At 39.2% G+C, this 72,089-nt stretch overlaps 1 protein-coding gene across 4 annotated transcripts; it reads right to left on the bottom strand.

Annotated features, from left to right (window-relative positions):
- Nucleotides 1–9,225: 9,225 nt before the first annotated feature.
- LOC133615952 (RNA-binding protein, mRNA-processing factor 2a) lies at nucleotides 9,226–24,712 on the bottom strand. 4 transcript variants are annotated; one of them, XM_061974865.2, is made up of 8 exons: nucleotides 24,190–24,712; nucleotides 20,306–20,383; nucleotides 16,497–16,535; nucleotides 16,276–16,338; nucleotides 15,245–15,395; nucleotides 14,733–14,884; nucleotides 12,222–12,294; nucleotides 9,226–9,871 (listed from the first exon to the last, which is right to left on the bottom strand). In XM_061974865.2, the coding sequence occupies exons 1-7, from the start codon at nucleotides 24,250–24,252 to the stop codon at nucleotides 12,229–12,231; spliced, it is 612 nt and encodes a 203-aa protein (XP_061830849.1). In that variant the 5' UTR covers nucleotides 24,253–24,712; the 3' UTR covers nucleotides 9,226–9,871; nucleotides 12,222–12,228. The 4 variants fall into 4 exon arrangements, with proteins under 4 accessions (XP_061830849.1, XP_061830851.1, XP_061830848.1 ...); XM_061974867.2 differs by having other exon boundaries at nucleotides 14,748–14,884; nucleotides 24,190–24,709; XM_061974864.2 differs by having other exon boundaries at nucleotides 14,733–14,896; nucleotides 24,190–24,689.
- Nucleotides 24,713–72,089: the final 47,377 nt, after the last annotated feature.

A 72,089-nucleotide genomic window follows, 5' to 3' on the forward strand; every position in this document is an offset into this window, starting at 1 on the left:
TATTACAAAAACCAAAACCAGAAAAGTTGGCACGTTGTGTAAATCGTAAATAAAAACAGAATACGATTTGCAAATCCTTTTCAACTTATTTTCAATTGAATAGACTGTAAAGACAAGATACTTAAAGTTCAAACTGGTAAACTTGATTATTTTTGCAAATATTAGCTCATTTGGAATTTGATGCCTGCAACGTTTCAAAAAAGCTGGCACAAGAGGCAAAAAAGACTGAGAAAGTTGAGGAATGCTCATCAAACACTTATTTGAAACATCCCACAGGTGAACAGACTAATTGGGAACAGGTGGGTGCCATGATTGGGTATAAAAGCAGCTTCTATGAAATGCTCAGTCATTCACAAAGAAGGATGGGGCGAGGGTCACCACTTTGTGAACAAATGCGTGAGCAAATTGTTGAACAGTTTAAGAACAACATTTCTCAACAAGCTATTTCAAGGGATTTAGGGATTTCACCATCTACGGTCCGTAATATCATCAAAAGGTTCAGAGAATCTGGAGAAATCACTGCACGTAAGCGGCAATGCCCGTGAGCTTCGATCCCTCAGGCGGTACTGCATCTAAAGTCGACATCAGTGTGTAAAGGATATCACCACATGGGCTCAGGAACACTTCAGAAAACCACTGTCAGTAACTACAGGGAACTGGTTGAATTCGCACAAGGGACTGGTCATTTATATAGGCATATATATAGGCAATTTTTAAACATAACTTATTAGCATATCTACAACGATTAATTTTAGCATGTTTAAGAAACTTTTTTTAATACAATTTTAATTTGAATTTTTCCTGCTTGCATTTCTTTTATTTGTTTTTATCGTTGTTTTTATTCTGTGATATGGATCCCCCTGGGTCTGAAATAAATAAATACAAAAAATAAAAATAAATAACTAAATACAAAAAAAATTATATATATATATATATATATATATATATATATATATATATATATATATATATATATATATATATATATATATGTATGTGTGGGGAAAAAAAATCACAAGACTATTTCATCTCTACAGGCCTGTTTCATGAGGGGGGGTACCCTCAATCATCAGGAGATTTTAATGGGAGCATTCGCATACCATGGTTTATATAGGGCACAGAGTGGGTGGGTACAGGCTGGCCTAGGGGCGTGGTGATTGGCTCATGTGTTACCTAGGAGGTGTTTCCGTCTATGGCGGCATGTTGTTACAATTTCGCTGCGCTTGTTGAGGGATGACAGGTCTGGACGGTAAATAATAAACACTTTCTCTTTCAAGCATAGGTTGCATCTTTTATTACCACTATTGTAAGGTGTGCTGGATGCAAGAATTTGCCATGTTATTGAATATTCAACATTATTGTCTTTGAGGTCCCAAATGTGTTTGCTGAGTTCTGTGGTATTTCGCAGGTTTTTGTTCCTGAAAGAAGCCTTGTGATTGTTCCATCTGGTTTTGAATTCTCCCTCGGTTAATCCTACATATGTGTCGGATGTGTTAATGTCCTTGCGTATTACCTTAGATTGGTAGACAACTGATGTTTGTAAGCACCCCCCGTTGAGAGGGCAATCAGGTTTCTTTCGACAGTTACATCCTTATATATATATATATATATATATATATATATATATATATATATATATATATATATATATAAGGATTCTGGGACCATCCCAGTATACTAAGACTTTTTTATTTTTTTATTCTTTTTTTAGTATATTATATGTTGCCCTCAGTGGAAACATTTCGGACACGCCATCTACTTTAGAATGTACTTTTTGATATGATTAGCACAAGAGAATCCCTGAACAATGTAACTTTTTAATAATATATTTGCACGGTTAGCTCATGCTAATCTCCATGCTCATCCAATTAAGTCCAGCAGGAGTCCTTCCAGTCCCTCCAAAAATATGACCCCTGATGGTGATGCAAGGATTGAACCAAGAGAGGGCAACAGTGTTCCACACAGCAAATTACTGGCAAACAATTGCATTATCTCCACAGTAACATTTACAGTATTTTTTTATTTTTTTTTACAGTGAAATAACAGTTTGATTGATGTGACATATAAGGGTATTGCGATTGTTACAGTTATTTTTTAATAGTACAGCACATTTTGAGTACAGTATTGTACTGTGAAAAATATACTGTTAAATGTTGGGAAATCCAGGTACATTTACATTAACTTACATTGACTTTTATTTAATGTATTCCAATTTGTTTTTAAACCGTTTCCCACACAGCAGTTGCAAATCACCATTATGTTCCTTGAGACACAGTGTACGTTTTGTTGTAATTTCATTTACTTTGATGTACTCTTACTTTGCTGTTTATTAAAAATAACCTTGCAAACTATAACTTTTTTTTAAATAACAAGGAGTGCAATATAGTGGTTTGAGTGTCCGCCCTGAGATCGGTAGGTCGTGAGTTCAAACCCCGGCCGAGTCATACCAAAGACTATAAAAATGGGACCCATTAACCTCCCTGCTTGGCACTCAGCATCAAGGGTTGGAATTGGGGGTTAAATCACCAAAATGATTCCCGAGCGCGGCCACCGCTGGTGCTCACTGCTCCCCTCACCTCCCAGGGGGTGAGGGTGATGGGTCAAATGCAGAGGATAATCTCACCACACCAAGTGTGTGTGTGACAATCATTGGTACTTTAACTTTAACTTAATATGAATTTGTTGGATGTGCATGAATGAAATGTATTGCATATTTTCAGAATGAATGAAAACAGAGGCCATTTTTATTGTATTCAACATAACAATGCAAGGGAATACACTATATTGCTAACTATCTTTTCAAATTCAAATGCGATTCATAGAGCTGGACTATTTTCTCTTATTTGCCTGAATTTAGGTTTAAATATGATACTAAAGGTTGTATCTGCAAAATGAAAATGGTCTTCATCGTCGTTCCCGTCTTTCCACTCTGTATTGATTTTAAGTCAATCCACATATGTGTCAAAGTTAAATGAACCACTTCTCCGTCCACCGGCAGCACACACACCGTGTTTCTCTGTGGGGGAAAAATGCTTTCTTGGCACTGCCTGATATTCATTTTGTTTTCAAATATTTTCATTTCAAATCCAGCCCAGTTATAGCGGTGGATCTCACGGCACAGGTCTAGAGTTCCAAAGCTTGTGCTTGTTTCTTTGAAGATTGCATGTTCTCCAAGTGCTTGTGTGCATGGCACCTCCAGCTTGCTCCCACTGGCCAAAAACATGAATGTTAGTTGTGTTCATATTGGCAGATCCATCCAGATTTTGACAAGGGTATGATGAGCAGTGGCAGTTTAAGATATGGGGCACATAAGCCACCCCAGCAGGCACAAGACATTGAAACAACGTAGAGGAATTGATGTCCTGTTTAGTCAATGTCAGGTTCTGACGTTGATTAGACCATTGCATTTTTGTACAAAACCCAAAACCAGTGAAGTTGGCCCGTTGTGTAAATGGTAAATAAAAACAGAATACAATGATTTGCAAATCCTTTTCAACCAATATTCAATTGAATAGACTGCGAAGACAAGATACTTAACGTTCAAACTGGAAAACGTTGTTATTTTTTGCCAATATTAGCTCATTTGGAATTTGATGCCTGCAATATGTTTCAAAAAAGCTGGAACAAGTGGCAAAAAAGACTGAGAAAGTTGAGGAATGCTCATCATACACTTATTTGGAACATCCCACAGGTGAACAGGTTAATTGGGAACAGGTGGGTGCCATGATTGGGTATAAAAGCAGCATCCATGAAATGCTCAGTCATTCACAAAAAAGGATGGGGCGAGGGTCTCCACTTTGTGAACAAATGCGTGAGCAAATTGTCCAACAGCTTAAGAACAACATTTCTCAACAAGCTATTCCAAGGAATTTAGGGATTTCACCATCTACGGTCTGTAATATCATCAAAAAGTTCAGAGAATCTGGAGAAATCACTGCACGTAAGCGATGATATTACGGACCTTCGATCGCTCAGGCGGTACTGCATCTAAAACCGACATCAGTGTGTAAAGGATATCACCACGTCGGCTCAGGAACACTTCAGCAAACCACTGTCAGTAACTACAGTTTGTCGCTACATCTGTAAGTGCAAGTTAAAACTCTACTATGCAAAGCGAAAGCCATTTATCAACAACACCCAGCAACGCCGCCGGCTTCGCTGGGCCCGAGTTCATCTAAGATGGACTGATGCAAAGTGGAAAAGTATTCTGTGGTCTGACGAGTCCACGTTTCAAATTGTTTTTGGAAACTGTGGACGTCGTGTCATCCGGAACACAGAGGAAAAGAACCATTCGGATTGTTATCGACGCAAAGTTCAAAAGCCAGCATCTGTGATGGTATGGGGGTGTATTAGTGCCCAAGGCATGGGTAACTTACACATCTGTGAAGGCACCATTAATGCTGAAAGGTACATACAGGTTTTGGAGCAACATATTTTGCCATCCAAACAACGTTATCATGGACGCCCCTGCTTATTTCAGCGAGACAACGCCAAACCACTCCCATTGAAAATGTGTGGCACAATATGAAGCCTAAAATACCACAACGGAGTCCCCAGACTGTTGAACAACTTAAGCTGGACATCAAGCAAGAATGGGAAATAATTCCACCTGAAAAACTTAAAAAATTGGTCTCCTCAGTTCCCAAACGTTTACTGAGTGTTTTTAAAAGGAAAGGCCATGTAACACAGTGGTAAAAATGCCCCTGTGCCAACTTTTTTGCAATGTGTTGCTGCCATTAAATTCTAAGTTAATGATTATTTGCAAAAAAAAAAAAAAGTTTCTCAGTTCGAACATTAGATATCTTGTCTTTGCAGTCTATTCAATTGAATATAAGTTGGAAAGGATTTGCAAATCATTGTGTTCTGTTTTTATTTACAAATTACACAACGTGCCAACTTCACTGGTTTTGGGTTTTGTATAATCACCCTTGCTGGAATTACCCATTTTGTAGGGACGAGAATCTTGCAACAACTCAGGATTATATTCAGAATTTTTTCTGAGGTAGAGTGAGAGAAAGTTAAGCATACGTTTCACTTTGCCTCACAGCACATGGTGCGTTCAAGGATAGGCAGGCAAACTAGGGTCTCACATAGGGCGTCATTGAAATGAACGTTTTTGTGTTAGCTTGATGGTATTGGTTACAGAGAAAAATTATTTGAATGCAAGTCAATTGTAGTTTTTGATTTTGCTGACCTATCCGACACTGTTTTATTGTAAATAGTAACCCAAAGAAACAAAACCCACACATCTTAGAAAACATCCAATCATTGTATTTATATTTTTAAGGGTATACATGTTGACTTTGTGTGCATAAAATATTGAAGCAATAGCCTTCCCCAACATGTCTTAGTGGAAAATAAATTTTGCATTGAGGCCTATTGATCCAACTAATTTTTGGAGAACGTTTCATTAAAAAAACTAATCTTGGACAGTGTTCGGAAGTTCGGAGGGTGTGAGACTGTGCAAAGTCCCTATTCTAAAATCCCAAAGAGGAATGTGTGTGAGTAATTGACAATTGGACACAACGCAGGCAAGTTTGAGGAGCAAGTACTCAGAGGTCATTTGGAGCATAATTTGGAAAGAATATGCCCAGCAGGCACAAGACATTGATATAATGATAAATGATAAATGGGTTATACTTGTATAGCGCTTTTCTACCTTCAAGGTACTCAAAGCGCTTTGACAGTATTTCCACATTTACCCATTCACACACACATTCACACACTGATGGCGGGAGCAGCCATGCAAGGCGCTAACCAGCAGCCATCAGGAGCAAGGGGTGAAGTGTCTTGCCCAAGGACACAACGGACGTGACTCGGATGGTAGAAGGTGGGGATTGAACCCCAGTAACCAGCAACCCTCCGATTGCTGGCACGGCCACTCTACCAACTTCGCCACGCCGTCCGATATGTTGATTATTTATAAATGTCCTTTAAAACGGACTTTGAAACAACGTTGCAAAATAGTTGTATTTGTAAATTGAGACAACCTTGAAGTCCAACGTTGGATCCACATTGTTGGTTGGAAAATGACCAAATTTCAATGACGTCACAACCTATCATTGAATTAACGTCAAAAAGCATGTTTCATCGTATTTGTGTTGTAGAATACAGGTGGGAAAATGACCAACATTCAATGGTCAAATCAACATCGGAACCCAACATTGATTAAACGTTGTCAAAAAGAATGTTGTCTCAAGGTTATGTTTGAGTTGCTAAACGTCAGATTCAAAACGTTCTCGTTTTAATGTCTTGTGCCTGCTGGGTGACTTCTATGCAAAGGGCCCAAGATAACTGAAACTTTGCGGAATGATCATTTTTATGGGTCGTTTTTTGGGGGGGGTCACCCTCTATTCATGCGATTGTATTTAAACTGGCTCTGCCAAAAATAAACTCACAAAAAATATTGCATTAATCAGTTTAGTTTGACTGTAGATCTGTTTCCTTAATTGTCGTGCAAAGATCACTTTGTAAATAAAAAACTCTTCATCAACGGCACAGCGGTGGAGATGGTAAGCAGCATCAAGTTCCTGGGGGTGCAGATAACTGACAATATGACCTGGTCCCTACACACCGGAGCTCTTCTAAAAAGAGCTCAACAGCGCATGCACTTTTTGCGTCGGACGAAAAGAGCACAGCTCCCTCCCCCCATTCTCAGCACATTCTATAGAGGCACTATAGAGCAGTGTTTTTCAACCACTGTGCCGCGGCACACTAGTGTGCCGTGAGATACAGTCTGGTGTGCCGTGGGAGATCATCTAATTTCACCTATTTGGGTTAAAAATATTTTTTGCAAACATGTAATTATAGTCTGCAAATAATGTGTTGTTGTTGAGTGTCGGTGCTGTCCAGAGCTCGGCAGAGGAACCGTGTAATACTCTTTCTAATCAGTAGGTGGCAGCAGGTAGCTAATTGCTTTGTAGATGTGAGAAACAGCGGGAGGCAGTGTGCAGGTAAAAAGGTGTCTAATGCTTAAACCAAAAATAAACAAAAGGTGAGTGCTCCTGAGAAAAGGCATTGAAGCTAGGGAAGGCTATGCAGAACAAAACTAAAACTGAACTGGCTACAAAGTAAACAAAAACAGAATGCTGGACGACAGCAAAGACTTACTGTGGAGCAAAGACAAAGTACATCCGAACTTGACATGACAATCAACAATGTCCCCACAAAGAAGGATAAAAACAACTGAAATATTCTTGATTGCTAAAACAAAGCGGGAAATCTCCTTCAAAGGAAGACATGAAACTGCTACAGGAAAATACCAAAAAAAGAGAAAAAGCCACCAAAATAGGAGCACAAGACAAGAAGTAAAACACTACACAGGAAAACAGCAAAAAAGTCCAAATAAGTCAGGGTGTGATGTGACAGGTGGTGACAGTACACCTACTTTGAGACAAGAGCTATAGTGATGCATGCTTGGATATATGCTTTAAAGTCATATCCAACAATTGTGACAACGACTTTTTACTGTCAACTGAGTTTTGTTTTTGAATGATTTCTGCTGGTGGTGTGCCTCCGCATTTTTTCAATGCAAAAAATGTGCCTTGGCTCAAAAAAGGTTGAAAAACACTGCTATAGAGAGCCTGCTGACCAACTGCATCTCTGTCTGGACTGGAGCCTGCAATGCCTCAGACCGGAAGTCTCTGCAGGGAGTGGTGAGGACGGCGGAAAAGATCATCAGGACTCCTCTCCCTCCTATCCAGGAGATCGCAAAAAGCCGCTGCCTGACCAGGGCTCAGAAAATCTGCAGAGACTCCTCCCACCCCCACCAAGGACTGATTTCACTGCTGGACTCTAGAAAGAGGTTCCGCAGCCTCCGTAGCAGAATGTCCAGGTTCTGTAACAGCTTCTTCCCTCAGGCCATAAGACTCTTGAACGCATCATAATAATCCCCTCAATTCCCCCCCAAAACAGATTAACTCGCTGGAATATAAAGACAATATAACATACATCCATAAACGTGGATGCATATGCAAAAGTGCAATATATTTATCTGTCCAGTAATATATTTATTTATATATGCACCTTATTGCTCTTTTATCCTGCACTACGAGCTAATGCAACAAAATTTCGTTATCTGTACTGTAAAGTTCAAATTTGAATGACAACAAAAAGGAAGTCTAAGTCTAAAAACATTGGGTAAATGTAGTGCACTTATTAAACACAAAATTGCATTGTGTCCAAAATGACATCAATTTAATAACTTGTGATTAAACATAACCAAAATTCAAGTGTGATTTATCTGATTTAAAACAATGCATCATGACAGCATTAAATGTGTCAATTGTACACGAATGCATTTGATAAAATTGGCCTAAAATCTTAAAAAGGCATAAAAAAAAAATCACATCTGATTGTAAATTTTTTTTTCAGCAATACGGATATACTTGGTATCAGATGAATACCTAATACTGCTCACCCCTAATGTAACCCTCCGCCTTCATAGATTGTGCAAGTGTAGCTAATTTTGTGGCCAGTACTATATGTTGAATGTGGCTTGAGCGTCCCGCCTGTATAGGTTACATGGGCACAGTAAGGACATGTTTATAGTTGGGCACGACAATTACAGGCAGCTGCCACATTGAGAACGGTCCACAGAGTCCCTCGAGGATCCTTCATGGTTGGTTGAACAGCGCCTTCCTCACCAGCCTAGGAGACCAGAAGTGTGGAGGTCAACTCTACACATGATGCAGCGAGACACTAATGCATCCGTGCATTACAAATGAATAGTTGGGATGCATTATTGACGTGAACATCTGCCGACCATACACTCCATTTCTTTGTGTTAGTGTGCTTTTTTTTTTTTTTTTTAAAGCTTTTGCTAACTTTCAATCGGAGAAGAAAACCACAAGAAAAATGCATTCACTTTTTTTTTTTAATTCATAAGATGGGATTTTTGTTTTTACATCTTATGCACAGCAGATACAAAGACAAACTGGTTTCTAAACCACAAATTAAATTCCTTCATCACTCAAATCCTGCTTCCATTTCAAAATGGCACCCAAAAAGCAACCCTTTGTTTGTAGTCCAGTTTCACATTCTGAAAGATCGTTTTACAGCAATCATTTTTAGCAGAATGGCAAACGCCACGTTCTGATTTTTTTATTTTTTTGACAGACACCTACTTCCCATTTAAACAAATTGCACTTTTCTTCCTCTAAAACTATTTAAACAGGATTATAGGATCAAAACTCAACACCAAAATATGAGACACGACTAAACATCCAACTTATACATGTTCATTTAGTTGCACAAAAAGACAAATACACAATACGCAAAAAATAATAAGTACAAAAATACTAAATAAAGTACTTTATTTTGCTCAAACTGATATGAGCGTAGGGATTGTCATGAACATGGGGACACCTTCACAAGGTCCATGCGAGATAAGCCATCGACTGAACAACCAAGCTTTGACAGAAGGTAAGACCAAGGCGCTACAAGAAAAAAAACAAAAACATTTCGCTGTCTTGACCAAAAAGTTAAAGAGGCAACACAGGTACTAGGGAAAAACAGGATACACAGACTTCTGTTCTAAATTCATGCCAGAAAGACTTGAACATGCAACATCACACATCTAAACCTTACGCGGCCACAGACTATAGCTGTACAAGGACTTCAAGGTGTTGGTTTTCCTCAGCAACGACGGTCCAAGGAGCTTTGAAGGGCCTAACACGAGTTTATCGAGTGCTGAGATGGTACCACGATGGGTGATTGTCGACAGCAAGATGGTTTAACTCCCCCCAGACACAATTGGGAAGACATAAATACTGTTCCTAATGCACATTTGTCCATTAAATAAACCTGATTAAATTAACAAAGAGCTTGGCAAACCTCACTTTAACTGGACAAAAGTGTGGTTTCCAGAGACCTGCGGAGAACAAGGAACATTGTTATTCCAATGACAAGACATTCAAACTTATACAAACACACTGATAAGAAATTGATTATTTTACACTATTTGTATAGCTGGACGATTATGGCAAAAATAATCACGATCATTTTGATTGACAATGAAATCATGATACGATTATTCAATAATTTGAAAACCGTAGCACCGAAACGCAACTTTAAATATAATTTAAAAAAGAATAAATCACATGTAAAATAACAGTAGCAATATAAAAAAAACCCTAAGTTTTTCCTGTTTTAATTTGGAATTACGTTTATCTTTTACACTTTCTTCACCACCATAGTGTGTTTGTGTCATTAATAACATTTATTAGAATGTTAAATGCGAAAATGCCTTTTATTGGTACAATACATCTCTGGACAATTGTGACCAGTATTTTAAGTCAAAGCACAACAATTGTGTAAAGGTATCAAGTGTTTTAAGTACATCATGCTTGTGTAAGGTGCTTTTATGAAACCTTTTTAACACAGATGTTTTGCACAGCGCTTTTATTGTGAAGGGGTGGGGGTGCGGTTCTGAGCTTAATGAGTAAATGGGTTATACTTGTATAGCGCTTTTCTACCTTCAAGGTACTCAAAGCGCTTTGACACTATTTCCACATTCACACACTGATGGCGGGAGCTGCCTTGCAAGGTGCTAACCACGACCCACCAGGAGCAAGGTCTTGCTCAAAGACGTATGGCGAGGTTGGTAGAAGGTAGGGATCGAACCAGGAACCCTCAGGTCGCTGGCACGGCCACTCTCCCAACAGCACCACGCCGTCTCCAGTAAGGAGACTACTTGAAGCTGTTTAAAAAAAGAGAAACCCTCAAGTTGTGACTACTGTCCAATTTGTACATTGATTTGTTACGTCGATGTCGTTCACCACAACAGAAGCAGATGAGATGTATTGAGAGTGTATGAATTGTTCTTGCTAGCTTTAGCCTCCTAGTTTAGTGGTTTCAAGTGGCCGTCTCGAGCAGACATTGTTTAGGGCGGGGCGGTTGAGTGTTTCAGGGATGAATGACTGATGCCGGACACATTTTCCCCAAACAAGTGTTAAATCTCAATGACATTTCACTCACATTTATACTGACTTCCCTGTTTTGCTTTTCACAGCGGAGTCCGTTTTATTGGCCATTTCTGTGATTCCGTCTGCGGTTACGTGAACGCGGAAATCCTAAGGCCTCACTTTTGTCAAGTTCAGTGATTACTGATTAGGTGCTGTAAAAAAGTGGCAACTACGGTGATCTCAAACTTTTGGAAAACTTGATCTTTCTCCATTTCATTGTCAAGCTCAGAAATGTGCATGCATGGCACAAGAATTGTTTTTTCGATTAGGTTCATGACCGTGGGAAGCCATGATTGAAATCAAAATTTGATTAAATTTTCCAGCTTTATCTGTAAGATATAATCCATCCTATCCCTACTAAAGACGCCAACATCACCGGCCATATCTCGTGACAGAGTGACACCTCTTTTTCGCTGTGGCTACAGAGTTTCATTGCCCTCAGTCAAGCACAAGAGGGCAAAACAACTCGCAGGCATACAGTAACAGTAAAGTTGGAGATTAAAGAATTAGATTAACATGATTAAAAACTAGCTAAATATGATTCATCGTAATGTGATAATTTGACACCTAATTTAAACAGTCCTGTCCATCATGCTAGTGACATGAGACCAAGATGACACCCAACAATTGATACAGTGCCTTGCCATTGTTAAGGTTTTAAATAGGATGTTCTCAGGTGGCCTATGAGCTTATGGTATCAGCAGGTTTCAACAGAGGACAAAAAAAAACGGTCTTTTCTGTAAAAATCCAGTCGCCTGCTATGACAGCAAATTAGTGGAACATTGAACATCTGCATTTAAAAGTTTAGAAAAGTTCAAATCAAGATCACCTATGAAAGTTTAATCTTCATCCTGAAATTTCAGTTGAACGTCCAATAGTCTTAAATATTTCTAGCTAGTGTCTTAAACTGTCCTTTGACAGCCTACCTTTTGTTCTTACTTGATGGCATCTACTGTACCATGGGGTCAAATTGGCCAGAAAGGCATCATTTTTAAGTCTTAAATACAAGACTGGACTTGTGGAAAAACATTTTGAGAGAGACCAAGCTTATGTACAAAATAAATAAATAAGAAACGGTAGAGACCCAATTTATCCAAAGTTCTGCAAATACAGTCGCCCTCATTTTGATTTGTGTTGACATTTTTGCAGGTAAACATTGCAATGTTCTATAAAGTTAACATTTTCACAAGATCAAGGTAGCATTGAGCGGGAGGTGGATGATCTAAATAAACACTCATTGGATTAAAGATTACTCACTAAATATCTAACAAAACTGCCGGGACTTCCATCCAGGCTGGGAAGTCTCAGAAGGAGTAGGGTACCAGCGCATCTAAAGAAACACAAACAGTCATGACCAAAATGAGGTTTCAGAGCTTAAACACTTAGTTCTGGGGATTTTCTCCATTATTTAAATCTACTTTTGAACTTCTGCAACAATGTACAAGTTTCCAAACCTATGACAGAATGAGGCCACCTTCCACAAAAAAAAGGCAGAAGCCATGACATAGCCAGACAACTTAATGTAGCCAAAATGTTATCAGCATTTTGGTGGAGAATGTCAGATTCTAATTAAAAAGCCCATCCCCGCCCAGCACAGTTTTTGGCTACATCAGGCCAGGAGTATTTCTCCGAGCAAATACTTTGCATTCCTGTGCCACAGGTCCAAGGCAAAAAGGCCTATGTCAAAGTGCTTTGTGATGTAGCATTCTTGTGCTCTTACAAGATAACAATGAACTCGAAATGACCTAATGAGATATTTCCTATGGCCATTGTTCCCTAAAGTCTGCCCATGACTAACGTTTTTAAAAAAAATTCACACAGCTCTCCCCTTACAATTCAGAAAGTTTGTGGGTTTTTTGTACCAAGTCATTTTGAAACTGGACTACAGAGTGCACCAGGTATAGGTGGCTATTCACTAGGATTCTATGCACACAATATTCCTATATTTAAACTTTAGACTGATTGTTAATTCCGTATATAGGTAATCTTTTGACCCCTGGCATAGGACTTTAAATCTGAATATAGGCTCATGTAAATATGTCATTTGAAAATGCTCGCCACCAGAATATTAAATAGGCATTGTGCAAACTCACTGCCCAGATTACAGTAGTTTTTTGGGTATAAAATAAATGGAAACTATTTTAAATAACTGGAAGATAATAGCTTACAAAATGTAAGCACTTCATTTATTTTTTTACTGTGCCCTTGTGGATACCCAATTGATTAGCCACAAAAAACTAAATCAGCACAATCTGCAAGTTCGTATAGAACTATGGGCAAATACAAAATGAACCAATGACAAGCATTTCATTCTCAAGGTCTAATTTTTGGTGGAATTTATGAGTTTTGATTTCATGAAGTCACCAACACGAAATATTCTAATTGCTTGTGGATGCAAGTTTTCGGGAAAGAGTGGATTCTTGCAAATTTGGATTTTGTCATTTTTTTAATATGAAAATGGATAGATATTTTCCTGCAGAAAACTTAATCACCATAAGTCAGCAATTTATAAATATGTAATGTGATCATTTGCGAGGCGAACCCAAATTAATGATTGTACATCATAATGTTGACATGGATTAGATCACATGACCGAGCGGTAAGTGTACCCCCACTCGCAGCTTTAGAGGGAGATAGGTGGGCCCACTACAGATGGATTGTATTGCTTGTTTGCAGGGGGTTGCTTTGTGGTGGCCGTGATCTGGTGACCTACTGGTGTAGACGCTCTGTGATTGTGTTCCCTCACCTGGCTCCTCTGTACTCAGTCATGCATTAATTTGTGTGTGTTTGAGCATGTCTGGTGATGGGGTGAAGTGGGTCATCGGGGCGTTGTTTGTAAAGCACCATTCATTTATTTTATGTACGAAAAGTGCTTTAAGAATAAAGCTTGATTTCATTTAGTGCTAACCTGTTGACCAGGAAAAAGGCTAGACATATTTCTTTCATCATTTATTGATTAGTGAATATTTATACATTTTTAAAATGTAATTGCATTTAAGATGTTTAATGAATATTAAGGGCTTAAACCAGGATTCTATAAGGCATTTTGCTCCCTTCATCACAAGTGAACAATAGCAATTAAAGAGTGTTCAGGAGCTTAATCTAATTATTTTTTTGCAAGTAATACTAAACTGGAGGAACACATCAATGTCTAGTTGGTATAGTTAAAGTTAAAGTACCACTGATAGTCACACACACACTAGATGTGGTGAAATTACCCTCTGCATTTGACTCATCCCTTGTTCCACCCTCTGGGAGGTGAGGGGAGCAGCAGCGGTGGCCGCACTCGGGAATCATTTTGGTGATGAACCCCCCAATTCCAACCCTTGATGCTGAGTGCCAAGCAGGGAGGTAATGGGTCCCGTTTTTATAGTCTTTGGTATGACTCGGCCGGGGTTTGAACTCACGACCTACCAATCTCAGGGCGTAATAGGGTTTGGAGGAGCGAGCCGTGAGTCAAAACATTTTTATTTGCTTCTCAATTACTCATGTTTTTCTGCTATTGGTGGTCTCTGAATTGACCCATGTCAATTGTGGCTATCTACCTAATTTGTAGTATTCCGGTTATTACAGTAATATTGTGTGCACATAAACTTAGTCACCGTCCAAAAGAGAAAAAGCTTAGATTTTTTTATTATTTTAAATCTAAGACCTCATTATTAAAAAAACAGCCGTGGTTCTATACTGTATGTTCGCTAATTAGGAAAACAAGCAAACATACAGTAAATGTAGGAAAAAGGAAACATGTAAGATAGGAAAGAGACACACCGGTTGGTCCCTCACCTGGGCGTGGAGGGCTGCGGCAGCGGCTGCAGCCGCCGGGTACGTGAAGGCCGCATGAGGAAGGCCGGGGGTCAACTCGGTTGTGTAGAGCGGGTAAGGGGTCCAGGCATCTGGGGAGGCCGGGATCAGTGCCGCCCCTGTCAGGTCATCTAGGAATCATAGGGCATGTGGAAAGAAAGCTGACCAAGTTCTATTCTTGAATATTGATGTTTGCACTTTCAATAAGTAATCTTGTTGAATACTTCATGTACACCCATTTGACCAAATGCATAACCCCCATCATGTAAATGTGTCAACACAAAGTTAATTCCTCTCTGGAAAGAAGCAAAGCGGCTGAAGAATCGAGATGATGCATGCATGTGCGGGGTGGGTTAGATTTTTGTTAGATACACTTTGACCTCAGTCAGTAAATCCAGAACATACAAGACTGATTTGTTCGGCACTGCCCAAGTGAGAGTGAATGAGAGAGCCTAGAGTGGTGCAGCCGTACAACTTACATGGGTCCCGTGCAATGAAGTGTGCTCCTAGAGCGGGGTGGATATTTGTGGGGTTCGGTGTGGCCATCAGCTTACTCTTTGCCATCTTCGTGTTGGCTTTAGCAAACTCTAAGCGCAGGGTCTGTGGGCTTTCGGGGTCAAAACGGATGCCCTGAGGGAGAGACGGAGGGGAGGACATTGGATGGTAAAGGAGGTGGGCTAAGTTTAAGGGGCTGTACTTCTTAGTCTTGCACCGTGTCCTTTCCTACAGCCATGTTTCAATACTCAGGATGTACCCTTTGAACCTCTCTGTCCTGCAGATTGGAAGAATACACCCACTTCCTCTCGACTGCCTCCATTCCAGCAAAACAGTTTGGGGGGGAAAGGATGTATATCTCAAGTATTTCAACATGGCTTCATCTCTTCTTCCTCAATGAAATCGTGAGCTCATACGATCGAAGGACTTTATCCTACCGCAACAAGCCAGGAGGAGAGAGAGACGAGGAAAAGGGCCGATGACAAGACTTTAGTAGCATTTTTTTTTGGAGTGGTTTTACACTGCTTGTGTTCTTGTGCCCTAAGCGCTGTGCCCACATGCAAGTGAGAAGTATTTTGGAGTCTGTGTATTTGTGTGTGCTGCTGGTGTGTCTACAGAAGTGATGCTCATAAGGAAGTCTAGGCTATAAGAGTGTTAGGCCTACTGGTGGAAAAAAATAGGGTTACACTACTGGAGATGTGTCCAAAAAACACTAAAACGTGGCTTTAGCACAAGTCTCATAGTAAAGCAGTGATATGCAAAATGAGGAAAGCTACACCAGACTAAAAAAATGGATGTGTATCAAGGTCAAAGTAAACTACCGTAATGCTACAGGATTGTCGTCGTTTTCCAAAAAAGTCCCTGCCATTGAATTATGAGAAGACAGAAAGAGTTGACTTGGTAATTGACGGTAGAGGATTTTTTCCCCGCCCAGTAAACAAACACTCCCAATGTTTGTTAGAGCACAAATAAAGGGATAGCAAAACGTGCGTGCATTAATCAGAAATGTGCTTACATTTAGAGCATTTTTTGCAGCCTCAGCTCCAGACCGGCTGTCAAAGGTTACAAACCCAACAGGCTGGAAGACAACGGAAAAACCGACAGTCAACCAAACATCTCGGAGAAAAAAAAAAGGTGTGAAATAAGCATTGAAAATCATATGAAACTACAATGGCATTACGATGAAGAAGCAGTGTTTTAGCATCAACAGTTCCTTGCGTGGACGGAAGATCTCACCTGTTTTGATGTTAACTTAATCAGTGACCCTTCATAACCCTGCGGAGAAGAAAGACAGCCAATTATATACCGTGGAGTCACATGCAGGAAGTCAGGCATGAACGCTTCTCGCCAAAGGAAGAGAGACCTGCTTCGTTGAGCCATCAGCTGGAGATCAGTCGGCAGCCAGCATGGCTCCTGCTGCATTTGTAACACTAAAATTAAGTCAAACATTTTCCCCACCCACAAATTACTGTGTGCCGTAAATTATGCAGGGTCTTAAAGGGGACTTATTATACAAAACCAACCTTTCTTGCGCATTGGTACCGGTTTGTGCATTTGGGATCTGCATAAGTCCCAAAAATGTTAAATGAAACCATAGAGGCATGGCAGAGATATTTATAAAACAATCTTGTCTTCCTTCATACTTTCTTCAAACGAGCTCTTTGGAATTTGCTTAACTTGTGACGTTTTATCAACGGATATCTCCATATAAAAAGGTACAATTTTAACCAAGAGCTTTTTGCGAGTCTGTCACTGTAGTCAATAAGTTTCTTCTTTTTCCTCCATCCTCTTGCGGGGCAGACTGGCTCGTACGTGCACATGCATCCTACGCTGTTGCCATTTCTAAAACAAAATAGTGTACGGTTTTAACTTCTGTCAGTAGACTTGATATGGAAAACCAAACTACAACATGGATGATGGGGAGAAAACCGTTGAAGTGGAGCAAAACATAAGACGGCCCCCAAAACAACGAATATTGAAGGGACGGTCAGGAAGCAGTTTGAAGATGGTTTGTAAAACAATCTATGCAAAATTGTTGACCAGAGAACCACCATTGGTTTTAAATGTAGCTGGAATCAAACAATTCGCCTGTTAAAGAGTCTGAATATTTGCATATGGAAATGAGGCCACATTGTTCATCCAAAGAAGTGTTTTAAATGTATAAAAAACAAAATCATGTGATACTTTTAGATTTAGGGATCTACCAGATAACGGACCAAATGTATTAAGTTCAGACTAAAACAAATTTTGCTCCATATAAATAAAAAGTAATGCGTTTAATATACTTAAATATCTACCATTTTACAGTGAGTTGTTTCGCTATCATTTATTTCGAACATACATTGATTTACAATATAATTTATAACATTTCCAGTTTATCATGACATGTCCGAAAAGAAAAGAGCAGAGTTTATTTAATCATACCCCTTTTCCGGCAATTTTTCTTTTATACATTTGTTTACTTCCTGTGCTCAATTTGTAATAAATTAAATACAGGTTCATAAAAAAACTAAATTCTGATTCACATGAGATTAAAAAGGATTGAATACATGGTAAACTATGAAAAACTTAGAAGTACAAGGAAAACAATCCTGATAAATTGAGTTTGAACAGTTTCCTTAACTGAATCATTTTAGTATTTTGACTTCACAGCTTAATCCATTCCACATACGGATGATACACAAAGGTTTTTAGTGTTGCTTGTGCATACACGTACATTTTTTCTCCAGGGTGAAGTGAATTATATCTATAGCTCTGTCCTATAGAGAAAAATCACTTTACATAGTGATACCCATTATCTACATCTTTACACTACTTTTAAACAAGTGTGGGTGGCACTGGAAGCAGGTGGGTAAAGTGTCTTGCCCAAAAACAACAGGGACTAGGATGGCAGAAGCTGAAACTGAACCTGGAACCCTCATGTTGCTGGCATAGCGGTTTTACCAAATGAGCCACACCGCCCTAAGGTTATATTTCTCTTTTGTTAATAGTCGTACACACTGTTGGATAGCAGGTTATAGTTTGCTTCGTACATAATTTTAGGTGTTTGCAAATGCACCAAATCATTGAAATGTGATTGAATTAAAGGATTTGGATGTTCTGGTATACATTACGCTGGCTCAGTGATCCTTGAACTGTGGTACGTTAAAGAATCACTTGATTAAAGTGCAGTGTTTATTTTCCTATATTCAAACACGTTACTTTACAAACTAATGTTAATGGCCAAAAATATAAAATATTTGTTAACTAAATAAAACCTCTGCCTTGTTTTAATGAATACTTAGGCCTACTACGCTACTGTATTTTAATGTTGGTCATGATGATGATACTTGGAGAGCCAAGTTTTTCCTGAGGTGGTAATTGGTGAAAAAAGTTTGCTTCTCACTGCTCTAGCTGACCTTCTGGACCACGGTTAGTGAATGAAGCATACTTTTGTAGTTATATCCCCATATTTCTACACTCAGATATAGTAATGCTAGCGAGCAGTAGAGTATATGGACTGATCGTATTTAGCTTTGTTCAGGATTTAAATTTCTTGCCACCTTAGTATATTCTTGAGATTTTACACTTTGAAATTAGATTTTTACCTTCTTGATATCTACTCTGCCTGTTTGTGTTTCACCTTCTCTCCTACTATTTGCATTAGCTTGTGTGTGTTTTTTCCTAACAAAATGCTGTTGTATCATCTGCAAATTCTAACTTTAAGTCCTTTGTGACTTCAGATGTCATTTACATGGAGATTGAACAAATTTGGTCCCAGCATTGATCCCTGGGCTACGCCACAAAATTCATTTGGATGTGACATACAAATGAAATGGATATTTGAAAATGGGCTGTTTGCAATCTTTACATGAAAATTCCTCGGCGCCAAATTAATGTATTTTAAGCATTATATCCCGCCCTCTCTCGGCTTTCAGCACCTGACATTGACTATGCCTGCACTTGACACCTGTATTAGCTTTGTGTGATAGCCAATAGCAGATTGAATAGCAAAAATGAGCTATTAACATGACTGAAAATTGTCGCTTTTTTCAGACTGCTTTTGTCAAAGTGCACACTCCCTACATGTATACCAGACAACGATGACAAGTTGAAAGTAATTTATTTAGATATAAAAGGGGTAGAAAATGGATGGATGTATAAGTAATTGAGAAAAATAGACATTAAAAATATGTTCCATTTAACCCCTACAGGTAACATAAGCCAGCAAGTAGTCTTGTTTGTTTAAAAAAAGTAACTGATCAAGTTACAAACAGCCCATTTCACATTACTTTTACTGTTATGGAAGACTCTTTTTGGGCTAATGAGTAGAAAGTGAAGTTGATACCGCCTACATATGTTGCTAAAAGTTTTTTTTATTGAGTTCTAAAAGTGTTTCTCACCTTTATCAAGGTGCTGGCACTTACAACTATTTCATCTTGCTCCACATGACAAGTTTCCATAAGTTCCGATTCTGTGCTTTTATTAGATCAGTTATGTTTTGTGTTGATAGTGTTCATTTTACTCCCGAGGCTGTGGTGTGCAAACGTGAAGAAAAAAGGCAAGAAACCTGAATAGGTGCTTAAAGCCCCCCGCACACAACGTTCCTACCAAGCAGCGAGCGCACAGCAACAGTGTCAGCACGGGCAACAAAAAACATTTAAGTCATTTTACAATGTTTGAACGCTCACTTCAGGAAGGAAAACGATGGGGAAGTTGGGTCACACACACGGGGTTGGGTGGTCAGTGGCGAGGGCTACTCATTTACACATTCCACACGATCATCCATGTGCGAGCGATACCACTTCCAATTTGGTTAGTTAGGACACGAGTGGGAGGGGTGTTTATGAACCGTAGAGTCCGCAGCCCTGGACGAACAATGATGTGGCCTCATTTCCATATATGCAAATATTCAGACTCATTAACAGGGAGATTGTTTGATTTCAGCTACAATGTTCAAAAGAGGCTTTATTCATTATTTGTGGTAGACCTGATGCTGAAATTAAACAGTCAGAAAATGTTTTAGTGCACAAACATTTCCCCTTGAGTGCCGTAACATACTATACCTTAAATGGCCTGAAGAGAAGGTACAGCTCCCGTGGTTTGATATCGACTGGTAGGCCACTGACGAACAACGTCCGTACCTGAAATGAACAGTTTACACCGTCAAGCTTTGTTTTCTACATAAGGTGTCAATTTAATATTCACTAGAGTGACATCTTTTACTAGCCAAATAAAACCAACTTTATTTTGGATTACTCTGTAATTAGAATAAGCACAACATTGGATTTTTCTCACAGCCATTGTAATTTGGTGACCTCTTGGTACTAAGTGGGACAAATGGTGATAACCAGGGCCACCCCTGGCTAAAATGGGGCCCTAAGCAGAATTGTGTTTGCATGCACTCCCCCCACCCTCCATTATTTGTTTTCACACTTTAATAAAGACATGTATTTAATGCATGAGAATCTCCAGGGAAATGTGTCATTATATCCTATCAGTGACGGAACAGGAAGGGTCTAGGAATAAGTTTGCGGTACAATTTTATATGAAGCGCATATTTTACATGCACTTCACACAAAACAGGGCCCACACGATCATCCATGTGCGAGCGATACCACTTAGGGAGGGGCATGGCAACACCCTTGTTACAGTAGCAACACAAAAATCATACTGTCTGACTAATATGATTCAAATCTTATTACCGTCTGTACAATCAACGCTGAATTAAAAAAAGAAAGCATTTTATGTAGCCATAATATTTTTAAACATTTTGTGCTTCACTGCTCATTGCGCCATTTTACAATACAAGACTTTAGTTACATGACGTATGATGGACATTTTAAATCAATTATTGCATTGCCCTAGAGTGATTCCATTGTTGGCAAAATATCACTCTAATTAGGTACGTCCTGACCTCTCGGTTGGAAAATGTTGAAAAGCAGGTCATCCATTAACAGTAAAGAAAGCCTCCCTAAAATGAGCAAAGAAAAACAAGATCCTGCTGAGGACCCCTGGTTGTGCATGACTCGCTCAATGAGGGCCGACGCCGTGTGCAGCCCTGCGCGGCCGTGGAAACAAACGGAGCAGACCGGGGCCCATTAGTTCTCAGCTGGCGAGGAGGCCGCGTCTACAATGGGGCTGCCAGAGGAACAGCGCTGGACAAGAGTGCACAGCGTGACACTATTTCCTTCCTCTGACAAACGGCCCCGACACTGCCGCCACTAGGCCATTTTTCCTGAACATGGAGAAAAAAGGCAGAAAAGCTGGAAATACCATACTGCTTTTTTCTTACTATAGCGAGTGATGTAATATTCAACCACAAAAACCATAAAGTAGTTAAATTTTTTTGGACAGATTTGCAAAAGCAGCTTATAGTCCCCCCTTCCTGATCTTTGGCAGAGAGGAAATTAGTCGAGGAGGCGAGCGAGTACACAAACTTTGACAGAGATAATGAACAAAGGAGCAACAAAAGGGCACAGGACACCCCCCTCACTGGGTCTCCTTAAGGAGTCATTCGTCAGGAAAACTTAGCTGGCCACAAAGACAAATTATAGCAGCTGGAAAAAGACAACACTCGAAAAAAATATTTAGACTTGTCAACATAAAAAAAAAAGTTTTAAAAGTCTTTCAAAACAAATGACTGCATCTTGGGATGGAAATTGTTGAAAAAAAGTCAAACAGTTTTGTTTTATTGTTGTGTTGCTCTTTATATTTTATACCAGGGATGTTTTTCCAGGGCGGGCCCATATCCAGAAAAACTAAAAACGTCCAAAAATGGCCCCTGGGCTGCACTTTGCACACCCCTGTTCTATATATAGCCCTCTAAGAACCAGCGTCCTCTGCAGTGGACATTTGTGTTTTAAATACCAGTGCTATTTTGCCAACTGACAAATGACGTGAACCCAAAACGAGATGTCTAAACTAGTCAATAATCCAACAAATATTTCCTAAAATCAATGTTCCAATGAAAACTATAGTTATCATGAAATTAGTTTTATTACAGTATGTGTAGCTTAGAACACTTTTCTATACTAGTTTATTTTTCTCCCACAGACTGATGCATAAAGGGAATGCTCGGGCCACTTTTGGTACAATAAAGATGCTAAAAACCAATCTAATGTATGCGAAATATTAGCCATCTGAACATGTTGGCATTTTATTATGGGTAGCATAGGAAATGTGCATTATCTAACTTAGCTCATCGATAATTAACTTTTTTTAAATAAAGTGTTGATGTCCAAAAATGGCCCCTGGACTGCACTTTGCACACTTATGTTCTATATATAGCCCTCTAAGAACCAGTGGCCTCTGCAGTGGACATTTGTGTTTTGAATAACAGTGCTATTTTTCCAACTCTGACGAATGATGCGAACCCAAAACAAAAATGTCCACTGCAGAGGACACCGTTTGTATGAATCTAAACTAGTCAAGCAAACAATTATTTCCTAAAACCAATGTTCTAATGAAAACTATAGGTATCATGAAATTAGTTTTATTGTAGTATGTGTAGCGAAGAACATTTTTCTATACTAGTTTATTTTTCTCCCACAGACTGATGCATAACTTCTAACTAATAAAGATGCTAAAAACCAATCCAATGTATGCGAAATATTAGCCATCAGAACATATTGGCATTTTATTATGGGTCGCAAAGGAAATGTGTATAATCTAACTTAGCTCATCGATAATGAACTTTTTTTATATATACAGGGTTGACGTCCAAAAATGGCCCCTGGGCTGCACTTTGCACACTCCTATTCTATATATAGCCTTTTAAGAACATGTGTCCTCTGCAGTGGACATTTGTGTTTTGAATAACAGTGCTTTTTTGCCAACTCTGACAAATGACATGACAAAACAAAAATGTCCACTGCAGAGGACACCGTTTGTATGAATCTAAACTAGTCAATAATCCAACAATTATTTCCTAAAATCAATGTTCTAATGAAAACTATAGGCATCATGAAATTAGTTTTATTGCAGTATGTGTAGCGAAGAACATTTTTCTCCCACAGAATGATGCACAAAGGGAATGCTTGGGCCACTTTCGGTACAATAAAGATGCAAAAAACGAATCCAATTTAAGCGAAATATTAGCCATCTGAACATATCGGCATTTTATAATGGGTGCCATAGGAAATGTCTATTGTCGAACTTAGCTCATCGATAATGAACTCTACTTTTGAAAATAAAAAAAGGCTTGCCATTGAAAAATTGCCTTAATAGGCCAGACTTTGTACACCCTCAGTTCTAAAAAAACAAAAACAAAAGAAACAGCATCCTCTGCAGTGGATAATTGTGTTTTGCATTCTGCACTTTTTGTAACTGACAAATGAAAAAGAAAAAATGTCCACTGTAGAGGACGCTGGAATTCAGCAGAATATAGACTAGTCACAAAAAAAGCGGCTATAGGAACATTTTTCTATTAGTTTATTTCCCACAAACACCCTGCATTAAAAAAAAAAAAAAAACTGAGGGTGTACTTTGTACACCCTCAGTTCTAAAAAAACAAAAACAAAAGAAACAGCATCCTTTACAGTGGACAATTATGTTTTGCATACTGCTCTTTTTTTGTAACTTACAAATGAAAAAGAAAAAACGCCCACTGTAGAGGACACTGGTACTCAGAATATAGACTATAGTCAAAAAAAAGTGTGTGGCTATAGGAACATTTTTTTATTAGAGTTTATTTCCCACAAACATACAAATAAAATAATGCTGTGGCCACTTTTGATATATTTTGTACATTAACAAGGCTAATATAGGACAAATGAAATTGTGTAATATACTGTAAAATATATTACATTTAAATGTCAGTATATTTCCAAGGGTCAACAAAAAACAAAATGGAACCCTTGGACAAATGGACACTAAAGCAACAATTGTTAGTTTAAATTAGTGTTGAAACCTTATTGAAATAATATTTAATGAAAAGGGTGAAGCTGACCTCCTCCTCCATGGAGACGTTGTTGTTGTTGCTGCTGGGCTCCGTGTCCGCTTTGAGGCTCATGTTGAAGATGCCGTTTCTGCCGCGGCGCCGAGTGCTTGCGAGCCGGGTGAGAGTGCCCCAAAGTGGGCTGCGGCTGCGGTGACAGTCCGGTGGAGACCGTTCAACTTGAGGTGGCGAGGTGAGGCGGTGACGGGTTCTCTTTTAATATTTCTGAAGACAATTGGTGCCTCGAGAGAGGAAATGTTCCCCCAAAAAAGAAGGGGAAAAAAGGGGGGCGTGAGAGAGAAAAAGGAAACGCGGCTAAGGTGAAAAAGTGGATTTGTGCTCCGTGTGTGAGGGTGAAAGATGGGGGGAAGAAGTGCGAGTAAAACGCTGGACGCCTCTGCGATCACATCAATGCCCTCAGCTGTGGAAGTGTGCGCAGGAGGAACAAGTTAACTTTTCTCCTCCTCCCACTCTTCAATTAGGTCATCAATTATGTGGACGTAATCAGGCTGGAGATCCGCCTCAGCTGTGCCAGGAAGACCCAGGCCCTCCCCCGGCCTTACCGCACACTCGCAGTCCCGAGTCGCACACTTCCGTACTTACACTTCTTTTTAGTGCGTAAGTCAACGTGATTGTACTGTACGCACTAACCATTAGTATAAGTGCGCAAAATGTTTTTTTGTACGTATTTTCTGTGTGTTTTCACGGTCGCCTTTGCTTATATTAGTAACAACAACAAGAATAAATCACCTTTAAGTAAGTTAAGTAAAAACAATGCATTTAAATTCAGTTCAGTTCCAGTTTATTTCGAACATGCATACAATACAATTCATCACATATTTCCAGTTGTTTCATTACAGCACGTCTGAAAAGGAGTAGGAAGAAGCTGAGCTTATTTTTAAATTTTTTAAAATTTTATTTATATTAAATCAACATAAAAAAACACAAGATACACTTACAGTTAGTACACCAACCCAAAAGCCCTCCCTGCCCCATTTGCACTCATTCTCACTCAATCACACAAAAGGGTTGTTTCCTTCAGTTATTAATATTCTGCGCTTATTCATGGAAAAACAATACATACTAGGGATGTCCGATAATGGCTTTTTTGCCGATATTGTCCAACTGTTAATTACCGATATGATATCAACCGAGACCGATATATACAGTCGTGGAATTAACACATTATTATGTTTAATTTGGACAACCTGGTATGGTGAAGATAAGGTCCTTTTAAAAAAAAATAAAAAAAATAAGATAAGATAAATAAATTAAGAACATTTTCTTGAATAAAAAAGAAAGTAAATAATATAAAAACAGTTACATAGAAACTAGTACTTGATGAAAATGAGTAAAATTAACTGTTAAAGGTTAGTACTATTAGTGGACCAGCAGCACGCACAATCATGTGTGCTTACGGACTGCATCCCTTGCAGACTGTATTGATGTATATTGATATATAATGTAGGAACCAGAGTATTAATAACAAACAACCCTTTTGTGTGAATGAGTGTGAATGAGTGTAAACTGGGGAGGGAGTTTTTTGGGTTAGTGCACTAATTGTAAGTGTATCTTGTGTTTTTTTATGTTGATTTAATTAAAAAAACAAAAACAAAAACAAAAAAAAACAACAACCGATACCGATAATAAAAAAAACAATACCGATAATTTCCGATATTACATTTTAAAGCATTTATCGGCCGATGAGCTTTTTCATATCCAAAAAGGTGAGGGGAAAAACTGAAACTTATTTACTCCCACAATACATCCATCCATCCATTTTCTACCGCTTGTCCCTTTTTAGGGGTTGCGGGGGGTGCTGGAGCCTATCTCAGCTGCATTCGGGCGGAAGGCGGGGTACACCCTGGACAATACAAATATAGTGAAATACAGTAAAATACAGATCCGGATCCAGGCCACGGGCCGTAGTTTGGGGTACCCCTGATCTTTATAATCATTTATTTGACTTACAATTATTATTTTAATACATTATTAATAATCTTTGTCACAATTTTTTGGCACAAACATATGTATACACATGAATAGGCATGGGCTTATAGCACCAAATTCTGGGCCCCTATACACAAGACTCGTAAAATTCCCCTCCATTCTACCCTAAACCCATCGTCACCGCCCCTATTCACACAGAACAAAAGTGCAAGCACATTCAATATAAGGTGGCCAGAATATGAATTTAAATAATCATAAAAACGTGTCTTTTTTCACTTAAATATGATTATAAATCTGTCAAGTTTCCCTTTACTTCAGAGTGTAAAACAGAGATTAGCTGCATGATTATCATCTGCGTATTATATGAATCATTAGATTAGGTAAGTCTCTCTGTCTTTAAAAACTAATGACGCCTCTGTTTCTATCTTTAATCAAGGGTCCTTGAACGCTCTACAGTTATGTGCAATGAGTAGCATAAGTGAAATTTATATATGCATTATTATTTTTACTTTCTCCTATGCTGCCACAGATACTGTAGATTTATTGTAATTTTACCTTTTCTTCTATTACCTCATTCTTATTCCAAAACGTTGGTGCTGCATGTCAAAGGTGAGCTTTGATGGCGCTATGATGTCACTTGCTATGACGTCACTTGCCACCATCCAAGTGGGAAGAACCATTTTGCATTTTTGATAGGGCATGTTGATAGTCTTAGACTTTTTTAATATTTGAAGCAACCATAATATTGAAAAATTATATATTTTTTAAAATATAAATGTAATATTTAAATGGCAAAAAAATCTTTAAATTTAACAAAAGCCTCAGGGCCCTCCTGTGCTTGGAGGCCCCGGTAAAACATCCCCACTTCCACGCCCCTACTTCCACGCCCTTGTATATACAGGAGGCACATATGATATATGTATTTTTTAGAACATTTTTGCCACTCATAGTGGGTACTTACTCACAGTAAATGAATAAATAACTTGTTATCTATGTGCAAACTAAACTATGATTAGTAATATGGCAATGATAACATCAGACCCAGCAGAATAATACAAATATAGTCTCTCTCTCTACATACATGTGAGTATGTAGCCCATTTAATAATGAGAAAATATAAAAGTATTATTCTATTATCAGAATCAGAATCAGAATCAGAATCAGCTTTATTGTCATTACGCAAGGTAACGAGATTGAGGCCATTCCATACAGTGCGATGTGTGCATGCTAGAAAAACAATGTGCAAATATATAAAAATATAAAAAATGTAGAAGTGCAATGAATATGGTGTGAAATGAATATATACATGAAAAAACAAACAAAAAACAAACAAAAAAAAAAAACAGGGTGGTTGGTGGAATAGGTTATTGCACCGAAGAGAAGGCAGTTATGAGGGACAATGGGGCAGTCCGTTCAGGATGGTTATGGCCCTGGGGAAGAAGCTGTTCTTTAGCCTGTTTGTTTTGGTTTTAATGCACCTGTAGCGCTTCCCAGAGGGCAGCAGGTGGAACAGGTCAGAGCCAGGGTGGGTGCTGTCCTTGATGATGGCACTGGCTCTGTTGAGGCAGTGGGAGGTGTAGATGTCCGTCAGAGAGGGGAGAGGGCGGCCGATGATCTTCTGAGCCGTCTTGACCACTCTTTGCAGCCTCTCCCTGTCTGCTGCAGTGCAGCTGCCGTACCATACCATAATACAGTAGGTCAGCAGGCTCTCGATGGACGAGCGGTAGAAGGTCAGCAGCAGGTCAGGCTTCAGGTTGTACTTCCCGAGGACTCTAAGGAAGTGTAGCCGCTGCTGAGCCTTCTTGATGATTGATGTGGTGTTGACTGTCCAGGAGAAGTCATTAGAGATGTGGACTCAAAGGTACCTGAAGGTGTGGACCCTCTCTACACGCTCGCCGTTGATGTAGAGGGGGGCAGGGTCGGTGCTGCTCCTCCTGAAGTCGACGATGATCTCTCTGGTCTTGCTGGTGTTGAGAGCGAGGTTGTTCTCCGAAGACCAGGCCGTCAGCTTCAGGACCTCCTCTCTGTAGGCAGCCTCGTCACCCCTGGAGATGAGCCCGACCACTGTGGTATCGTCGGCGAACTTGACGGTAAGGTTGTCACTGTGGGCCGGACTGCAGTCATGGGTGTAAAGGCAGTAGAGGAGGGGGCTCAGCACACAGCCCTGTGGGGAGCCGATGCTCAGCGTGCGGGAGGATGAGAGGTGCGGGCCAAGTCTCACATTCTGGGGTCGGTCCGTTAGGAGTCCCTTATCCAGGCGTTTGTGAGAGGGGGGAGGCCAAGAGTGTCCAGTTTATTGCAGAGTCTGTCCGGGATTATTGTATTGAAGGCAGAGCTATAGTCCACAGAGAGCATCCGGACGTAGCTCTGCTGCTGCTCCAGGTGGTTCAGAGCAGAGTGGAGAGCAACAGCGATGGCGTCCTCTGTGGACCTGTTCGCCCGGTATGCGAACTGGTGGGGGTCGAAGTCTGGAGGGATATGGTCCTTGATGTGCTGGAGAACAAGTCGTTCGAAGCACTTCATGATTACCGGAGTGAGGGCCACTGGTCGGTAATCATTCAGGCTGGTGATGGGAGACTTCTTCGGCACCGGGATTATTGTAGATGACTTCAGGCAGGATGGGATGACTGCCTGAGCCAGGGAGAGGTTGAAGATCCTGGTGAAGGGGGGAGCGAGCTGGTGGGCGCACGTCCTGAGCACCTTTCCAGGTACTCCGTCTGGTCCGGTAGCCTTCCTGGGGTTCACAGCCAGGAGCACTCGTCTGACACTGTGCTCCTGTACAGTGAGTGGAGTGGCGCCGGAGCCCGGTGGGGGCGGGGGCAGGGCTGGAGCAGTTGAGTGTCGCTGGGGGGTTTCGAAACGGGCAAAGAAACAGTTAAGCTCCTCTGCCAGTGTCGCACTCTGATGTGTGATTATGAAAGTTTATTATTGTGTAAACAACAATAATCAACAACAAATGCAAAAACTGGACCCAAATAGAAGCGAGTATTAATTTTGCTGAATGAACATATGCACATATTGCACATTATGAACCGTTCTCAAAATCAAAATACATTTAAATAAATGAAAATGATAAAATACATGTGGCGAATTTGACCAGTGTGTACTCAACCTTCCGCTCGAATGCAGCTGGGATAGGCTCCAGCCACCCCCGCGACCCAGAGAGGGACAAGCCGAAAAAATGGATGGATGGAAAATAATAAACAAAAATTAATAAAGATTATTTTTATACATTTAATATTTTAAATTCTGGGCAGAAAAAAAATAAAAAATAAAAAGTTATTTGCTACAATTTTGTGTCAACCTCAAGATTCAATATTCTTATAAGATAATTCATTTTTAGTTTACGTTCTCATACATACCTTTTATTCATTGCTTATAATGTACTATTAATCGGATTGAGATGTCAGTATTTCACACTGGCACGATAACAATGCTGCCAGTCGGTATGTGTTTTACAGAATGGATGGAGAGCAGGGCCTAAAAGTGAAGTGTGCAGAGTCCCAGGACTTACTGGACTTGTGCCCGGCATGCATGTGTGTTTCCTCACAACAAGCACCTCTCAAAGGCCAGACAGCTTCCTGACTTTGTATAGAAACACAATCAGACGTGCAGGACGAGGAGGGGCTGCAGAAGGGTCCCACATAAAGTCGCAAGCCCTCTGCAGTCATCTTCTCTAAAAATAGGCAAGTCGTCTGTTGAATGTGGAGGAGTGCATATCCACTGCAGTGCAGACAGATCCACTCAGTCTCTCAAGAGATGTGTGCATGTGTCTTGTTTTGTATGATTGAAAATCAAATTGACTCTTAATCATGTGATTCACATAAGGTTTTGTATCTTAACGGAACAAAAAATCCTGAAAATGTTGATTAACTTTCTGCATATTGTAAATATGAAATATATAATAATAATTTAATTCATATATTACACCAATTTGCTTTGTCATCTATAACACAAATCTAAAATGTGAATATTTTGTTCAGATAATTTAGCATATATTGACCTGAGGGATGGGTACCGAATACCGTACTTTTTTGTCATTGACCGAATCTCGCCGGTCCTACCGGGCATCGATTCACGTAAAATCCAACGATGCCATTATGCAGTACCTGGGTTGCAAGTGACGTCACGCTCGGCTGCCGACTTCGCACTTAGGCACTTGGCGATCACTCCAGCAGTACTGAGAGTGGACTAAGCCAAACTACCTCAAGGTAATGTTGCGATTTTCAATGCCAATAAAGTACTCGACTCAAAAACATTCCAACCTAAGTAAAGTAAGGCTCAACTTTTCCAAACATGCACTATTGACATGCTACTGATTAGCATTATTGACATTACATGGCAATTTTAATACCTCCAAATTTGTTAATTAAAACTACAACTAAGATGCACGTTACAATCAAACAGCTGGTGCAGAATAAGTACAATACTTATAGTATTAACACTTTTTAGAGCGCAACAAAAACAAAAATACATACCATAAACTATATACTACTGCCATCTAACTTAACTGCAAATTAATATCAAACAAATGAGACTCAGAAATGTTACAATAAAACAAGATACACCAACTGGACAGCAACTACCGTAATTAGCTAATTTTTTTATGTTTCAATAAAAAATGAGATTTTTTAACTCACACATAAGTACCAAAAATGGTACAGTGGAGTACTATAATCAATTCCTAGGTACTGAGAATTGGTACTGTATTGGTTCAAATTGTAACGGTACAGCTGGAGAAGGAGACGGCAGGGAGACAGTGACGTCGTTAGCTGTCAGCGTGTTTATTGACAGACGGGAATGTACGTAAGGTGTGTGCGTAATCCAAATGAATGAAGTGTAACTATGTGTGGACGGTATATGTGAGTTGTTACCAGAGGGTGTTGAGGGTGCGTGTTGAAATCGAGGCGGAAGTCCAAAGAGGGAAAGGCAGGCTCGGAAGTCCAAAGACAGGCGGAAGGTCAAGGGCTGGAGCGAGGCGTCGTGGTCAAAGGGCAGGCATGGGTCAAGATCCAGAGAGGCAGCAGAGAGTCCAAAGGGGGTCCGGGAAGACGAGACACACAGCTCGACAACGGGGAAGGAAGACGAGAAGCTGGATGACGACACAACACAGGACAAAATGAGCACGACGGGGGAAGAACACAGAGAGCGATAAGGCACATGCAAAGAAGCTGGAGACGTAATGGGCTTACTGTACTGGTACGAGTAGCTAAGTTCTGGCACTGGATCTCAGGATGCGCTGGCTTATGAAGGCAGGTCTCTGATCAACGGCAGGTGTGTTGATTCCTGATTGTCTGCAGCTGCGCGTAGGCGCGACTGCAGCCGGAGGGGAATGCCCGTGGACGTGTCCCGCGATGCGCTCAGCAGAGCGCACAGCAGACAGAGAGGGGGTAGGAGTGTGATCCGTAACACAAATGTGAACAATACCCATCCCTAATTGACCTAAAGTGGCTTGGTTTATAGCATTTTAATGTCATGATCTCTCATGACAGTTATATTAGTTTCTAGTATTTTATTTCATTTTCTGTCCATCACTCCTATTTCCATTTCATGTTTGCCACCATTTTCCACCACCTCCCCTCCGCTGGCTCCCTCACCTGTCTCTGATTGGCAGTCAGCACCCACCTGTTATTGGTTGCCAATCAGAAAGCCTCCTACTGACGAGGCTGGATCATTTTTGCTTTGTTTCTAAACATGCAAGGCTTTCCCTATGCTTCCTGTGCCTTCTCTACAACACCATCCCGGTTTTGTTTCCCCTAATCGAATGATTTGTACTTGCACTTTGCCGGCTGTCTCTGAATGCTGGGGTCCAGACCAACAGCGATCAACACAGAGCATGTGGTTAACAACAGCTGTCTTTGACTGGGGGTAGAACAGGGGGGTCATGACATTTTTGTTTGATTATACTTTTTTATTGGGTTATCCTTCCTGACTAGTCTGGGACAATACAGTATATTAGGAAGGTGGAAACCCCTGTAAGACAACCACTGGGCTAAAAGTAAATGTAATAACCAAAGGCCCTCTTATTTCATACAAAATTAATTATGAATATTATGAGTATATATTAATTATTTCAATACAGTCAGGCAGGAAGTAGTGTGCAGTGCTTTTATTGCGAGTTATTCGCTTTTAATCATTGTTTCATTTATTTCTTGTTTATAATATTTTTAGTTTTTAATATACTTTGGAAAAATCAAGACATGCCTTTTCTATTATTTTAGGAAATCAGTGATATTCGCCTTAGAACTCTGGCATACAGCCCATGTCATTTTGGACCAGTGTCTTTTTCTATGGTTAAGTCATAAACATTAACTGACCTTACCTGAGGTTGTCAATCAGGGACAGGTGTGGGGACCAGTGCGCAACGACAAGACAGAGGAAGTGATAATACAAAATAAGAGCCCCGGACAGGAACTGAAACATTACACACACATGAAAAAACAATGCAAGTCTAAAACAGTCGCAAGAGAGTGACAGGATGCCCCCCCAAGCCAAACAGATTCAAGACGTGAAAAGGAAATAAAGGAAAATACACAAGTCTGGAAAGTCTTGGTTGAGGGTCGCCAGCCACATGACGTCGAAGCCAGTGGGGATGAGTCCAGTGCCGACGATGAAAGTGACGTCACTACAGCTGGCGAGGGGGATTCAGGCATGTGCGTGAACGCTGCGGAAGTCCACGCAAGAGTCTCAGACGGCGCTGACAAGCAGGATGCCAGCAAGGTGGATGCGTGCGTGGTGCGCGCCTCTGCCACTGACGAGGAAGAGGAGTATGGGCGCCAGGTGGGCGCTTCCACAGCAGGCAAGGACTGTAGGAACCCGATGGGCGCCTCTGCAGCAAACGAGCGGGTTGCTTGGCTGGAGCTCTAACATGCTGCTGGGTTGGAAGTCTAGCAGGCTGCTGGGCTGGAGGTCTAGCGGGTTGCTGGGCTGGAGGTGAAGGTGGCGTCGTTGGAAGACCCACTGGAAGCAGAGATGGCTTCAGACCCACTGGAGAAGCTGGGGCGTCATCGCAAACACTGGAGGAGCTTGTGGCATCATCGGACCCACTGGAAGAATACTAGAGATGGCATCGGTGACAGACCCAATGGACGCAGCACTGGAGATGGCTTCTGCGGCGTCTTGGGTGCCATAGTTGAAGCAGGAGGTAGCTGTGCATCCCTCCCAGACAAAAGGGATGGGTGGGAGGGAGCTTGAGGAAGAGTCCGACAATGTGGCCAAAAGATGAAAATAATTGTCCAAGACGGCGGCGTCCTCAGCTGCCCTGGCCATCATCCAGTTAGCTAGCTCTCCAAGCTCCACAGCAGTCTGGGGGACTGGAGTCCCTGCGAGGTCATTTGTTGGCTTGATCATTCTGTCACAGATTGGAGTAGCGGTGCTAGCGACGGCGTGACCCCAAGAATGCAAAGACAGGAGGCCAACGATATGTAACAGAATATTATTTAAAAAGCGCACTCACAAAGGAGTGGGAGAACACCTCATCGCAGGGCAAACTCAGATAGACAGACAATTTAGTGTTGCCAATCAACCTATCCCCAGCCCCAGGTGCATGTCTTTGGAGGTGGGAGGAAGCCGGAGTACCCGGAGGGAACCCACGCAGTCACGGGGAGAACATGCAAACTCCACACAGAAAGATCCTGAGCACAGGATCGAACCCAGGACCTTCGTAATGTGAGGCAGACGCACTAACCCCTAGATCCTCTTTGTTAAATAAAATTATCACTTAAAACTGTATTTTGTGTTTACTTGGGTTAAGTTTGTCTAATACTTAAGTCTGTAAACTATTAAACTGTTATGCTGACAGCCAACTTTACATACCCCTAAAGTTGACACCTGATTGTAGTCATCTGGAGGCAGGTCTTAATGAAATCAAACAATGGATGTCCGACAACTTTTTGACCGTATATTCAAGAAAACGGACATGTTGATAATCGGTCCGGCTGGACACAGACACTCGTTTAAGGATACCACATTAATTTCGACAATAAAACAATTGTACCAAGCAACTCTGCAGAAAATCTCGACATCATATTTGACCCAACTCTCTCCTTTCAGCTGCACTTCAAGAATCTTCTTTTATCTCAGCAATAACGCTAAAATGTGACCTATTTTGTCCACCAGTGGCGCTGAGATCATTTTGCATGCGTTTGTTGCATCTCGTCTTGATTACTGTAACTTATTATTTTCGGGACTCCCCATCCGGCATTGAACGATTGCAATTAGTACAAAATGTGACTGCTAGACTTTTGACCAGGACAAAGTCTATACTGGCCAACCTGCACTGGTTTCCGGTACACATGAGGTGTGACTTTAAGGTTTTGTTACTTACGTAAAAAATACTAAATGGTCTGGTGAACGGTCTAGCACCATCTTATCTTGCCGATTGTAATGTGTAATTGTATTTCAGCCCAAAATCTGCGTTCCAAAAACGCTGGCTTATTAATGATCCCCAGAGCCCTAAAAAAGTCTGCAGGCTCTACAGCGTTTCCTGTACTCTGGAATGCCCGACTGCCAATAGTTCGAGATGCGACCTCAGTAAAAGCATTGAAGTCTCGCCTTAAAACTTGTTTAGTTGATCTTCCACTTTTCTGCTCTGTCCCCCCTCTTCTGCCGGGAGAGGATACCAGGTGGCCACAGGTATAATTCTGGAGAGGTACCTGTCTGGATGAAGTGCTAGCTGACCTGAGTTGGGACCCAGGGTGGACCACTCTTCCATGCACAACTGTGGGCTTCACCGTGTAGCTGACCAGGCTGAGCCCGGAAGAAGACCCCCTTTTTGAGAAGCCCTGTTGGCTTCTCAATGGAGTGGAATTCCACATGATCTATTAATGTATTAATTCAATAATTATACCCACTCAACTTCCAATGCAGCTGATCACCGTGGAAAGGGGGTCCCTACATTTGCGGGCCCTTCTCAAAGTTTCTTCTTTTTCCCCAGCCAGGGTTTTTTGAGTTTTTCTTTGCCAGGATGTGGGTTTAACCCAGGGGATGTCAGTGTGAGTTTGTGTAGCCCTTGTGATTAAAGGCTGTATAAATACATTTGGATTGATTGAAACATGTATGGTTTATGGACTGAGTTTATTTTGAACATGCATACAATTACAACATGATACATCAACATGTTCAGTTTCTCTTTTCAACATGTTCAAAAAAGTGTACGAAGAAGCAGAACTTATTTAATCCTACCCCTTTTGCATTTCATTGCACTTTTGTTCACTTCCTGTTCTCAATTTGTTCACAATTTACTGTGTAAATGATAACATTCTAAAAAAACAATAATAAATAAATAAATAGGAAAGTTAGTTGTATTTCATATAATGAGCTGAATAAGACTATCAATAGGTTCAAAATATTTATCATGATTTTTTTTCTTTGTACTTTGTCAACACTTTGAGTTTGAACAGTTTCTAACACTGCATCATATTCGTACATTGTTTGATTTCTTTAGTCAAATCCATAATTTAATTCAACATACTGATTTACTAAAAGATGTAGGTGTTGTACGTGCATACAAATGTTTTAAGTAAAAAATAAATTCTGAGGTTTTATTTCTACTCTTTTGATGAGAAGAATTGTTGTACGGCCTTGAGTAGCAAGATTGTATTTTTTTTAATGTAAAATTTCAATATTTTTGAGTCAATAAATAAAGTGTTTGTATGTTCTCTAAATCCAACATTATGTATTATTCAAGCATACTTTTGTAATTATTTTCCCATATTGCTACAAAATGACTCAGATATGGTAACACGAGCAAGCATTAGAGAATATTAAATCATTTTTTTGTCCAATACATATTTTTCTTTATTCATTATTAATGTATTTCTTCTTATGTTGTATATTTTCATATGAGATTTCCTGTTCATTTTATCATCAATTATTACACCCAAAAATTGGATTTCATTTACCGTATTTTTCGTACTATAAACTTTCATTTTTTCAAAACTCGACGGTGCGCCTTACAACCCAGTGCGCCTAATGTACGGAATAATTCTGGTTGTGCTTACCGACCTCAAAACTATTTTATTTGTTACACGGTGAAATTATAAGTTTGACCAGTAGATGGGAGTCACATATACGAGATACATGTAGACTGCAATATGACTCAAGTAAACAACATCAAAATGTTATATGTTCCATTGAAATAATAGAACATTACACACGGTGCTCAAAAATCCATCAACATGTTTTAGTACGACTTTGGTAAGCTATGAAGCCGCACCACTTGATGGATTGTACTGTGCTTCAACGTACAAGTATTATTATGGTGTGTGTATAAGATAAGACATATTATCTGGCGTTTTGTTTCGCAATATTATGCAAAAGCAACTTTTCTTACCTTCTGGTACCTGCTGATCTGTATTTGGGATCTGCATAAGTCCTGAAAGTTTGCGCGTGTCTGCCTTTGTTGTCGGTGCCGACTCCGTAGTCGATAAGCTTCTTCTTTTCCTCTATCTTCTTGTTATGGAACATTCATCCTCCGCTGTTGCCATTTCTAATATAAACTAGTGTAAAGTTCTTACTTATATCTGTCAGTAAACTCGCCATGAAAGCGCTAAAACATACCGGTGTAGTGAGTTTACATTATTCACCCAAGGAACTTTAGTTATTAGAGCGTTCCGGTCTGACGGTTTTTCACGGGACACATTTCCAGCGTTGTTATTGCACTAGTGAGCCACGGATGAGGAGATGCTGCTCCGTTATTAATTTAAGTAAAGTCTGAATGTCATTTAAACAGTTAGCGCCATCTTTTGACACTTCTTCCACCCCCGTCCTTGCACGCTACACCGCTACAACAAAGATGACGGGGAGAAGACGCTGCCGAAGGTGAGCCACGTAAATAAGACCGCCCACAAAACGGCGCATCCTGAAGCGACTGTCAGAAAGCGGCATAAAGATGATCTGTAAAACATAATCTATGTCACATTTTGACCAAAGAACCACCATTACATGTTATGTAGACCACAAAGAAGTGTTTTCCATTTAGAAAAAAAAAGAAGTAATATGACCCCTTTAATGCACCTTATAATCCGGTGCGCGTTTTGTATGAAAATATACTTGACTAGACTCGCTCATCGGCCGTGCGCCTTATAGTCCGGTGCACCCTATGGTGCGGAAAATACGGTACTCTTTCAGTGTCTCATCTATTTATATTTGTGTTTGGATTTCTCTTCTACTGTTACCAAATAGCATTATTTTAGTTTTACTGAGGTTCAAGGATAGTCTGTTTTTGTCAAACCATCTCTTTAATTTATTCATTTCTTCTGTTATTATTTATATTAGCTTCTATGTGTTCTCTCCTGAACAAACATGCAACAACGTAAGAAATCAGGAAGGGGAAAATACTTTTATGTTGTATACTATAACACTTGTAGCCATAGTTATTTTTGCAAAACTCGTTCCTTTACAAAAACAACATTGATTGATTGATTGATTGAGACTTTTATTAGTAGGTTGCACAGTGAAGTACGTAGGCCGTACAATTGACCACTAAGTTGATTCATGATACAGATATATACTATCATCATAATACAGTCATCACACAAGATAATCATCAGAGTGTATACATTGAATTATTTACATTTTTTTAAATTCGGGGTGCGGAGGGGGGTGGGGGGTTAGGTTTGGTTGTTATCATCAGTCATCAACAATTGAGAACAGAGAAATGGATATTGAAACAGTGTAGGTCTGACTTGGTAGGATATGTACAGCAAGTAGTGGACATAGAGAGAGAGAGAGAGAGAGAGAGAGAGAGCGAGAGAGATCAGAAGGCATAAGAAAAAGTATCTACATTTGATTGTTTACATTTGATTATTAACAATCCGGGGAGGGTGTTAGTTTAGGGTTGAAGTTGCCTGGAGGTGAACTTTTATTGCGGTTTTGAAGGAAGATAGAGATACCCTTTCTTTTATACCTGTTGGGAGCGCATTCCACATTGATGTGTCATAGAAAGAGAATGAGTTAAGACCTTTGTTAGATCGGAATCTGGGTTTAACGTGGTTAGTGGAGCTCCCCCTGGTGTTGTGGTTATGGCGGTCATTTACGTTAAGGAAGTAGTTTGACATGTACTTCGGTATCAGGGAGGTGTAGCGGATTTTATAGACTAGGCTCAGTGCAAGTTGTTTTACTCTGTCCTCCACCCTGAGCCAGCCCACTTTGGAGAAGTGGGTAGGAGTGAGGTGGGATCTGGGGTGGAGGTCTAGAAGTAATCTGACTAGCTTGTTCTGGGATGTTTGGAGTTTAGATTTGAGGGTTTTGGAGGTGCTAGGGTACCAGGAGGTGCCAACAATCACACATAATACGTTAAAAACTGTTAAAACACCCAGAAAACATTTCACAGTGAATTAGTATGGATCACATAACTTACTTCCTTTCAGAACTTTAGCTTCACATCAAAAACTCAAGTCTGAATCCAATTTGAGTTGATATTTGAGAAATAAGAAGAAAATGTAAGGTATGTCTGTGTGCACATGAGAAAACCCAGAGAAGACTTGCAGCCGGCCTCTGCTTTATCGGTGAACGAGGGGGAGCGACATATATTACGCTCTGTTTGTCATTTTTGCAACACTTGCGGTGCATGAAAAATTAACTCTGCTGCAGCACAATCATGAATTTATTCAGCGAGTCCAACTCGCACGTGGAAGTCTTAATGCCAAGCGAGGCCACGAAGTATAAGACTCACTAACAAAGAGATGGAGCTGATTATTTTTACTTTAATATGATCTTCGGGGAGTCCAACACAACACTTGTCTCAGACAACACGTGCACACTCTTCATTGTTTGTTTGGCCATGTCATGACATCACATTCACTCTTTGGGAGCTGAAACCTCTTCCATCGACATGTGTGGTTGCACCCAGCTGGCATATCGTATATTTTATTTATGTGTCTCTGCACGATTTCAGGGTTTGTTTGACGTCATTGGAAGCATAAGTCAGTCTTCTGTAGTTTGAGATTTGCACGTTTGACTCTCCCACATTCTAGGCTATTTTGGGGGTCCTTGGCAGAATTGTATTTGGAGGCCATCCAACCACATTACAAATTTTTTTTTTCCACGCTCATGTGATTTAAACAATCTTTAAACTTTTGCACTCAAACTTGAATTTAAAAGGGAACTGCACTTTTTGGGGATTTTGCCCACCCTCCACAATGCTTATGTGAGACAAGAAGACACATGCATTTCGAGAAAAACTGCTAGCAAGAGTCAGCTAACAATGCAGGCAATAGAGAGTCATCTATTCTAGGGGTTCTTAACCTTTTTGACCTCGGGCCCAACTTTTCGACTACAGAAAGACCTGGGGCCCACACAAATATTAACCCTGAATTAGTAATCTTACTCTTGATTTTAATCATATTCAATAATTGTATCTACCGTATTTTTTGGACTACAAGTCGCAGTTATTTTCATAGTTTGGCCGGGTTCCAGTGCGACTTATATATGTTTTTTCCTTCTTTATTATGCATTTTCGGCAGGTGCGACTTATACTCCGGTGCGACTTACACTCCGAAAAATACAGTACTCTACTTACAGTTTAACAGGATAGACATTGTCAAATGATATGAAACCATGTGTTAATCAGAAATATTATTATTTATTTAGCACATAAACCTTAGGCTTGGTGGTTCGCGAGAAGGTCCAGGGTTCGACACCCGGGCTTGGGGTCTTTCTGTGTGGAGTTTGCTGGTTCTCCCTTTGACTATGTGGCTTCTCTCCGGGTACTCCGGATTACTCCCACCTCCAAAGACATGCACCTGTGTATAGTTTGATTGGCGACACTAAATTGGCCCTATTGTGTAAATGTGAGTGTGAATGGTTGTCTATCTGTGTTGGCCCTGCGACGAGGTGGCGACTTGTCCAAGGTATACACGGCCTTCCGCCCGAGTAGAAAATGGATGGCTGGAACGTTAGAAAAATAAGTATACAATAAGTATCAATCAATTATATTGCATATGAGGGACAAGCGGTAGAAAATGGATGGATGGATGAAGGACTCAAATAACTAAATAAATGATTTAGTGCTAAAAATAAACTCAATTAATAATATATAAACCCCAAAACCAGTGAAGTTGGCACGTTGTGTTAATCGTAAATAAAAACAAAATACAATGATTTGCAAATCCTTTTCAACCTATATTCATTTGAATAGACTGCAAAGACAAGATACTTAACGTTCGAACTGGAAAACGTTGTTATTTTTTGCAAATATTAGCACATTTGGAATTTGATGCCTGCAACATGTTTAAAAAAAGCTGGCACAAGTGGCAAAAAAGACTGAGAAAGTTGAGGAATCCAACACTTATTTGGAACATCCCACTGGTGAACAGGTTAATTGGGAACAGGTGGGTGCCATGATTGGGTATAAAAGCAGCTTCCATGAAATGCTCAGTTGTTCACAAACAAGGATGGGGCGAGGGTCACCACTTTGTGAACAAATGCGTGAGCAATTGGTCGAACAGTTTAAGAACAACATTTCTCAATGAACTATTGCAAAATATTTAGGGATTTCACCATCTACGGTCCGTAAAATCATCAAAAGTTTCAGAGAATCTGGAGAAATCACTTCACGTAAGCGATGATATTACGAACCTTTGATCCCTCAGGCGGTACAGCATGAAAAAGCGACATCAGTGTGTAAAGGATATCACCACATGGGCTCAGGAACACTTCAGAAAACCACTCTCAGTAACTACAGTTTGTCGCTACATCTGTAAGTGCATGTGAAAACTCTACTATGCGAAGCAAAAGCTATTTATCAACAACACCCAGAAACGCCGCCCGGCTTCGCAAGCCCGAGCTCATCTAAGATGGACTGATGCAAAGTGGAAAAGTGTTCTCGGATGAGTCCCCATTTCAAATTGTTTTTCAATTCATTAAAATGAAAGGCCATGTAACACAGTGGTAAAAATGCCCCAGTGCCAAATTTTTTGCAATGTGTTGCTGCCATTAAAATCTAAGTTAATGATGATTTGCAAAAAAAAAAAAAAAAGTTTCTCAGTTCAAACATTAAATATCTTATCTTTGCAGTCTATTCAATTGAATATAAGTTGAAAAGGATTTGCAAATCATTGTATTCTGTTTTTATTTATGAATTACACAACGTGCCAACTTCACTGGTTTTGGGTTTTGTACGTTTGTTTAATAATACATGTGTTTCTTAACTAAACTGACAATAAAATAAAGTGCAAATGAAAACACACCTCATCACATTTGTCATACTTTTTGCGCTTAAGAAACTTCTCAATGATTTTAGTTTGTGTGATATTGTCATTACTGCCACAAGTGGTGGAAAAGTGTATTACAACTGAGTACCACTGCGGCCCACACATACCACAGCTGAGAAACAAATATTTTGGCGGCCCTCTAGACCAGTGGTTCTCAACATTTTTTCAGTGAGTACCCACTGTGAACATTTTTTTAATTTAAGTACCCCCTAATCAGAGCAAAGCATTTTTGGTTGAAAAAAGGAGATAAAGAAGTAAAATACAGCACTATGTCATCAGTTTCTGATTTATTAAATTGTATAACAGTGCAAAATATTGCTCATTTGTTGTGGTCTTTCTTGAACTATTTGGAAAAAAAGATATAAAAATAACTGAAAACTTGTTGAAAAATAAACAAGTGATTCAATTATAAATAAAGATTTCCACACATAGAAGTAATCATCAACTTAAAGCATACTTGGGGGGGGGGGGGGGGGGGGCTTATTTTGTTATACTGTCCAGCAGTGTTGGCGTTACCGCACTTTTTGTGTCTTTTTAAAGGGGAACATTATCACAATTTCAGAAGGGTTAAAACCATTAAAAATCAGTTCCCAGTGGCTTATTTTATTTTTCAAAGTTTTTTTCAAAATTTTACCCATCACGCAATATCCCTAAAAAAAGCTTCAAAGTGCCTGATTTTAACCATCGTTATATACACCCGTCCATTTTCCTGTGACGTCACATAGTGATGCCAACACAAACAAACATGGCGCATAGAACAGCAAGGTATAGCGACATTAGCTCGGATTCAGACTTGGATTTCAGCGGCTTAAGCGATTCAACAGATTACGCATGTATTGAAACGGATGGTTGTAGTGTGGAGGCAGGTAGCGAAAACGAAATTGAAGAAGAAACTGAAGCTATTGAGCCATATCGGTTTGAACCGTATGCAAGCGAAACCGACGAAAACGACACGACAGCCAGCGACACGGGAGAAAGCGAGGACGAATTCGGCGATCGCCTTCTAACCAACGATTGGTATGTGTTTGTTTAGCATTAAAGGAAACTAACAACTTTGAACTAGGTTTACAGCATATGAAATACATTTGGCAACAACATGCACTTTGAGAGTGCAGACAGCCCAATTTTCATCAATTAATATATTCTGTAGACATACCCTCATCTGCGCTCTTTTCCTGAAAGCTGATCTGTCCAGTTTTGGAGTTGATGTCAGCAGGCCAGGGAAGCTAGGGTCGATATTCTTCTCTTGATCATCTTCGGTGGCATAAGGGACGGTGTGAGCCAAGACATCCAGGAGGTTTAGCTCGCTCGTCTGCGGGAACAAACCGCCGCCATTGCTTGCCGTGCTACCGAGGCCCTTTGTCCCTGAATTGCTCACACACTCCGGCAGATTCAATGGGGGTCTAGCGGCAGATTTCTTTGACTTTATCGTTGGAAATGCATCTGCTTTGAGTGTCGCAGGATATCCACACATTCTTGCCATCTCTGTCGTAGCATAGCTTTCGTTGGTAAAGTGTGCGGAACAAACGTCCAATTTCTTGCCACTTTCACATCTTTGGGCCACTGGTGCAACTTGAATCCGTCCCTGTTCGTGTTGTTACACCCTACGACAACACACCGACGAGGCATGATGTCTCCAAGGTACGGAAAACAGTCGAAAAAACTGAAAATAACAGAGCTGATTTGACTCGGTGTTTGTAATGTGTTTGAGAAAATGGCGGATTGCTTCCCGATGCGACGTCACATTGTGACGTCATCGCTCCGAGAGCGAATAATAGAAAGGCGTTTAATTCGCCAAAATTCACCCATTTAGAGTTCGGAAATCGGTTAAAAAATATATATGGTCTTTTTTCTGCAACATCAAGGTATATATTGACGCTTACATAGGTCTGGTGATAATGTTCCCCTTTAAGCATTGAAATCAGAAAGGACTTTTTTTCTTTTTTTTACCTACCGCCCGGCTTGCTTGTTTTTTTTATTGTCTCGATTATTGCTTTCCGCCAGTGTTTTGTTTTGTTTATATTTGCCAGGTCACATTTCCGTCCCCGTTTATTGCGTTTTTATTGGTCGTAAATTTTGATTGGCCGAAAGTTTTGTCAATGACAAACACTTCCTCAGTTTGCACTGGGACAAGTTTAGCGCGAAGTGCTGTCAAAAGAAATACTTGATGGTAAATACTAAGGTGAGTGTAAAGTCAACCTTTTTAACTTCATCCTGTGCCAAGTTTCCAGTAAATGACTTGTTTTAGTCTTTGTGAGTCCATGGAAACTTCACATTTATCTCCCGCTGGATCCACATTGTTCCAGGATGGAGACAGGCTAGGTGTTAGCTTCAAGCTCACTAGCACCAGATCAGACTCCTCCACCCCAAAAATATACTTTTAAAAATGTGTTTTCCATCCATCCATCCATTTTCTTCTTCTTTTTTATATATTTTTTTTAATGAATGAAGTAACGTTTATTACAACCTTTTTCCAAAACACAATATAGAATGTGAGATATAACAGGATAATGCATACATTTATTATTTGTTTTCAAAACGCTTACAAAAAAGTGGGACCCCAAAATTTTACTGTGGGACCCCATTTTTATGACTTGATGGGGTCCCTGGGACCCCATTTTGAAAATTCCTAGCGCCAACAATGCTGTCAACAGAGGACAAAAAATGCTTATAAATAAATATATTATTTATAAAGCAAGTTCGAGTATCATTGTCAAATTTTCACCTAGTCTCGGCCTTGGCGTGCTGCCCGCCTTGGCACGCATATATGTGTCCTCTTTTTGGGATTTCAGAATATGGTCAGCCTAATATACTCTGGTGATTAACTTGTGTGATGACTTTATTATGATGATAGTATATATTTGTACCATGAATTGATTTACGTGGACCCTGACTTAAACAAGTTGAAAAACTTATTCGGGTGTTACCATTTAGTGGTCAATTGTACGGAATATGTACTGAACTGTGCAATCTACTAATAAAAGCTTCAATCAATCAATCAAAGTAGTGAATGAAGGCGGGCTCGTTACTAAAGAGGCAGACTTTGCCATGATGCCTTTTTTGGCTGTGTAAAAATCATGGAATATGGAGTTTTATTTGCATGTTCCAATATCACTGAAGTCCATTGACAAATTGAGAATAAATGTAAAAAAAAATCTGACAAATAAATTAAATACAATTGTTTAAATGTATGTATGCTAAATTCTTGTTGATCACATGTTGAATTTAGTGTCTGAAACAAACTATTTATACTATAGCTGTCTCGTATGATGACATCACGGTCAAGGCCAAAATCTTTGTATGCAATGAAAGTCCCGGGATGTCCAATATTTGGGGTCTCCCTGCATTTTATACCATGATCGTGCCCCTGTACATTTGGATTTTTAATAGTTAATACAGAGTAGCATTATGGTGCTTTTATCCTAATCTCAAAGAATGTTTCCAGGTGTCCCAATTGAAGTGATCAGAATAGATTTGATAGTTATCTGAAAGTTTATTTGATCATTTTATGATGTGTGGTATACACCGCATCCAAACTTCAAGTGCAATATGATGTTTCACCTTCCAGGAGTACTGGACTTATTCCAGCTTTAGAAGCGCATCAGAGCAAAAATACTTACCGTATTTTTCGGACTATAAGTCACAGTTTTTTTCATAGTTTGGCCGGGGGTGCGACTTATACTCAGGAGTGACTTATGTGTGAAATTGTTAACACATTACCGTACAATATCAAATAATATTCTTTAGCTCATTCACGTAAGAGACTAGACGTATAAGATTTCATGGGATTTAGCGATTAGGAGTGACAGATTGTTTGGTAAACGTATAGCATGTTCTATATGTTATAGTTATTTGAATGACTCTTACCATAATATGTTACGTTAACATACCAGGTACGTTCTCAGTTGGTTATTTATGACTCATATAACGTACAATTATTCAGCCTGTCGTTCACTATTCTTTATTTATTTTAAATTGGCTTTCAAATGTCTATTCTTGGTGTTGGTTTTTATCAAATACATTTCCCAAAAAAATGCGACTTATACTTCAATGCGACTTATATATGTTTTTTTCCTTCTTTATTATGCATTTTCGGCCGGTGCGACTTATACTCCGGGGCGACTTATACTCTGAAAAATACGGTAAGTTGATAAAGGCACGCAGTGACAGACTTCAGAGATCCAGAATCTGCGCAATTGTACAGCTTTTTGGGAGACCATGCAGGGCCCTTATACTTTAAGAGCATAATGCTTAAGGTTTGGGAGTATGTGCCAATCAATCAAAGTTTACTTATATAGCCCTTAATCACAAGTGTCTCAAAGGGCTGTACAAGCCACAACGACATTATCGGCTCAGATCCCACATCAGGGCAAGAAAAAACTCAATCCAATGGGGACAATGAGAAACCTCGGAGGGGACCGCAGACCGGTGCACTGGATGTCGAGTGGATCTAGTTAATAGTGTGAGAGTCCAGTCCATAGTGGGGCCAGCAGGGGATCATCTTGAGTGGAGACAAGTCAGCAGCGCAGAGACGTCACCGACTGAAGCTCAGAGGAGTGGTCCCGACTTTGAACAGCTAGTGTCTCATCTGTCGTCACCTGATAAGAGAGGGGAGCAGAGCAGAAAAGAGATGGCAGATCAACTGGTCTAAAAGGGGGGTCTATTTAAAGGCTAGAGCAGGGGTCACCAACCTTTTTGAAACCAAGAGCTACTTCTTGGGTACTGATTAATGCGAAGGGCTACCAGTTTGATACACACTTAAATAAATTGCCAGAAATAGCCAATTTGCTCAATTTACCTTTAACTCTATGTTATTATTAATAATTAATTATATTTATCTTTGTGGAAACACTGATCATCTTAATGATTTCTCACAATAAATATATATAGAAACAGATAAATATCAATATTCAACACTTTATTTTTATATTTTCTCTAAGTGCACATTTTTCAAATTGAACATTTTCAAATGATCACTTCTAAGACAGTCATGTGAAATCACAATATCCCATTTTAACTAGCTAGCCACTAACATTTTTTAACAAGTCATGAATTACTTTGCACCATGTTTGTACAAATAATAACTCATGTAAAATACAAAAGTCAACTCTCAAATGTTTAAATAAATCATGTCACATTTTGAACTGGACACCAAATCTGTTATCTGTTTCTTTGTCAGTTAGTGAAGACCAAGTCTTTAAAATATCTTCTTGAATTTTCAAATTCTATTTGAGTTTTGTCTCTCTTAGAATTAAAAATGTCGAGCAAAGCGAGACCAGCTTGCTAGTAAATAAATACAATTTAAAAAATAGAGGCAGCTCACTGGTAAGTGCTGCTATTTGAGCTACTTTTAGAACAGGCCAGCGGGCTACTCATCTGGTCCTTACGGGCGACCTGGTGCCCGCAGGCACCGCGTTGGTTACCCCTGGGCTAGAGTATACAAATTAATTTTAAAATGGGACTTCTTTCTTTCTTCTTTCTTTTAGTTTATTTCGAACATGAACACACTTACATCATAATACATCACACAATTTCATATCATTTCATTTTACATCATGCCCGAAAAGGAGTAGGAAGAAGCAAAGCTTATTTAATCCTACCCCTTTCCCACTTCAAGCGTTTACAAATATATAGAATCATTTACTGACCTTTTTATATAATAAAATAACATCTATGAATTAGTATACAACAGTTTTGTAATATGTATTTAATTAATTAATTCAGTCATTATTAACATACTGAGATGAAGAATATCTTATTTTCAATAAGGTTGAAAGTATTTCTCATAATTCTTCTTTTTTGTACTCTGTAAGCACTATTATTTTGAACAACCTCTTAAACTGGATCATATCAGTACAATTTTTAACTTCTTTACTTAATCCATTCCATAATTTAATTCCACATACTGATATGCTAAACGTTTTAAGTGTTGTACGTGCATATAAATGTTTTAAATTATTTTTTCCTCTAAGGTTATATTTCTCCTCTTTAGTTGAGAAGAATTGTTGTACATTCTTTGGTAGCAGGTTATAGTTTGCTTTGTACATCATTTTAGCTGTTTGCTATTTTACCAAATCACCAAACTTTAATATTTCTGACTTAATAAATAAAGGGTTTGTGTGTTCTCTATATCCAACATTATGTATTATTCTAACTGATCTTTTTTGTAACACGGTTAGCGAATGTAGCGCACATTTGTAGTTATTTCCCCATATTTCTGCACAATAACTCAGATATGGTAACACTAGCGAGCAGTAGAGAATATGTAGTGATTTTTGGCCCAGGACATATTTTGCTTTATTCATTATTGAAATGTTTTTTGCCACCTTATGTTGTATGTTTTGTATATGAGATTTCCAGTTCATTTGATCATCTATTAATACTCCCAAAAATCTAGTTTCTTTTACCCTTTCTATGTCTACTTCATCTATTTGTATTTGTGTATGATGCTCTTTTCTACTATTACCAAATAGCATTATTTTAGTTTTACTGAGATTCAAAGATAGTCTGTTTTTGTCAAACCATCTTTTTAATTTGTTCATTTCTTCTGTTATTATTTGTATTATCTTCTGTGTGCTCTCTCCTGAACAGAAAGCAGTTGTGTCGTCTGCAAATAAAACCAACTTTAAGTCCTTCGTAACCTTACAAATGTCGTTTATATAAAGATTGAACAATCTTGGTCCCAGTATTGACCCCTGGGGTACACCACAGGATATATCTAGCCGTGTTGACATATTTTCACCCATCTTTACATATTGCTTCCTGTTGGTTAAATAACTTCTTACCCAATTCAATACCAAACCTCTGATGCCATATCGTTCTAATTTTCGTATTAAAATATCATGATTAATTGTGTCAAATGCTTTTGTTAAGTCCATGAATACTGCGGCCGCACATTCTTTACCATCTATTGCATTGGTAATTTCCTCTGTTATTTTGGTTAGTGCTATTGATGTTGAGATATTTGCTCGGAATCCATATTGGTTCTCCACAAGCGTCCCACTTTTGTAAATAAATAAATCTAATCGACTATTGAATAATTTTTCCAAGATTTTGGAGAATTGTGGAAGTAATGAAACTGGTCTGTAGTTAGTAAACTGGTGTACGTCTCCATTCTTATAAATTGGTACGACTTTTGCAATTTTCATTATATCAGGGAATTTACCGGTTAAAAATGATACATTGGTGATATATGTCAGAGGTTCTGAAATGTCTTGTATAACCTTTTTTATCGTTACCATATCTATTCCATGACAGTCGGTTGAGGTCTTGGATTTACAATTTTTTACAATTTTGATTATTTCTTCTTTTGTTACACTTTTAAGAAACATGGAATTGGGATTTCTGTCTATGAGCTCACTCAAGGCCTCAACTGACCCATCATCTGCATTTGGAATTCTTTGATCCAGATTTTTTCCGATATTAACAAAATAATCATTGAAACGTTCAGCTATTTGGTTCATATTGTCATTTTTTGTATTTCCATCTAGAAAGTACTGGGGGTAATCTTTCTTAGCACCATTTTTAATGATGCTATTTAGGATGCCCCATGTTGCTCTCATGTTGTTTTTGTTCTTGTTTAATAATTGACTGTAGTATTCCTTCTTACATGTTCGTAGTATACCAATTAGTTTGTTTTTATATTTCTTATACTTATTTTCTGCCTCTATAGATCTCTGTGTTATAAATATTCGATACAATGTGTTTTTTTTGTGACAAGCATTTTTCAGTCCTTTTGTCATCCATGGTTGGTTGTTTTTCTTTTGCTTCTTACTACGTTCTTTCCATGGGCAATGTTTATCATAGAGTGTAAGAAAGGTGTTAACAAAATTCCCATATGCATCATCTACATCATCTTCATTATATACGTTGTCCCAAATTTGTTTCCTCAGATCCTTCCTGAAGGAAATCATTCCTTCCTCTGTGCATAGTCTTTGAAATGTCTTTTTGTCAATATTCTTCTTCCTGTAGTTCCCATCATAAATAGTAAAGACTGGCAGATGGTCGCTGATGTCGGTTGTTAACAGTCCACTTGTTGTATTATTTTCAAAGACATTAGTGAAGATATTGTCAATAAGTGTAGCACTGTGACTTGCAATTCTGGTTGGCCTTGTGATTTGGGGATACAAACTCATACTATACATTGTATCTGTGAAATCATTAATGGACTTTTGCTTGTTGGGGTTCAAGAGATCAATGTTGAAGTCTCCACATAAAAAAAGTACTTTTTGACTGATTCCATTGAAAGTTCCCTTAATCCAGTCTTCAAATCCTTCAATACTTGAGTTGGGTGCCCTATATATACAACTGATCAATACATTTCTACTTCTTTCATGACATATCTCAATGGTTATACACTCTAAAACATTGTCAATAGCCAGTGACATGTTTTTTACCACCTTGTAATGGAAGTCCTTCATCACATATACAGCAACTCCGCCTCCATTCTTATTTACTCTATTAATATAATTGAGTTCATATCCTTCTAGTCCAAAGTCCATTCCTTTTTTTGGATCCATCCATGTCTCTGATACAGCGATAATTTTGAAAGGTTCTTTAAATTGTTCCAAAAATGATTTCATATTGTTAAAATTGGCATACAAGCTTCTGCAGTTAATGTGAATAATTGACAGTTTGTTATTGGAATTAATGTTGGTGTTGTACTGTACTTCTGTATAATATAAACAATTATTGTCCATGTGAGAAAAAAAATGTGTGTCTGGATCTATAGCACTGTCCAATTCTGTCCTGTTATATTCAATGCTGGAAAAGGTTATAAATTCTCTGTTTGATTGATTATTGTTTGTTTGTGTCATGGTTGTGTTTAATTTTTTTAATTTTTAAATGCTTCTACTGAGGTAGCATCTCTAACTGGAGGGCATTCCAGAGTACTGGAGCCCGAATAGAAAACGCTCTACAGCCCGCAGACTTTTTTTTGGGCTCTGGTAATCACTAATAAGCCGGAGTTCTTTGAACGCCGATTTCTTGCCGGGACATATGGTACAATACAATCAGCAAGATAGGACGGAGCTAGACCGTATTTTATACGTAAGTGGTAAAACCTTAAAGTCGCATTTAAGTGCACAGGAAACCAGTGCAGGTGAGTCAGTATAGGTATATATATATAGGTATATATGTATTTAAAGGTATATACAGTATAGGCCAGTGGTTCTTAACCTTGTTGGAGGTACCGAACCCCACCAGTTTCATATGCGCATTCACCGAACCCTCCTTTTTTTTCAAATTCAAGACAAAGTTATTATATGTTTTTGGTAACACTTTAGTATGGGGAACATATTCTAAGTAACAAAGACTTAATTTAGAGTTTTTTGGACACTAGGGCAACATATTCTAAGTAACAAAGACTTAATTTAGAGTTATTTGGTTAGGGTTCGGGTTAGGGTTAGGGTTAGGGCCAGGGTTAGAGGGTTAGGGTTATAACGCCGTGGCGAAGTTGGGAGAGTGGCCGTGCCAGCAATCTGAGAGTTACTGGTTCAATCCCCACCTTCAACCATCCTAGTCACGTCCGTTGTGTCCTTGAGCAAGACACTTCACCCTTGCTCCTGATGGGTCCTGGTTAGCGCCTTGCATGGCAGCTCACGCCATCAGTGTGTGAATGTGTGTGTGAATGGGTGAATGTGGAAATAGTGTCAAAGCGCTTTGAGTTCCTTAAAAAAAGGTAGAAAAGCGCTATACAAGTACAACTCATTTACCTTTTACCATTTATAATAAGGCCATGCCGAATAAGGCATTAATAAGTACTTAATAATGACTAGTTAAGAGCCAATATGTTACAAATTTGCATGTTAATAGGCAACTAATTAATGGTGAATATGTACCCCATACTAAAGTGTTACCATGTTTTTTTACTGGTGCACAAAATGAACCGTGCATAAACATCACCTTGTTCTAACAACAAAACCAACACAGTGCATAAACTCACAACAAATTACACACCTGCAAATCAGTGTGACTTCTGCTGTTGCCGTATCCGTAATACGCCGATAGGGAGAAGTTTTTATTTACACGATGAGTCGGGTGTGTTTTGACCTGCGCCGAACCCCTGAGCCCGACTCACCGAACCCCTAGGGTTCGATCGAACCCAGGTTAAGAATCACTGGTATAGGCGTAATATGATCAAACTTTCTTGTTCTTGTCAAAAGTCAAGCAGCCGCATTTTGTACCAACTGTAATCTTTTAATGATAGACATAGGGACCCAAAAATAACACGTTATAGTAATCAAGACGAGACGTAACGAATGCATGAATAATGTAAAGTGATGAGTAATGTCAGACTATATCAAATTAGGCCAAATGAGGCCAAATCAGTATCTACTACAAGTTTAATTGGAATAAAACTGCCTTTTTGTCTTCACCATACCATAAACCAGTACAGGAACATGAAATCAGACATTGCCCCGCCTTCTTTGCAGCCAAACACCTGACAGTAGCCAAGAGTGTACAGTCGAGAAGCTCTGAACGAGGTTCATGTTTTATTTGTGAGAAGCGGTCCCATTGTCCCATAAGTCACCTCACACGCCACTCTTCCCTTTCACGCCACACTGAGCTTGTCCCACCGAGTTAGCGTCACCCGCAGCTAAAGCACTTAGCTTGTGTTCCCCGCGCCCTCTGTGATATGAGCAAACATCCATTTGGAGGTCCTGGGAAACTTTGAAGCTTTTCACCCAAACACGGAGCGAGGGAGGCCCGGGATGCATTAGTGACGTTTGGCCAATGGTTGGGCCGATAAGTCGCCCTGCGCATGAATACATTAAAGCTGGTCTGAAGCTAGAGCGAGACGCTCTGAGCATCAACTATCTGATCTGCTCACGATCACAGACCTCCTCGTGGCGGATTCACAGAAAGGCTTCTAATCAATAAGACTGTGATGGTTGTCTTTTAGCAGAGGGGTGCAGGGATAACACTTGTCAGACGCTGTCACACCTCACAAGGGGGACTTCTGTTTCAATCCAGTGGGCTGCAAACTGCAAATATTCCAAGTTTCCACCAAGCGGTACAGATCAGTTCGGTTTGGAACGGTGAACTGTGATATTGTGCTTCCACCACAGGGTGTGTATGCGGTATGGCAGGCCTGGGCAATTATTTTGACTTTAGAGAAAAAAGTGTGTCTGGGGTCCAGTATATCTGATTTTTAGGAACACTAATACAAAACCTCACAATAATGTCTGATTGAATGCTAAAAACTTTAAGACAGACCGCCTGAAAAAACGGAATGGATGTTTTACTTTTTTTTACTGAAGAGACACCCAGAATCAGGGGCGCCGAAAAGGGGGGCTAAAGGAGACGGATTCTAGGGGCCCATGATGGAGGGGGGCCCAGAGAGGCCCCTAATGATGATGAAATTATAATACAGAAAAAATAGCGACACTGTGTCGGGGGCCCTGTAAAGATTCTTTTCATGGGGCCCAAAATCCCTAGCGGCGCCCCTGCCCAGAATGTACATGAAAATAAAGAATGTGGGATTTACAATATTAAATGATAAATAAATGATAAATGGGTTGTACTTGTATAGCGCTTTTCTACCTTCAAGGTACTCAAAGCGCTTTGACACTACTTCCACATTTACCCATTCACACACACATTCACACACTGATGGAGGGAGCTGCCATGCAAGGCGCTAACCAGCACCCATCAGGAGCAAGGGTGAAGTATCTTGCTCAGGACACAACGGACATGACGAGGTTGGTACTAGGTGGGGATTGAACCAGGGACCCTCGGGTCGCGCACGGCCACTCTTCCACTGCGCCACGCCGTAAAATATTAGCTATGAATGATAAAACACTGAATATTGACAACATATGAACGTCACACCCCCTCTCGATCGACATATTTTACAATCAAGCGAAACGCAACAAAAATGCAACAAACACAGCGAAATATGAACGCGAAGGGTAAAAAAAACAAAAAAACACCTACAATCTGATATAGCTGATATATCACTAAGATTTTATTTTGACTCCGGGGGGCAAATTTAGAGAAAAAAATGTGTCTGGGGGCCGGTATATCTGATTTTTAGGAACACTAATACAAAATCTCACAATAATGTCTGATTAATTGCTAAAAACTTTGAGAGACTGCCTGAAAAAACGGAATGGAATTAAACAGTTTTTTACTTAATGAGACACCCAGAATGTACATGAAAATAAAGAATGTGGGATTTACAATATTAACTATGAACGATAAAACACTGAATATTGACAATATATAAACGTCACACCCCCTCTCGATCGACATTATTTACAATCAAGTGAAACACAACAAAAATGCAACAAACACAGCGAAATATGAACGCGAAGGCTAAAAAAAACCCACCTGCAACCTGACATATCTGATACATCACTAAGCTTTTACTTTAACTCGGGGGGCCAAATTTAGAGAAAAAAATGTGTCTGTTGCCACTATATCTGATTTTTAGGAACACTAATACAAAACCTCACAATAATGTCTGATTGAATGCTAAAAACTTTATGACAGACCGCGTGAAAAAACGGAATGGATGTTTTAATTTTTTTACTGAAGAGACACCCAGAATGTACATGAAAATAAAGAATGTGGAATTTACAATATCAACTATGAATGATAAAACACTGAATATTGACAACCAGTGTTGGGGCTAACACGTTACAAAGTAACGCGTTACTGTAACGGCGTTAGTTTCGGCGGTAACTAGTAATCTAACGCGTTATTTTTTATATTCAGTAACTCAGTTACCGTTACTACATGATGCGTTACTGCGTTATTTTACGTTATTTTTTATGTAGTATCGGCTAGAAACTGAGGATCTGATCGTGTTTTATGGCAGCGAAGCAATGACATGCTTCTGATTCTTCCTCTGCGCTCTCTTTGTGTGTGTGTCTGGGTGTGGGGAGGGGAGGGGAGGGGAGGGGGGTGCGCAATACAACGTAAACCGTTGGCCAACCAAAAAGTAACCACAGAACACTATACGACTATACGGTATAGTGTTCTGTGGTTACTTTTTGGTTGGCCAAGCGGACGTGACGACAGGCTGTCCCCACTCAGATCCGCACGGACCGGGAGGGGGCGTGCCTTAAGTCCGGCTGGAAATCGGGAGAAATTTGGAGAATGGTTGTCCCGGGGAGAGGCACTGAAATTCGGGAGGGTTGGCAAGTATGAGATATTGTCACTTCTTTTCTTTTGTCGAGCACAAAGAAAAGAACATTTTAGTTAAATGTAAGTTGTGTCTTGGATCAAAGATCCCGTCTACTGCCCAAAACAACAATTCAAATCTGCCTGGTTAGGCTCTGTGTATGTCACGTGTGTCTTCCTTAGGTGAAGCCAGGTTTACAGCTATGTTGTTGATTGATTGATTGATTGAAACTTTAATTAGTAGATTCCGTACAATTGACCACTAAATTGTATCACCCAAATACGTTTTTTAACTTGTTTAAGTCGGGGTCCACTTAAATTGATTCATGATACAGATATATACTATCAAATATATACTAACATCATAATACAGTCATCACACAAGATAATCATCAGGGTATATACATTGAATTATTTACATTATTTACAATCCGGGGTGTGGGATATGGAGGGGGGTGAGTGGGAGGGTTAGGGTTGGTTGGTATCAACACTTCAGTCATCAACAATTGCATCATCAGAGAAATGGACATTGAAACAGTGTAGGACTGACTTGGTAGGATATGTATAGCAAGTAGTGGACACAGAGAGAGAGATCAGAAAGTATAAGAAAAAGTGTCTACATTTGATTATTTACAATCCGAAGAGGTATTATGTGGAAGGGAGGGTGTTAGTTTAGGGTTGTAGTTGCCTGGAGGTGTTCTTTTAGTGCGGTTTTGAAGGAGGATAGAGATGCCCTTTCTTTTACACCTGTTGGGAGTGCATTCCATATTGAAGTGGCATAGAAAAAGAATGAGTTAAGACCTTTGTTAGTTCGGAATCTGGGTTTAACGTGGTTAGTGTTAGTGTTAGTGTTAGTGTTATTATGTTGTCTGTTACTTATGTATGTTATGTTGCAGCTATTTAAAATAGTTTTGTCAATTTGTTCTGGCCTGAAATAAATTGGCCCTTTGAAACATATCTTTGTCTTTGTGTGTTGTATGTAGAGCACATTGCTTAGCAGAGTTCAGTGATGCAAATGTATGTCAAGTTGATCAACACATTGTATTATTCTCCAGTGCAATAACAGTACTGAAATGAAGACTAAAAGGGCATTAATGGGAGGTTTAAAAAAAAAAGTAGAAGAAGTAACTAAATAGTTACTTTTCACAGTAACGCATTACTTTTTGGTGTAAGTAACTGAGTTAGTAACTGAGTTACTTTTGAAATAAAGTAACTAGTAACTGTAACTAGTTACTGGTTTTCAGTAACTAACCCAACACTGTTGACAACATATGAACGTCACACCCCCTCTCGATCGACATATTTTACAATCAAGCGAAACGCAACAAAAATGCAACAAACACAGCAAAATATGAATGCGAAGGGTAAAAAAAAAGAAAAAACACCTACAATCTGATATAGCTGATATATCACTAAGCTTTTATTTTGACTCCGGGGGGCAAATTTAGAGAAAAAAATGTGTCTGGGGGCCGGTATATCTGATTTTTAGGAACACTAATACAAAACCTCACAATAATGTCTTATTAATTGCTAAAAACTTTGAGAGACTGCCTGAAAAAACGGAATGGAATTAAACAATTTTTTTACTGAATGAGACATCCAGAATGTACATGAAAATAAAAAATTTGGGATTTACAATATTAACTATGAACGATAAAACACTGAATATTGACAATATATGAACGTCACACCCCTTCTCGATCGACATTATTTACAATCAAGCGAAACACAACAAAAATGCAACAAACAAACACGCGAAGGCTAAAGTTAGTTACTAGAGCGTTCCGGTCGGACGGTTTTTCACGGGACACATTTCTGGTGTTGTTGTTTCCAGATGAGGAGATGCTGCTGCATTATTGATTTAAGTAAAGTCTGAATGTCATTAAAACAGTTAGATCCATCTTTTGACACTTCTTCCACTCCCGTCCTTGTACGCTACACCGCTACAACAAGGTGAGCCACGTAAATAAGACCGCCCACAAAACGGCGCATCCGGAAGCGACTGTTAGAAAGCGGCTTGAAGATGATCTGTAAAACATAATCTATGCAACATTTTGACCAAAGAACCACCATTACATGTTATGTAGACCAGTGGTTCTTAACCTTGTTGGAGGTACCGAACCCCACCAGTTTCATATGCCATACTTGCCAACCTTGAGACCTCCGATTTCGGGAGGTGGGGGTGGGGGGTGTGGTTGGGGGTGGGGCGGGGGCGTGGTTAAAAGGGGAGGAGTATATTGACAGCTAGAATTCACCATTCTACATCCTGAAAATATGCAAACAAAACTGTGTTTAGATAATTGATACTTCAAACTTGCATAAATAAATCTTAAGGAATATAACATAACTTGGCTTCTGAGAGCTTCAAAATGTAATGAATAAAATGCTAAAGATGTTGATAAACAAGCAATTATTTTAATAATTAAATATGGTCATTTTAAATGAATTATTATGATCATTTAAAATCAATTATTTCAAATATGTTTATTTTAATGTATAATTCTATGGCTGGATGTAATAAGGAGTCAGAAAAAATACAAATAAAAATACAATAAATGTTGATGTTTTTAGCAAAATATAGTAAAAATTTATTTATTTATTTTTATTTATTTTTATTATTAATAGATATATTTTTTTTTAGGTAAGATAAACATAATAATACAATTTATCTCTAGTCTGGATGATTTAGTTCTTGTCACCCTGTTGTCCTCCCGTCTGAAAAAAGACTGTCCTTCACTCAGTTCCGCATGGAGCTGGAGGGGGCGCGGCCTCCAGCTCCGGCTGAAAAACGGGAGATTTTCGGGAGAATATTTGTCCCGGGAGGTTTTTGGGAAAGGCGCTGAATTTCGGGAGTCTCCCGGAAAATTCGGGAGGGTTGGCAAGTATGTCATATGCGCATTCACCGAACCCTTCTTTAGTGAAAAATAAAATGTTTTCTTTTCAAATTCAAGACAAAGTTATATGTTTTTGGTAACACTTTAGTATGGGGGAACATAATCTAAGTAACAAAGACTTAATTTAGAGTTATTTGGTTAGGGTTAGGGTTAGAGGATTAGAGCCAGGGTTAGAGGTTTAGGGTAATAATAAGGCTGTGCCGAATAAGGCATTATCCATCCATTTTCTACCGCTTATTCCCTTTGGGGTCGCGGTGGGCGCTGGAGCCTATCTCAGCTACAATCGGGCGGAAGGCGGTGTACACCCTGGACAAGTCGCCACCTCATCGCAGGGCGAATAAGGCATTAATAAGTACTTAATAATGACTAGTTAAGAGCCAATATGTTACTAATTTGCATGTTAATAAGCAACTAATTAATGGTGAATATGTTCCCCATACTAAAATGTTACCATGTTTTATTACTGGTGCACAAAATGAACCGTGCAAGAACATCACCTTGTTCAAACAACAACACCAACACAGTGCATAAACTCACAACAAATTACACACCTGCAAATCAGTGTGACTTCTGCTGTTGTCGTATCCGTAATACGCCGATAGGGAGAAGTTTTTATTTACACGATGAGTCGGGTGTGTTTTGACCTCCGCCGAACCCCTGAGCCCGACTCACCGAACCCCTAGGGTTACATCGAACCCAGGTTAAGAACCACTGATGTAGACCACAAGGAAGTGTTTTACATTTAGGAAAAAATAATAATAATATGACTCCTTTAATGTCACCCTATAATCCGGTGCGCCTTATATGTGAAAAAAAGATATATATTTTTTATAATCCGGTGCGCCCTATGGTCCGGAAAATACTGTAAATTGTTTATAAATAGGTTAGTTTGGGTGAAGATGTTGAAAAACATTAAAGCAAATCCTTTCCCAATTTTTTCTCTTTTCAGAGTGTACCAAGTGATCTTGTCCTTGATCTTGAGGAGCATAATAAACTATTTCCTTTGCTTAGAAACACTCCCATCACGCTGTTAGCCAATGCTGGAGGAATGATCAACCGAGACCTTTTCAATAGAGATTATGATGGGAAAACCTGCAGATGCACTGAGAATTCCCACAGCATGGGAAAAACACCATTGATTCTTGTCTGTTTAAGTAAACAAAAAAACAGCAACATAATGTCTCATAAAGTTAGCATAACTTAAAGAAAATAAACCCTCTCACTACAGCCTCCTAGTAAGGCCTCCACTTCCTGTTTATGTATGTGAGGACACAGAGGGTTGTGCCGTTTAGACCAAAGGGCAGCAGATTCCCATCTAGCAGACACTGGAGGGATGCAGGACTCGGCTAAAGCTTCTCCAGGGGGACACGCAGTGGGTGGGAAAAGCCACAATGAGAGAAAACAACATAATGATGCAAAGGAGGAGGAAAATAGTTGAATTAACTGGGGAAATGGTCGTGCAACAGAGGACCAGATTAGATGTCGGAATATACCGATCTATTTTGAACTTGCGGTTGATAACTAAAACATATTTATGAGACTGTTTATTTTTGTGTGTTTGGATGCGTTATTTGATTATACACGTCAGAATAGTGTATGAATATTTGGAGGTGGTTGGAGAGGCTGTTGGCACAGATTGCCAGCCATTTTTCTGTCAGTCTACCCCAGATACAGCTCACCACCACCAATGTGTAAATGCGTACTGATTGAATATTGATCTATTAAGACTGCGTGTTGATAACGAATGCAAAAGTTGCGCAGACCACTCTACGTGTTGTTGATAAATGGTTTTCGCCTTGCATAGGAGAGTTTTAACTTGCACTTACAGATGTAGCGACCAACTGTAGTTACTGACAGTGGGTTTCTGAAGTGTTCCTGAGCCCATGTAGTGATATCCTTTACACACTGATGTCGCTTGTTGATGCAGTACAGCCTGAGGGATTGAAGGTCACGGGCTTAGCTGCTTACGTGCAGTGATTTCTCCAGATTCTCTGAACCCTTTGATGATATTACGGACCGTAGATGGTGAAATCCCTAAATTCCTTGCAATAGCTGGTTGAGAAAGGTTTTTCTTAAACTGTTCAACAATTTGCTCACGCATTTGTTGACAAAGTGGTGACCCTCGCCCCATCCTTGTTTGTGAATGACTGAGCATTTCATGGAATCTACTTTTATACCCAATCATGGCACCCACCTGTTCCCAATTTGCCTGTTCACCTGTGGGATGTTCCAAATAAGTGTTTGATGAGCATTCCTCAACTTTATCAGTATTTATTGCCACCTTTCCCAACTTCTTTGTCACGTGTTGCTGGCATCAAATTCTAAAGTTAATGATTATTTGCAAAAAAAAAAAATGTTTATCGGTTTGAACATCAAATATGTTGTCTTTGTAGCATATTCAACTGAATATGGGTTGAAAATGATTTGCAAATCATTGTATTCCGTTTATTTACATCTAACACAATTTCCCAACTCATTTGGAAACGGAGTTTGTACATTATGTTCATGTAATAGAAAAGAAAAGTGAATAATATCAGCCCTTGGGGGGAAAAAGTATGGCTACCTCAGTTTCAGGTGAATAGAAGGCCAAAACATCATCCATACTTTTTCTACTGCTTACCCTGTTCTGGGTTATTAGATGGAGTCTTTACAACTGACAACAGAGAAGGAAAATGTCAAGAAAATGTGTGATTTATCTATTGTATCTTTGCACTAATGTTATTGTGTTTGCATCCAAAGAGGTGCAGTCATGTATAGAAAGAAAGTGGCATTTTGGTGACCAATATAGACAATTTAGAGATAAAGATAAGCGTGTTGGTCACGTACAGTAAATCTTATTTTCCAGCTGTCAGACGTGCACACGTTGTGTTGTTTGGGCAGAGGCTGTGGAATGTAAACTATCCACCACCCACTTGTAAACACAGAGCTTCATAACAACTGTGTAATAGTTTGGAGCCCTAATCAACATCAGATGACTACTATGAAAACATGAAACTGCACATCATTCCATAGCAAATACAACTTTGACGTAATGACTTGGATCAAACTCAAAGATAACATCATCCTACTGCATTATTTTTCCAATATTAAATGAACCACGTATACACGCATTGACACAAATAAAATAGTTTCTCATTCCAATTGCCTCTTTGTCTCAGGAAGAACAATTTGGATCAACACTGTTGCAGCAATTTTTTTTATTTATACCTTTGATTAAATAATAACATGATTTGTTTTTAGGTTTATATGCTGAAAATTGCCTCAGAAATTGTGTGTGAATTCTAAAAAGTGCTATTTCCCAAGCATAAATATTAGGAAAAAAGATCATCACTGTAACTCTGGGCTCTCGATGGACAGACGGACCGACCAAACGAACAACATATCAACACACAAACATGCAGTGACAGGAAGACAGACTGACCAACCAACTGATATTAAGACAGACAGACCAACTGGCCAAAAGACAGACAGATAAACCCAAAGACAGACGGACAGACAGGCAGGCAGACCGAATGCCAAAAGACAGGTAAACAGAAAGACCTGCAAACAGACAGAACGACTGAAAGACAGACATGTCATTATCTGACAGCTCTGCTGCCGACTATCTTTTTTTGTTGCAGTGCCTGGTTTCTGGGTCACCTGCATGCACACCTGATACTCTTTTCCTCCTGACTATTTAAGCTCTCCAGTCCCTTCACTCAGCACAAGTAGATTCCTGAGGGTTCACCCTTCCAGTTGCGTACATTTCCTCTGTTGCATGCACACCTGATACTCTTTTCCTCCTGACTATTTAAGCTCTCCCGTCTCTTCAATCAGCACCAGTAGATTCCTGATGGTTCACCCTTCCAGTTGCATACATTTTCTCTGCTTTGGCTCCACTCACGCTTCTTGTTCCCTGTGGCTGAGTCCCAGCATTGCGGTATAGTGTTAATTTTTACTTCTCCACACCTTTTGTGTGCGATTTCTGTTTCTTACACCTCAAGTGTGCATCCTTAGTTATTTTTTCCTCTCTCCTTTTTGAGTGCTCTTTTTATTATTATTCTTATTTTATTTTTATGCTCTGCATTGGGGTCCTACTCTGGCTAAGCCAATCGTGACAAATACTAAAAGACCGAAAAACAAACAGACCAAATTAAAGACCGACAGAAAGACAGACACATAGACCAAAAGGCAGACTCACACATCCATTGTCATAAAGACAGACCGACCGAACGATCGACCGAACAAAAGACAGATCGACAGAAAGAATGACAGAAAAACATTTACAAAGGCAGAATAACAGACTGACCGAAAGACAGACATACAAAAAGACAGTCAAATTGACAGACTAAATTAAAGACAGACCGACAGATAGACCAAAAGACAAACGGACAGACAGACCAACCGACCGACACTGACTGAGAGACAGACAGAAAGACAGATAGATAGATCATTATTTAAAAAAAATTGTGTAAAAAAAAATAAAAAATACACACACACACACACACATATACAGGTAAAAGCCAGTAAATTAGAATATTTTGAAAAACTTGATTTATTTCAGTAATTGCATTCAAAAGGTGTAACTTGTACATTATATGTATTCATTGCACACAGACTGATGCATTCAAATGTTTATTTAATTTAATTTAGATGATTTGAAGTGGCAACGTTGCGTTGACCCTGGATCTCAGGAAACAGAGTGGACCGACACCAGCTGGACTGCTGCTGAGTGGTCCAAAGTCATGTTTTCTGACGAAAGCAAATTTTGCATTTCCTTTGGAAATCGAGGTCCCAGAGTCTGGAGGAAGACAGGAGAGGCACAGGATCCACGCTGCCTGAAGTCTAGTGTAAAGTTTCCACCATCAGTGATGGTTTGGGGTGCCATGTCATCTGCTGGTGTCGGTCCACTCTGTTTCCTGAGATCCAGGGTCAACGCAGCCGTCTACCAGCAAGTTTTAGAGCACTTCATGCTTCCTGCTGCTGACCTGCTCTATGGAGATGGAGATTTCAAGTTCCAACAGGACTTGGCGCCTGCACACAGCGCAAAATCTACCCGTGCCTGGTTTACGGACCATGGTATTTCTGTTCTAAATTGGCCCGCCAACTCCCCTGACCTTAGCCCCATAGAAAATCTGTGGGCTATTGTGAAAAGGAAGATGTAGAATGCCAGACCCAAAAACGCAGAAGAGTTGAAGGCCACTATCAGAGCAACCTGGGCTCTCATAACACCTGAGCAGCGCCAGAAACTCATCGACTCCATGCCACGCCGCATTAACGCAGTAATTGAGGCAAAAGGAGCTCCAACCAAGTATTGAGTATTGTACATGCTCATATTTTTCATTTTCATACTTTTCAGTTGGCCAACATTTCTAAAAATCCCTTTTTTGTATTAGCCTTAAGTAATATTCTAATTTTGTGACACACGGAATTTTGGATTTTCATTTGTTGCCACTTCAAATCATCAAAATTAAATGAAATAAACATTTGAATGCATCAGTCTGTGTGCAATGAATAAATATAATGTACAAGTTACACCTTTTGAATGCAATTACTGAAATAAATCAAGTTTTTCAAAATATTCTAATTTACTGGCTTTTACCTGTATATATATATATATATATATATATATATATATATATACAGTATATACAGTACAGGCCAAAAGTTTGGACACACCTTCTCATTCAATGTGTTTTCTTTATTTTCATGACTATTTACATTGTAAATTGTCACTGAAGGCATCAAAACTATGAATGAACACATGTGGAGTTATGTACTTAACAAAAAAAAGGTGAAATAACTGAAAACATGTTTTATATTCCAGTTTCTTCAAAATAGCCACCCTTTGTTCTGATTACTGCTTTGCACACTCTTGGCATTCTCTCGATGAGCTTCAAGCACACCTGAGAAGTGAAAACCATTTCAGGTGACTACCTGTTGAAACTCATTGAGAGAATACCAAGAGTGTGCAAAGCAGTAATCAGAGCAAAGGGTGGCTATTTTGGAGAAACTAGAATATAAAACATGTTTTCAGTTATTTTACCTTTTTTTTTGTTAAGTACATAACTCCACATGTGTTCATTCATAGTTTTGATGCCTTCAGTGACGATCTACAATATAAATAGTCATGAACATAAAGAAAACACATTGAATGAGAAGGTGTGTCCAAACTTTTGGCCTGTACTGTATGTATAAACATATATATATAAATAAATATATATATATATATATATATAAAATACACACATTTTAAAAAATGTGTTTTTAGGCCCTCTTCATGAAACCAGAAGGTGCTTGTTTTGAAAAAGTTTCATTATAATTTAAAAAAAATATGTTTTTAGGCCCTCTCCATGAAACCAGAAGGTGCTTGTTTTGAAAAAGTTTCATTATAATTCTTATATCAAATTGCGCTGATTGGTTTGAATCCAAAATCATGTTAAATCGAGAATCTATTCTGAATCGAATCATAACCCCAGGAATCGGAATCGGATCGAATCGTTAGGTACCAAAAGATTTACACTCTAGCTAGATAGATAGATAGATAGATAGAAAGATAGATAGATAGATAGATAGATAGATAGATAGATGGATAGATAGATAGATAGATAGATAGATAGATAGATACCAGACTAACATCCACCATGCAGCTCAGTAAAGGTCAGAGAGCATCAATCACAAGCCTCCAATCCAAACATGTCTATGGCACATTCTCCTGTTCCATCTTCGGCAGCACGGATCCAAGGCATGGTTCTCGTCCAATGAACAATAACAAGTTAATAGCAGCAGGACGAGGTTCAGCCACTCAGTGACACTAAATCAACCAGCTCCATGTAAACATTTGGTTTTTACTCCGTGAGCACCTCCAGAGAGCCCAGTTTGGAGCTTTGCAACTTTTTACAATCTACAGAGAAGCAGGAAAGTGATCTACTCAGATTATCACATTTATTAACTTTTAACTGTTGAACTGTTTTCTGCAAATAAAGACTAAAATTCTTAATTATGAACTTTAAAATAAAGTAAATATGCCATATTTTTCAGACTACAAGGAACACTTAAAATCCTTTGATTTTCTCAAAACTCGACAGTGCGCCTTATAACTTGGTGCGCCAATGTACGGACTAATTTTGGCTGTGCTTACCGACTTCGAAGCAATTTTATTTGGTACATGGTGAAATGATAAGTGTGACCAGTAGATGGCAGTCAAACATAAGAGAAATGTGTAGACTGCAATATGATGGCAGTCACACATAAGAGATTCGCATAGACTCGCAATATGACTCAAGTAAACAACACCGACATTTTATATGTTCCATTGAAAATATAGAACATTACACACGACGCTCAAAAATCTATCCAAATGTTTTAGTATGACTTTGGTAAGCTATGAAGCCGCACGGCCCGATGGATTGTACTGTGCTTCAACATACGAGTATTATTATGTTGTGTGTATAAGGTAAGACATATTATCTGGCGTTTTGTTTCGCAATATTAAGCAAAAGCAACTTTTCTTACCTTCTGCTACCTGCTGATCTGTATTTGGGATCTGCATAAATCCTGAAAATGTGCACCACCGTAGTCGATAAGCTTCTTCTTTTTCTCTATCTTCTTGTTATGGGACATTCATCCTCTGCTGTTGCCATTTCTAATATAAAGTAGTGTAAAGTTCTTACTTATATCTGTCAGTAAACTCGCCATGAAAGCGCTAAAACATACCGGTGTAGTGAGTTTACATTATTCACCCAAGGAACTTTAGTTATTAGAGAGTTCCGGTCGGACGGTATTTCACAGGACACATTTCCGGCGTTGTTGTTGAACTAGTGAGCCACGGATGAGGAGACGCCGCTCCATTATTGATTTAAGTAAAGTCTGAATGTCATTAAAACAGTTAGCGCCATCTTTTGACACTTCTTCCATTCCCGTCCTTGCGCGCTACACCGCTACAACAAAGATGACGGGGAGAAGACGCTGCCGAAGGTGAGCCACGTAAATAAGACCGCCCACAAAACGGTGAAACCTGAAGCGACTGTCAGAAAGCGGCTTGAAGATGATCTGTAAAACATAATCTATGCAACATTTTGACCAAAGAACCACCATTACATGTTATGTAGACCACAAGGAAGTGTTTTACATTTAGAAAAAAAAAAAAATTATATGACCCTTTAATGCGCCCTATAATCCGGTGCGCCTTTTGTATGACAATAGACCTGAATAGACCCGCTCATTGGCAGTGCGCCTTATAATCCGGTGTGCCCTATGGTCCGGAAAATATGGTAATTGAGTGTCTTTTTGATGAGCTTTGCATGGATCTTCTGCATCTTTGATATCGCAGTTGTCAAGTGTATCAGTGATTCGGCCGTATCGGTTCTATCTCTGGGCTTTCTGCAGTGACATCTTGCTGCTGGGGGAAGCAATCCAGTGTGTCTGGAGTGTTTTTCTGTCGCGTCTTTGTTTTTATGATTGCCAGCTTAATCGTTCCTGTTTGGACATACATTATACACACAGCGCGTTGACCGTAGAACTCAAATGAATGATAGTGGCTGAATGTCTCCCTCAGCGGGCGAGTCGCAACCACTGGCGTGGGTGTGGTGGGAAATGCCGAAACTCGTTCTGTTTGCTAGCTCTTGGTTTGATGTACTTTGGGCCTGATCTACTAAAATACAAATGACAAGTGCTATACAGCGTGTGTAAACTGTAAATGTGCGTGTACTATTAGTGGGTGTGGTGCGGGTGATTTATCAAGACTACCAGGCCTTAATTAAATGAGGATTTTACCATCACCATGGAGATGCTCATTTCCCTCCACGTTTATAACATCGTATGCTCTGACCTGTGCTGTTTTGTTATGTTGTTGACATGTAGCACACAAATAAATAAATATGTATTGCCTTTTCTGGCCAAAATAGAAGCACGGTCCAGACAAGAGAACCTGCGGGAGGCGCTGCTGTGCTGGTGTCTGGAATGGCAATGATGAGACGCAAAAAACTGCATATTGCAAAAGGGTTTTTGTTAGGGATGTCCGATAATGGCTTTTTTGCCGATATCCGATATTCCGATATTGTCCAACTCTTAATTACCGATTCCGATATCAACAGATAGCGATATATACAGTCGGGGAATTAACACATTATTATGCCTAATTTTGTTGTGATGCCCCGCTGGATGCATTAAACAATGTAACAAGGTTTTCCAAAATAAATCAACTCAAGTTATGGAAAAAAATGCCAACATGGCACTGCCATATTTATTATTGAAGTCACAAAGTGCATTATTTTTTTTAACATGCCTCAAAACAGCAGCTTGGAATTTGGGACATGCTCTCCCTGAGAAAGCATGAGGAGGTTGAGGTGGGCGGGATTTGGGGGGGGGGGGGTATAGGGTAGGGGGTAGCGGGGGGGTGTATATTGTAGCGTCCCGGAAGAGTTAGTGCTGCAAGGGGTTCTGGGTATTTGTTCTGTTGTGTTTATGTTGTGTTACGTTGCGGATGTTCTCCCGAAATGTGTTTGTCATTCTTGTTTGGTGTGGGTTCACAGTGTGGCGCATATTTGTAACAGTGTTAAAGTTGTTTATACGGCCACCCTCAGTGTGACCTGTATGGCTGTTGACCAAGTATGCCTTGCATTCACTTGTGTGTGTGAAAAGCCGTAGATATTATGTGATTGGGCCGGCACGCAAAGGCAGTGCCTTTAAGGTTTATTGGCGCTCTGTACTTCTCCCTACGTCCGTGTACCACTCCGTACAGCGGCATTTTTAAAAAGTCATAAATTTTACTTTTTGATATTATCGGACATCTCTAATTTTTGTTATCTTTTTATCTGTGACAGTCAGAGTAAGTTTGCACACAGACGAAGGATTCTCTGTTCTTAGTCTGTCTTTGCAGCGCAATCGCTTCCTTTCTCCCAGCCATTTGTGCCTAACTGAGCGCCGCAACGCCGGTTAGCAGAAAGAAGCACTGGGTATTACTACTAACTTAAGCTCTACTTATCACAATTTGTTTACTTTTTAACACTAAATACGGCTATCATAAGTGTATATACTGTATCTGCTAATGTATTTCTGTTGTAGTTGTAAATATATATGTGTGTCATCTGATACCGATAAAAGAAGGACGATATGGATAGACGTTGAATGCCAAATATTGGCGCTGATAATTGGCCCGGCCTATAAATGGTCAATCACTATTGTTAAATATAAACACCAAACAACGGCCGCAGCACAGTTTCAAACTTGATAAATCAAAAAATGCGTGTGCAAAATGATTATAATTGCATCTCCTCCTCCCAGTATTATGGGTGTTGTGATAATCAGCATATATTCTGCATATACCTTATTTTTCAGATTGTAGGCTTCTTAAACTTTTTCCCAAGCTTTGAACCCTGTGGCTTATACAAAGGTGCGGCCAATATATTGATTTTTTTTTTCACAAACGGCTAAATTATGGAATGGATTCAGCAAAGAAATCAAACAACGTACTAAAATGATCCATTAAAAAAAAAAAGTTCAAACACAAAGTGTTTACGAAGTACAATGAAGAATAATCCTGATAAACATCTTGAACCTTATTGAAAAAGGAGAAAATCTTATTCATCTCATAAAAGATGAATAAAGTCATCAATTACTTTTTTGATTTGTTTGATCAGCCGTTTTACTGCCTTGTTACAGGCACCGTTTGTCAACAATTAAGGTATGTAAATAAACATTTACAAAATGTTTCAATGTAAATATCTCATAAATATCCCTGCGGCTTATAATCCGGTGCGGCTAATGTATGAAAAAATGTTTTTATTTTATATATCTCTGCGGCTTATAGTCCAAAAACACGGCACATGAATACAAATACACGCTAAATGGACTGCTCCCTCTATTTTGCTCATTTAAGAGACACAATCCTCTCAACAAAAGATCAAGTTTGCTCGTGTTTAAGTACGCGCTAACCTTTAGTAGATCGGGCCCTATATGTGTGGTACCAATGCCTCGCGCACGGCTAGACGGATATGCTTGTGAATATTAAAAAATAACTGATAAAATGCTTTTTTGACTGCGTTCAGCTGCCAGACAGCTTTTCTTCGAACAAGAAATACGGACACCCCTGGTGTCCACATTTCAGCTTCCTGTCGTTACATGATGCCTTTTTGGCTCCGTTTTTCTGGGGGTTTTCCAGGGTCATAAAAAACAGCCAAGTTTAGCCCCAATTGAGACATGGTTGAATTGTGGTTGATGAGCCTTTTGTTTGATTTTGTGTATTGCTGCACCATGTTGAGGCCATTCGGAAGTGCAGTTGTCTTTTTGATTGATTGCGACTTTTATTAGTAGATTGCACAGTACAGTACATATTCCGTACAATTGACCACTAAATGGTAACACCCGAATTTGTTTTTCAACTTGTTTAAGTTGGGGTCCACGTTAATCAATTCATGGTCTGTGGCTTTATATAAATTTTTGCCTGTACTTATTTGACCGATTTTTTTTTTTTGGGTGGGGGGGAAAAAAAGACTACCGGTAGTTGTTTTATGTGATATTGGATTTCTGTTAACTGTGTGTCAAAACATTACAATAAAGAAATGTTTTTAAAAAAACTACAGAAAAAAACTGCTCGTCCTGGCTTGCTCTCTCGTTCTCCAGGCTGGAGAGAAGTGTTACATGACGGAAGGATGTCTCCAGTTAAACCGTGGCTAGTAGCGATGTGAAACGTATATTGAGATTCGATTCCGATTCTACGGGTGACGATTCAATTCAGAACCAATTCTTTATTCAACACGATTCTTGATTCAAACCGATCCTCGCCGTATAATATTTGGTATCAAAATAATAATAAAACCTTTTCAAAACAGGGTAACGATTACAAAAGCTTCTGACTCTTGAAAATTAGTAATTTATTCAGAACCAGAATTATAAGAATCGCGATTTAGATGTGAATACATTTTTTTAGCACCCCTAGTGGCTAGTCATTAGTCCTGCTAGTCCTAGGAGAAAAGTAGAGCAAACTGTTGTGTCGGTGTTCACATAACTCCGAAGGGAAGACAGATTGATACATAAATCGTTAGACTTAGACTTAGACAAACTTTATTGATCCACAAGGGAAATTGTTCCACACAGTAGCTCAGTTACAAAGGATGGAAAGGATAATGCAGGTATTAAGTAGACTAAAAATGTACCATAGTAGCAATATAAAATATAACATACATGTAATATTTACATATTATATATACAGTATATAATATATATCAGAATCAGAATCAGAATCAGAAATAATTTATTAATCCCCGAGGGGAAATAAAACATTCAGCACAATCCCATTCAAGATCAGACAAACATTACAGGGAGACAGAACAGGATCAAATATTACAGGGAGACAGAACAGGATCGCTGACGGGTCTGGGAACTTTCGGCGCCCCTTACAAAAAAAGTGAAATACAGGTGAGAAAAATAAAATAAAATAATAATAATAAAATTAAATTAAAAAATATATAATAATAATAATACAGGGGCAGCACGGTGGAAGAGGGGTTAGTGCGTCTGCCTCACAATACGAAGGTGCTGAGTAGTCTGGGGTTCAATCCCAGGCTCGGGATCTTTCTGTGTGGAGTTTGCATGTTCTCCCCGTGACTGCGTGGGTTCCCTCCGGGTACTCCGGCTTCCTCCCACCTCCAAAGACATGCACCTGGGGATAGGTTGATTGGCAACACTAAATTGGCCCTAGTGTGTGAATGTGAGTGTGAATGTTGTCTGTCTATCTGTGTTGGCCCTGCGATGAGGTGGCGACTTGTCCAGGGTGTACCCCGCCTTCCGCCCGATTGTAGCTGAGATAGGCTCCAGCGCCCCCCGCGACCCCGAAGGGAATAAGCGGTAGAAAATAGATGGATGGATATATATATATATATATATATATATATATATATATATATATATATATATATATATATATATATATATATATATATATATATTTAGAGACTTAGACTTAGACAAACTTTAATGATCCACAAGGGAAATTGTTCCACACAGTAGCTCAGTTACAATGATGGAAAGTGTAAGGATGGAAAGGACAATGCAGGTATAAATAGACTAAATATAGTGATATCAAATATAACATATACACGTAATATTTACACAATATATATACAGTATATTATATATACTGATATATTATATTATATTATGTCCATATCATATATATTATTATCCATTCATTTTCTACCGCTTGTCCCTTTTGGGGTCGCGGGGGGTGCTGGAGCCTATCTCAGCTGCATTCGGGCAGAAGGCGGGGTACACCCTGGACAAGTCGCCACCTCATATTATATTATATTTTTATATAATATATACAATATATAACAAATCCCAAGTACCATGTGCAATATTACAGTATATGTAACAGCTGCAGCAAAAAAAAACAAAGTTAGTGTTGATATCAAGAGTCTATGATCGATATTTTTATTTTCTCAAAATCATTTTGTTGTTGTTGTATATGTTGTCGTTTTTGTTATGGCTTACAAACTCAGGGAATGAATCCCTGGAAACAAAAGGACTTGGAGGGCAAAAACCAAAGGATATAAAAAAGTAGTAGATAGTAGTTTTTGCCTTTGTTTAGTTTTTGTGTACTATTGACTTTGTTTTGATCAAACAATTGTATGTAATAAAATAAAATAAAATAGGTAACCAGTTTAAAAACTGCGTTGTCAATTGCACTCAACCTAAAAAATTATGTTACTCAAAGGTTATTGATATCCGAATCGGCAGCATAAAATTGAAACATCCCTATCTCAAACACATAAACAACAGCATAAGTAAATGGTATTTCTATAGGGTTTTAAAAAGTAAACTTTTGTGCAAATGTGGAACCAAAATTCATGGCATTTATCTTCAAGTTCAAATGATTGTTATTTCCTTATTTCTTGAAAATAGCCCAGTGAGAAATTTATAGTACATTTTTGACCCTGCCTCTTATAAGAACCTGAACCGAGAATCGTTAGGAACCAGAATCAAAACGAGGAACGAAAATGAAAATATGACTACAATGAATAATTCACAAATAAAACAATAATTGGACACCCCTAACTATATATTGCTTAAATGCAGAAATATAATATGTCCTCTTTGGAGAATTCCCCTTCTATATACACATATTGTGCTGTTTAATTTGCATGCATATTATTATAGAATATATTTTTGATTTATTACCATAACATAAATCACATGACAACATGCAAAAGCAAAAACATTTTAGTCACATAATATCACATTCATTTAAAGAGGCTTTAAATCGTCGCTCATTAGGCAGAGACGTCACAAACAAACTAAAAAGGGGAAACAAATTGAGTTGCATTTGCGGCATAGACGTATGAAAGCAGAGGCAGAGAGCAGAAATAATGTAATCAAATATTAAGCTCGGTTAGCGACTCAACTGAGCGCCACACAGCTCCACTGGGATTTCCCTGCAGAGCGACTTCACCTAGCAAGCCCCACAATTGATGGATCAAATGTAAATAATGCAATTAATTGTTGCAAATATGTTGTTTTATTCATCACATGAAATCCTAGATTCAGCTCTCAGGCAAATATTTGCCATGGGAGTCTCTTAAAGTACAAAAGTAAAGCAGTGGGTGCACCAACAAAAAAAAGTATCAAGACAATAATTCCAATGTATTGATTTTAATTACAATATTGGAACATTTTATTGACATATAGTACAAAAGTTGGAAATATTTTATGCGGAATCTTATTTTTTTCAATTTGGACATTTTCTCTT

Source organism: Nerophis lumbriciformis, linkage group LG15 (genome assembly GCF_033978685.3).
Source record: "Nerophis lumbriciformis linkage group LG15, RoL_Nlum_v2.1, whole genome shotgun sequence".
Classification (NCBI taxonomy): domain Eukaryota; kingdom Metazoa; phylum Chordata; class Actinopteri; order Syngnathiformes; family Syngnathidae; genus Nerophis; species Nerophis lumbriciformis.

Excerpts from the sequence above, each read along its gene's own strand:
- LOC133615952 (XM_061974864.2), bottom strand. The coding sequence starts at position 24,252 with ATGAGCCTCAAAGCGGACACGGAGCCCAGCAGCAACAACAACAACGTC. Across the intron at positions 20,384-24,189 it reads ACGTCTCCATGGAGGAGGAG|GTACGGACGTTGTTCGTCAG; the intron begins GTCAGCTTCACC and ends TGTTCATTTCAG. Across the intron at positions 12,295-14,732 it reads CCCAGGTGAGGGACCAACCG|ATGCGCTGGTACCCTACTCC; the intron begins GTGTGTCTCTTT and ends GTGTTTCTTTAG.